The sequence below is a fragment of the Lissotriton vulgaris genome, chromosome 3_1 (assembly GCF_964263255.1).
Source record: "Lissotriton vulgaris chromosome 3_1, aLisVul1.2, whole genome shotgun sequence".
Taxonomy (NCBI): domain Eukaryota; kingdom Metazoa; phylum Chordata; class Amphibia; order Caudata; family Salamandridae; genus Lissotriton; species Lissotriton vulgaris.
Window position 1 is genome coordinate 1,996,665,570 of NC_141689.1, and position 72,089 is coordinate 1,996,737,658.

The window sequence follows — 72,089 nt, forward strand, 5'->3', positions numbered from 1 at the left end:
CCAGTTCTCTTTCTCTGGTGGCGAGGAACCTTGCATGCAGATTTAGCGCATTAGCCCCGGCGCGCTTGGGGGACCCGTCTCGACTGTGGCCAAAGTTTCAAGGGCAACTGTTTCACAGCTTTTTGTCTCCAAGGTATTGGTAATGCCTTTGGCCCCCGCATCCAAGGACAATGCTGTAGTAACCTGACACTTAGGACGACGACTGACCATAGGGCACTAGGACCCTGTGGGTCATGAGGGCAGTGACCAGGTCACTGGACACCACATCCTGTTAGGGACAGGAAGTGGACAGACACAACTCGGACTGACCAGAGGATGGACGTGCAGATGATCGCTCCTGTACAAACAATAAAGAAGATTGCATTCACCAACCTGTTGGTTGTAATTGACGAGTTTTCGAGGTTCCCGATTGTAAGGCAAATATCATCGACATCAGCAAGTGCCACACTACCAGTGCTAGACGACATCTTTGCTGCCTGGGGCTCCCCACAAACATTAAAGACGGACAACGGCCCTCCATTTTTAGGAGAAGACTTTCCTCGATTCATGGAATACCTGGGGATCAAGCATCGGAAGATAACACCTCTGTGGCCACGGGCCAACGGGATGGCAAAGCGATTTATGGGGACCATAAAGAAAGCCATCCAAAGAGCTAAACTAACTCAAATATCGACTGGACAGGCACTGTGCCAGGTGTTGAGAGATTACAGAAACACCCCCCACAGCTCCACAGGCCGATGCCCAGCGGAACTGGTGCTAGGACGATTGAGCAGGACAAGACTGCCTCAAATGGACGCCAAAAGGAGCAAGGATTGGAGCGAGATCGCGGAAAGAGACCACGAAGCAAAGAGAAAAATGAAAGAATATGCCGATCAGCGGAGGCACGCATCGGAATCGAAGTTAAATGAAGGAGACCTGGTGGAGGTGAGGCAGAGACAACAACGGAAATCGGACAGCCCATTCTCCAAAGATCCGCTGGTAGTGACTAAAGTAAAGGGATCAATGGTAACGGCTGTTTCAGACCACCAAAGGATAACGAGAAACAGCTCTCACTTCAAGGAGCTCAAGGCGGAGAAAGAAGAATCAGCAGCAGTGACACCACCGAAGGTGGAAGACAGAGAACAAGGAGTTGATGGAGAGACAAGACCAAGAAGAGCATGCAGAAAACCACAAAGACTTATTGAAGAGATGTAGAACAAATCTCTTTCTCTCTCTCTCTCTCTCTCTCTCTCTCTCTCTCTCTCCCACTCTATCTCTCTCTCTCCCTCTCTCTATGTCTTTCTGTTTAAAGAGATATATCAGGAACATTTGTTTGCGACAAAGGGGGAGATGTAGTAACCTGACACTTAGGACGACGACTGACAATAGGGCACTTGGACCCTGTGGGTCATGAGGGCAGTGACCAGGTCACTGGACACCACATCCTGTTAGGGACAGGAAGTGGACAGACACAACCCGGACTGACCAGAGGACGACGTGCAGACGATCGCTCCTGTACAAACAATAAAGAAGATTGCATTCACCAACCTGTGTCCCGTGTTTGGTGTGCCCGCTGCCCAGTCATTGAGACATGACAAATGCGATTCCGCTGTTCATTCCAGTCCGTGACTGCACGGGGGGGGGCAAGTTTATTGTAACCGATTCTCCGGCACCGCAAGGACTTGGGCATTTGCGGTCAGATGTAAAAGGGACTAGGGAGAAGACTTTTTGAGACCAGGACATCGGCACAATTCAAGCGGCACCTATACATGTTCTGTCTCGATCACCAGCACTCACTTTGGGGTTTCACAAGTCAATGGAAAATGCTTACCTGTGAGCCAAGATGGTGCTCTCTGGGTAATGTAGTCTACAGAGCGAAGCTGCAATGAGGTGTTCCACATATCACCTGACTAAGCTGGGCTTCGACCAATGAAAGTAAAATGGATCATTGAAGAGCAACAGGCGCCAGCTAGCGAAGTTTGGCATATGATTAAGGGACTTATCCTGAAACACATCATGCCTCCTGTGTTTTAATAAACAAATCTTCCATTTTCCCTGATGTGTCCCTCCTGTTCTCTTTCTCTGGTCGTGAGGAACCTTGCATGCATATTTAGCATGTTAGCCCTGGCGCGCCTGGGGGACCCGTCTCGACTGTGGCCAAAGTTTCAAGGGCAACTGCTTCACAGCTTTTTGTCTCCAAGGTATTGGTAATGCCATTGGCCCCCGCATCCAAGGACAATACGATTCCGCTGTTAATTCCAGTCCGTAACTGCATGTGGAGACAAGTTTATTGTAACAGGGTCTCCGGCACCGCAAGGACTTGGGCATATGCGGTGAGACGTAAAGGGGACTAAGGAGAAGAGTTTTTGAGATCAGGACATCGGCACAATTCAAGCGGCACCTATACATGTTCTGTCTGTTCATGATCAACAGCACTCACTTTGGGGTTTCACGAGTCAATGGAAAATGCTTACCTGTGAGCCAAGATGGTGCTCTATGGGTAATGTTGTCTACAGAGCGAGGCTGCTATGAGGCGTTCCACAAATCACATGACTCAGCTGAGCTTCGACCAATGGAAGTAAAATGGATCATTAAAGAGCGACAGGCACCAGCTAGCGATGTTTGGCATATGATTAAGGGACTTATCCTGAAACGCGTCATGCCTCCTGTGTTTTAATAAACAAATCTTCGATTTTCCCCGATGTGTCCCTCCGGTTCTCTTTCTCTGGTGGCGAGGAACCTTGCATGTATATATATGTATATGGTAAATGGTCAAAATATCGATTCCAAAATGTAGACTAACCTAAATATCGACTCCAAAATATAGAATGGACAAAATATTGAATGGACAGAATACGGACATCAAAAATATCGTTTTGAAGGTAAGTAATGTAATATCGATTTTAAAAATATGGACAGTCAAAATATCGAAGTACATAATATAGTTTATTAAAAATATCGAATTTTTAATAATATCACATTTTTTAAAGAGTTTTTTATGTTAGTATATGTGTGAAAAGTGTATATATTTTTGTAATTAATTTTAAGTAATTTATTTTATGTTATTTAATTTTTACGTAATTTAATTCTGTAGCGGGTTGTGGGTTTATAGGGGAATAGGGTGGGAAGTATTTTAATTATAATTAATTAAATATGTTAATTAATTAATTTGTATTTATTTAGAATAAATTGGTAGTTAATTTTTAATTGGTAATTAATTATTTCTTAATTGATAATTAATTGTATTAATTGATTAATTGATAATTATGTGAATTAAAATAATGTATTTTCTGTAGCGGGTTGTGGGTTTATAGGGGAATAGGGTGGGAAGTAATTTAATTATACTTAATTAAATATGTTAATTATTAAGTGGTATTTATTTAGAATAAATTGTTAATTAATTTTTAATTGGAAATTAATTAATTCTTAATTTATAATTCATTTTTATTATTTGATTAATTGATGATTATGTGAATTAAATTAATTTATTTTCTGTAGTGGATTGTGGATTTATAGGGGAATAGGGTGGGAAGTAATTTAATTATAATTAATTAAATAATTAATTAAATATGTTAATTCATTTATTGGTATTTATTTTGAATAAATTGTTACTTAATTTTTAATTGATAATTAGTTACTTCTTAATTGATAATACATTTTTATTATTGATTAATTGATAATGATGAGAATGATATTAATTTATTTTCACTAGAGTAGGAATAGTAATTTTTACCCCTACGCTATCCAACGCTTGCACTCTTTGGAGTGGGAATGGTAATTTATACCCCTATGCTATCCAACGCTTTCCCTACTGTTGCACTCTCTGGAGTGGGAATAGTAATTTTTACCCCTACACTATCCTATGGTAATTATATTGTGTATTTTTTTATTAATATTATGTTAATATATATATATGTTTTAACAGATATGATTGTTTTTTTTTATAAGTTAAATTAGTCATTTAATAATTTTAAGGTAATTTCAGTATTTTTAAGTATATTTTAGCTATTTATTTTTAGTTTTTTAATTTTACATTATTTTTAATAAATTCGATATTTTTACAAAATATATATATATAAACGATATTTTGGGTTCGATATTTTGGTATTTACCTGTTTGCAGATAGGAATTTGATATTTTGTGCGTTGATATTTTGGAATCTATATTTTGGGTAGTCTATATTATGTCCCTCGATATTTAGTCAGTGATCCTATGTATATATGTATATATATATTCACTGAAAAAACCATAGGTTATAGACCATATATAGTTAGGAATTTGCATTTACAAAACCTTGAAAATTCACTGAAAAAACCATAGGTTATAGACCATATGTAGTTAGGGATTAGCATTTACAAAACCTTATTTTACTCGCACAAAACCATTGAAATTCCCATATATAGTTAGTTGCACTAACTATATATCGCGCACCCGCAATCCACTGCTGATGATGTCACATATTACATCATTCATGACATGGTCAGTGACATCACTGATGACATCACTGATGACATCTCAAATGACATCACTGATGACATCACTGAAAGATGGCCGCCTGGTAGGAGCTCCTGTGAAGAGCTCCCAGTGCTTGGGATCCCGTTGCGGGCTTTATCCCGGTCAGCACCCACCAGAAGCAGAAAAAGTAACTGGAACAAGTAACTGGATCACTACAAGTAACTGGATTGCTGGCCTGATCGGCGGATTGACGGAGGTTGGAGCCTGGGGAGCCCCACGACCTGCCACTGGACACTCGCCTCGGACACCTACATCGCGTCGCCAGGACCGGGCGGCTGGGGCGCCCGGAGACTGCAGAGCCATAGCGGGTTGACGAGTCAGGCTGGTTGGCGAAGGTGGGTGCCTGCAAAACCCCTCGACCTGGCTCTGGACATTCCCCCGTCGCGTGGCCGGGACTGGGCGGCTGGGGCTCCACCGGAGGATCCGGGAACCTGCTGAGTGCAACGTGCCGGGACTGGGCGGCTGGGGCTCCACCGGAGGATCTGGGAACCGGCTGAGTGCAACGTGCAACCGGCACCGGGGATTGCTGATCGGACCGCACTGCAGCAGAAGGATTAGCAGCGGCACTGGGGAGCTGTGAGTGGCTCCCCTCCCCCCGACCGCTCCAAGGCAGAGGCGTGGGTTGCTGCGCCGGTTGCTGCGATCAGCGGGGAGTGGCAGAGAGGAGCCGCCTGCACCACATCATTGAAATCGCGGCGCCTTCGGAGGACCGGGAGGCGTGGGCTGTTGCGCTGGTTGAGCAGGGATCTCGAGTGAAATAGTACCGTCGGCCCAACAGCGGTGGAAGCGAGGTGGCATTAGAGGGCTGGGTGAGGCAGAAGGCTGGGTGAGGCCCCCCCCCCCGCTCCTCGGCAGAAGGGGGCTGGTGTGCCGGTGATGCGATCAGCCCACACCTCACACATCAGACGCAGCACACTAACGGGATCAGGAGGGAAGTTTGTTGAGTGGAGCCAGCTATCGGAGGCTGGAGAGACAGTGTCATCGGAGGGCTATGAGAGAGACCCCCCTCCAGCCCTACATACAGCCCTATATACAACTCGATTAAAGATGGCAACAGCAACCTGACAATCTCTGCTGGCTAGTATATAAGGTATTTATTTCTCCCCAAACGCCTGCTCACATCCTAAACTATCCCCTTTGTTCAAAATGGCTAGGGCCATAAAACTGTAGTAATAAATCCCATCGAGGCCCCAGATGTCCACGAGGCTCTTCAGCTCAACTCCTCCACACATGTCCACCAGAAGTAGAGATAAGCCTCCTTCCCAGCATGCTACGAGCAGTGCTTGCTCCAACGGAATGTGAAACTGCCCTTCCCTGTGCTCAAAGTAATAGCAGCAGACAGAGGACTAACTTCTCTATCTCCCCCAGCGGATCGGCCATCTTGGTCTGTCTATCCCTGGCGACCTTCATGGACTAGTCATACCTCACGATCAAATGTCCACCTTACTACAGTGGTACTTTATGTATATGCCTATTTGTATCTTGCACACTTCACTTTTTAGTCAACTGTAATGCACCAAAGCTACCTCATATACTTGCATCATATGTTTACACGCAAGATTATGATAGGGTGTCCGCCTTTTACGGTGTTACTATATGTCTATATACCTAATGGTATACTGCACATCCCACTTTCTCTGCACCTTTATACACCAATTGCTACATCATATATTTTGGCTGCTCACTAGTGTCACTATAGGTCACATATAATTTTTTGGTTGCAAATGTATGTTACTACTGATTAATATACCTCATTTATTTTTTGGTTACAATTGTATGTTACTACTGATTCATATACCTCACTTATTTTTGACTACGCACTATTGTTATATAGCATATAACTTTGTTGCAACTCTATCTTGCTACTGTTTCATGCACCTCATTTATTCTGAAACACCCATTTTTGACTTCTCACTTTTGTCACTTTTGATTCAGGCGTTTTACTATCTGCATCAGTATTTCAGTCCAGCACATCATCAGTATTATACCTATATTGTATGCTGTACATGTTTGTTACCCACTACGACTTCACTGTAATGCACCGAATAATTGCTTTTATTGACCTGCTACAGTTATATAACCTGCTCCCATTCCAAGTGTTCATACCTTTTTGCACCAACTACTACCTCATACACTCTGGCTGCTCATTAATGCCACTGTTGTTATAGGCAATGGGTTATTAGTGCATGTGATTGTACTCTGCTCCCGTATATCATTATTGTACACCCTACATCTGTGCAACCCGCACCCACTACAGATCTTACCCCTGTTTGCATTGACTACTACAGCATACACTTTGGCTGCCCACTAGTGGTACTTTCAGTCCATGCAACCGGCGATTACTGGGCACCCTCCCACACCTACCTACTCCATCACCCCAACATGGAGCTCATCGGCAAACACACATACAGAATCAACTACCCACCCGCACTCACCAAAAAAGCAGCTAAACGTTTTAAACACACCCTGAAGTACCCTTTGCAGACACCTACCACACACCGGTCAATGGTGCAGTAAACATTGATATCATCTTCCACACCGCACGCAGAGCTATATGGAGAAAAACGTTCCTCTCTTTACTCACCGTATCCATTACCAGGAAATCCGCTCATGGCCAAACACTCTCCATCACACCATCCCAACTCTTCCCAGGCAGAACCTCCATCACTATCTATAACAACGGGATTGTCCTAATCCAATCCACAGACAGGAACCTGGAACTACTAGACAACCTGTTCCCAACTTTCGTACAGCACCTCTCCAATCCACGGACCCCACTTAGTCCAATCACCCTTAACCCAACTCAGTCCCTAAACGACACGCACCTCTCCTCCACCACCGGCACTGCCGTCAACCACCCACCTATTGCATCCACTTCACACTCATCGATCACAGACTTAGATCTCTCCCCGACACACACCAGCCGTACGCCCCCCCGTCCCACCAATACCCGGACTTCCTTTCATACCACTCCCATTCCTCTATCCCCTGACAACACAGCCCCCAACAACAACGCCTCTAACCTACCTCAGCCCCAAAAGAATGCACGCCTCTCCCCTACCACTGGCACCTTAGTCATACACCCACCTACGGTTATTACCCCACACCCCTCAATCACAGACACAGTTATGTCACCCACACACACCAACCTTACCCCCTCCCCCCTTTCACCAGCCCACATTCCCATTCTTCTCACCCATGACATCACAGCTCCCACCCACAATCCGCCCAACCACGTTCAGCACCAGACCGACACGCATACAGACAAACCCTACCCCTTATTCCCCCCCACTCTCAGCCCCCACTTCCACCCATTAACCAACCACACCGAGCACGCCCCTATCACTTCAACTCCGACTTCACAAAAAAGAACATACAATCACACTTCCCCTCCCGTTCTCACCCCCCAATACCCTACATGCGCCCCCATCACCACTTATTCACGCCCATCCTCCACCATGCACTCTCCAACTACCACCAATACCCTCCCCCATACTATGTCATCCTACCACGACCTTCCAATACCCACTACCAACACTAATCCCACACTAGACTACGTTATGGCCTCCCTCCTCCAGCTCAAAGAGGATTCACATCATCAAACAACTACTCGGCACGCATTCCAGAAACACTCCTCACCCACCACCCTCCTCAAGCTCAAACAAGACATGCACATCATCAAACAACTACTCTGCACACATCCCAGACACCCCGCACCCGCCTACACCAGCACCACCCTTCCCAACAGGACCTCCACCTGGTCGGCTAACTCGTGCACTCAACGCCCCCCGCACTGGACCTCAATCCCTGTTTGCAATCGGGAAAACCGTCCCCATCGCTCCTGCAACACACTATCGGACCTCGACACAGTTACCCTCCTCCGCTCCTACGACCCAGCTCCCCTTAACAACACACCCTCCACACTCCGCGCCATTCCAACGATTCTTCCAAATCCCCTTAGACCCCCCACGCAAAACAACAGAATGTCTATCCTTAGTAACCTGAGAAAAGTCCCCCTTTCTCTAGAACCCCCTTCCACCCTCGACACACCCTGTCTCAAATGCACCCTCCTCAACTGCAGGTCGGCCTCTAGGCACTCCTCTGCAATCGCTGATCTCATCTCATCACTGGACCTTGACCTAATCATCATGACTGAAACCTGGCTAACTGAATCCTCTACACCCATACTGGACATACTGGTTCCCCCCAACTACAACATCACCAGACTAGACAGGGTTGGTCAAAAAGGTGGGGGAATCGCATGTATACACAGGAGTAACCTCTCTGTCTTGTGTAGTAACCTCTCCCTCCCTACCCTCCCCAACCTCCTGTGAATACATTTGCCTAGATATTATCAGTGAGGGCAAACCGATGTGCTCTCTACACGGCATCTACCACCCACCTGGAGACAACTTTGCCTTCTCGCAACAAATCATGGATTTGATCACAACCAATTCAGGGCGACAACACACACAAATATACCTTGGTGACTTCAACCTTCACTGGCCGATCAGAATGACGCAGTGGTAAATAGCCTTAAAAACTTCCTCAACGCCCTTGACCTCACCCAAATATGCAGCAGTCCGACTCACGAGAAAGGCTCTATCATCGACCTTATCATCTCCAAAGAGGACTCTATCCAACTCGAATCTATCCAACCCTGTGACTGGTCAGATCATCACATTGTCACGTTCTTCATCAACGAAAAAGTTAAATTTAACCCGGCTCAATCCATCAAGCCCAAAGTCTGGAAAAGGGACCTGAAAAAACTCAACCCAAACTCTCTACCCCCCAACAGCTGCAATATATTACTTCCTCCCACTGGCGTTACGGATGTCCAATCCTTGACGGATCACTACCTCAACGCGATGACCTCCATAGTTAACGAGGCTGCACCTATGCAGCTAAAAAGAGCATCCACAAAGATGTCCAATCCCTGGTACGACGGGAGTCTCAATGACGATAGACGGGCCATGCGAATGGCAGAGCGCACTTGGAGATCAGCCCCCTCCGCACTGCACTTAAAAACGCTGAAGAAAAAGAGAAATGCCTACTTCAGGAAAATAAAACGCTCAAAATCAGATTTCTTCAGCCGCCAGCTCGACCAAGCCAAAAATCGTCCGAGAAAGCTGTTTGAGCTAATCAGAACACAATCCAAGGAACAACCCCAACCACTCAGCACTCTTGGCGAAGCACCCTCCTGTGAAGACTTCGCTTCTTTCTTTATCCAAAAAACCGACAACATAAAGAACGATCTCCTCATTGACGTAAGTCTCTACCCCAAACCCCTCTGCACAGCACCCACTGAACCTAAAAACAATGCTACATGGTCATCCTTTGCCACCTACTCGGAAGAAGAAATTGGTAGACTACTCAGCACTGTGAAACCAGCCAACCACCTCTCAGACCCCCTTCCTGCCAACGCTGTCAAAGACCTTACCCCGTCGCTCCTCCCACTCTGGACTAAAATTATCAACAGCTCACTTCAACAAGGGACCATCCCCGACTCCCTCAAAGTTGGACAAGTCACACCGCTACTAAAGAAACCTACAGCCGACCCCTCTGATCTAAATAATTACCGTCCCATTACCAATATTCCGACTCTTGCCAAATTGCTGGAAAAATGCGCACAAACTCAATTGACTAGACACATTAATCAGTTTGATCTACTCAACCCTCATCAATCAGGCTTCAGAGCGGACCACAGTACAGAAACTGCTATGATTCACATAATTGACGATGCCCTCCAAATCTTGGACCAAAACGATACCTGCCTCCTTATCCTTCTGGATCTCTCTTCTGCATTCGACACCGTCAAACATGAGAACTTACTCGAGCTCTTAAACACAAGAATGGGTATATCTGGAACTGTGCTCAAGTGGTTTACGTCCTTTTTACACAACAGAACGCAGAAATTCAAGAGGAACAACTTGATGTCTTCTCCAATACCGGTATCGCTAGGCGTCCCACAAGGATCCTCCCTATCCCCAACTTTGTTTAACCTAGTTATGGAACCTCTCACCACCTTGCTACAGGCATCCAATATTCAATTCCACATGTACGCCGATGACACCCAACTTTATCTCAAAGTACAATCACCCAAAGACATTATGCTCTTGAACTCAACGATCAGAAGCACCCAATCATGGTTGGCCGCTAATCATCTCAAACTCAATGCTCTTAAAACAGAGTTCCTCTTGATCTCACCCCCTGCGAAGATCACTACCACACAAACCTGGCTTAAACACCTAACCGCACTCAATGTTCACCCCACTATCGTAGACTAGGCAAAATCTCTAGGCATAACACTTGACACCAACCTCAACATGCAGGAACACATCAACAAAGCAACTAAGGGGGCGAACTACCAGATCAATACCCTAAGGAAACTCAAACCCTTCCTTCCAGCCAAAGATTTCCAAACTGCGGTACAAGCTCTAGTCATCCCCCGAATAGATTACGGCAGCATCGCCCTCTGCGGTCTCCCCCTAACTACCACGGCACCCATAAGAGCTTCTCTAAACGCCGCAGCGAGACTCATCACCGGATCAAAAAGCACTCACACATTTCCCCTGACCTGAGAGCCCTGAACTGGCTGCCTTTTGAAGCCAGAATACATCTGAAAATCGCCTGCATCACGCACAAGGCGGTCCACCTGAGATCACCCGGATATCTCGCCCAGAAGCTGACGATTTCCGGAGGCTCTAGAAACACCAGAGGTACAAACAATCTCTTGCTAAAGCCCCAAAGATTCCGCAAGGAAAAAACGTATAAACGCTCCTTCTCAGGAATGGCACCCAGGATCTGGAACTCACTCCCCCCTGAAATCAGGCTCATCTCCTCTACCATACTTTTTAAGAAAGAAGTAAAAGCTATCCTCATGGCTAAATACACTTGAATTATTACTGAGGATGATATTACAGACGTTGTACCATTCAGAACTATTGATCTTTTCTGCATTTTTGTATGACTCGTGTTACTGACCTGTCTAAGTGTTTACGCTATCAATTATTTGTATTTGTTTCATTATTGATGTATTTGGTTTACTATGTTCCCACATGTACCTTCCCCACCCCATTTGTTATTTACTCACACGCTCTTCCTTTGTCTGTAAAGTGCTCTGATATCTGCAAAGATCTTGTTCGCGCTATATAAAACTTTCAAAATAAAATAAATAATGACACCTCAAATGACATCACTGATGACATCTCATTTGACATTACTGATCACATCACTGATGATATCATTTATGTGATAATACAATGAACATCTTCAGACTCTAATATAACCTTAGATACAATCAGTATAAACAGACACTCACAGACTGTCACTTATCCATGGAGTTACTCACACACCTAGTCAGTCATGCAAAAAATCAATCACACCTCCATTTCCTCAACTATACAGTTATACACACCTTACTTATTCAAACATATACTAACACATATTTACTCTCTTATACAATCCCTGATACAAGTTCACAATGATCCATACAGCCACTCACACATTCACTGGCTCTTATGCACAGTTATTTATACATGTCAACTCTCACATGGACTGTGTTTTACATATGTATTTACTTTGACATGTAGCACTGAGATATCCATTCACTCACCAATACACTCATGCACACAGTCGACTGTCCATACAGCTGTTTCCACATGCACTTTAGAACCCATACATCTAGTGAATCAACTGCTCACACATCTATGCACAGAGTCATACACCTCCCAGCCACCCACACACATACTCAGTCTCCCATACAAATACTTGGGCAACCATTCAATAATCCATATAGTTACTCATATAGCTACTGATTTAAACATGCAGCAGTTTACAGAACAACATATATAATGATGCACAAATTAAGACAGTTTAGTCACTAACCCATGCACTCAGTGAGACACATTTAATCATTCTCTCATACAGTCAGTCATGCACCTACTAAATCCTTCATCCAGACACTTATACATCCACTCATTCTTCAATATGTAAGACATATTTTAACTTTACAGAAACATACAGTCACTGGGTGTTGTCATCAGTGATGTCATCAGTGATGTTATTTGAGATGTCATCAGTGATGTCATCAGTGATGTCACTGACCATGTCATAAATGATGTAATATGTGACATCATCAGCAGTGGATTGCGGGTGCGCGATATATAGTTAGTGCAACTAACTATATATGGGAATTTCAATGGTTTTGTGCGAGTAAAATAAGGTTTTGTAAATGCTAATCCCTAACTATATATGGTCTATAACCTATGGTTTTTTCAGTGAATTTTCAAGGTTTTGTAAATGCAAATTCCTAACTATATATGGTCTATAACCTATGGTTTTTTCAGTGAATTTCATTGGTTTTTTAAAAGCTAATATCTATAGCTGTAAAATATATTCTTTATTACGTGACGTATCACGTAGCCACGTGAGACGCCTCATGACGCGTCGCATAACCGTGACGTATCGGCTCTGCAACGCAAACAAAACCCGTAACGTAAGCGCGCCGGAGCATGCTTACAGATATATATATTTTTTTTAACCTTAATTAGACAAAATCCACACGTGCACATATCTTGAGGCCTTGCAAAGGAACATCAAACAAACAGTCCCTACAATTTTGCCAAGTTTGGTGGAAATCTATTCCTTTAAATTTTATTTTACTGTTTCTCTTGGTTTTCCCCTTGTTACGCTTACCAGAACGCTACCCGGTACGCAAACCGGACGCTCCAAAAACACACGATGTCGGACTCCTGTTACGCTGCCGGTTAGCTGCCCGGTTGGCGTACCGGGAAGCGCCTCTACTGCGAAAAATCGCAAATTTTTTTTTTTTGACCCGTGGGGAACTTTAATAGCCCCCTCATGAATCCTAGTGGGTCAGGAGGGGTCTACCGTACCCCTTTCCTTCATTTCCACCTTTTTTTTTCCACCTCTTGTCTCTCGATCCTACCGAGAGACAAGATGGCGGCCGCTCCGGACTGTTTACAATGTTGACAGCCAATCAGCTTCTCCTCAGACTCTCGTTACGCTGCCAGTTAGCTGCCCAGTTAGCTGCCCGGTTCGCGTACCGGGACGCGCCTCTACGGCGAAAAATCGCAAATTTATTATTTATTTTTTTTGCCCCGCGGGGCACTTTAATATCCCCCTCATCAATCCTAGGGGGTCAGGAGGGGTCTACCTTGCCCCCTTTCCTTCATTTCCCCCTTCGTTTTTCACCACCTCTTGTCTCTCGATCCTACAGAGAGACAAGATGGCAGCCGCTCCGGACTGTTTACAATGTTGACAGCCAATCAGCTTCTCCTCAGACTCCCGTTACGCTGCCCGTTAGCTGCCCGGTTCGCGTACCAGGACGCGTCTCTACCGGCGACAAATCGAATTTTTTTTTTGTGTTTTTGCCCCACGGGGCACTTTAATATCCCCCTCATCAATCCTAGGGGGTCAGAAGGGGTCTACCTTGCCCCCTTTCCTTCATTTCCCCCTTCGTTTTGGCCTCCTCTTGTCTCTCGATCCTACCGAGAGACAAGATGGCGGCCACTCCGGACTGTTTAGAATGGTGACAGACACCGGAGAGCCAATCGGCTTCGCTTCGCAAAGTTCCGTTACGCGAAAAGTACGCGAACCGGAGCGCTACCCGGGACGCTGTCACAGATATATCTGTTTTTTAAAACGTTAATTTCTCAAAATCCACTGGAGCACATATATTGAGACCCAGCAAAGGCACATCGGGCAAACAGTCCCTACAATTTTGCCAAGTTTCGTGCAAATCCATTCAGCCGTTCGAGCTAAAAGTGAGGCCAAACGCCCTATGGAAAACTCAATGTTAAAAACGCGTTTTGGGACCCCCCTTTTTTCTCGGCCCCCCCCTTGACAAAACCCCCCAAATTTTCAGGGGCTGCTCAGAAACAATATGTGCCATTTTCCTGAAAATTTCAGCCGATTCCGTCCACAAACGCCAAAGTTATTAGACATAGAATTTTCAAAAGTCCCATAGAGAAAAAATCCTAACTATATATACCTACTGGCGACCGCCAGTAGGTAATATGTATATATATGTATATATATATATATATATATATATATATATATATATATATATATACACCAAACAATTCCCACCACTTCCGGCTCCCGGCGAAGAAGGAACTCAGACCACCACAGCAATTCAGGCAAGGTATGCGTTTATTTGCGTTTCCCACGCAGCCTGCAACGACGCGTTTCGGGCTTCAGGAGCCCTTGATCACATTCGATATATATATATATATATTACCTACTGGCGGTCGCCAGTAGGTATATATAGTTAGGATTTTTAATCTATGGGATTTTTGAAAATTCTATGTCTAATAACTTTGGCGTTTGTGGACGTAATTGGCTGAAATTTTCAGGAAAATGGAACATTTTGTTTCTGAGCAGCCCCTGACAATTTGGGGGGGGTTTCATTAAGGGGGGGCCGAGAAAAAAGGGGGGTCCCAAAACGCGTTTTTCCCATGTTAATTTCCATAGGGCGGTTGGCCTCACTTTTAGCTCGAACGGCTGAATGGATTTGCACGAAACTTGGTAAAATTGTAGGGACTGTTAGCCCGATGTGCCTTTGCTAGGTCTCAATATATGTGCTCCAGTGGATTTTGAGTAATTTAGGTTCAAAAAAAGATATATATCTGGGCGGAGCCTAACCACACATCTGATCTGATTGGCTGTCAGCACTTCATCCAAGAAGTGTTGGCAGCCATCTTGGGACCAATATACATGATAGCACCTCATTAAAAAGCATTGTAGTTAATAGAGGGTTTTAGGACTTTAGTTACCTTATAATTCATTTGTTGATGGTACCATACTCGTTTTAGGAATTGTGGTGGGTTCTAAGGTGATTTTACCATGTGAAAAAACCTTCTGCTGTGATATCATGAATATTGTTTGAAAGAAAACTAATATCTCATGATTTTCCCACAGTGGTTTGGAAGGGGATCTATAAGCTAAACTGAAAGCATATTTTCTGTAAATTCACATTATCTTTCTCAGTCATGTGAAAATGAAGTCTGACATTCTCAGTAAAACATGTACATCCAACAAGGACAGGGACTGTCAGTTGATTCCTTTGTGTTCTACTGCAGCCTCCTAGAGTGTTCTAAAGAACAACTAGAGCGCTAACAGTCCTACTTATTACAAAGGTATGGCACACCTGAAGCCATCTTGATTGGAATAAAGTGGTAACTCTTAAAACATTTAATTTAAAAAGAAACAACATGAGGGGGTATATTTTGCCATAGAAAGTATGATTAGTGCTGCAGAATGAAAAATTAGGGCACATTTTGAGTGACTTCTCAAATCCTTTTCTATTTCACTAAAACATTCTGACATGCAGTCTCCCAAAATGGCCACCAGAGACAAAAGAGCCCAAATGTAGCCCAAATATCACCCAGATGTAGCCCAAGTATAGCCCAATGACAGAATGTCCCAGAGTGTTCTAAAGAACAACTAGAGCGCTAACAGTCCTACTTATTACAAAGGTATGGCACACCTGAAGCCATCTTGATTGGAAAAAAGTGGTAACTCTTAAAACATTTAATTTAAAAAGAAACAACATGAGGGGGTATATTTTGCCATAGAAAGTATGATTAGTGCTGCAGAAAGAAAAATTAGGGCACATTTTGAGTGACTTTTCAAATCCTCTTCTATTTCATGAAAAAATTCTGACATGCAGTCTCCCAAAATGGCCACCAGAGACAAAATAGCCCAAATGTAGCCCAAATATCACCCAGATGTAGCCCAAGTATAGCCCAATGACAGAATGTCCCAGAGTGTTCTAAAGAACAACTAGAGCGCTAACAGTCCTACTTATTACAAAGGTATGGCACACCTGAAGCCATCTTGATTGGAATAAAGTGGTAACTCTTAAAACATTTAATTTAAAAAGGAACAAAATGAGGGGGTATATTTTGCCATATGAATTATGATTAGTGCTGCAGAAAGAAAAATTAGGGCACATTTTGAGTGACTTCTCAAACCCTCTTCAATTTCATTAAAAAATTCTGACATACAGTCTCCCAAGATGGCCACCAGAGACAAAAGAGCCTAAATGTAGCCCAAATATCACCCAGATGTACCCCAAGTATAGCCCAATGACAGAATGTCCCAGAGTGTTCTAAAGAACAACTAGAGCGCTAACAGTCTTAGTTATGACAAAAGTATGGCACACCAGAAGCCATCTTGATTGGAATGAAGTGGTAAGTCTGAAAACACTCAATTTAAAAAGGAACAACATGAGGGGGTTAATTTTGCCATAGAAAGTATGATTAGTGCTTCAGAAAGAAAAATTAGGGATCATTTTGAGTGACTTCTCAAATCCTCTTCTATTTCATTAAAAAAATTCTGACATGCAGACTGAAACATGCACTTTGAATACCAGCAGCAGACGTCCCTGGTGAGCAGTAGCTTTACTACAGGGATCTAATGTGCAACTAGAGTGCTAACATTCAGAATTTATGGCAAATGTGTGACACATCTGAATGCCTTCTTGATGGAACCAAAGTAAACAAGCATTGAAAATGCAATAGATCTCGCCCTCGTTTAAGTTAAAGCCATTCTGTTTGTAATGAGGTGGCTTTTTAGCTTTGCTTTTATTAGTGTTTTTTCAACTTTCATGTAAATAACATGCATCAGTATGCATATAAGTATATGTATGCATGCATTTATGTTTGTATTTATATAGATATACAGATGATATATGTTTATATATGTATGTATATATATATATATTCACTGAAAAAACCATAGGTTATAGACCATATATAGTTAGGAATTAGCATTTACAAAACCTTGAAAATTCACTGAAAAAACCATAGGTTATAGACCATATATAGTTAGGAATTAGCATTTACAAAACCTTGAAAATTCACTGAAAAAAACATAGGTTATAGACCATATATAGTTAGGAATTCGCATTTACAAAACCTTATTTTACTCACACAAAACCATTGAAATTCCATATATAGTTAGTTGCACTAACTATATATCGCGCACCCGCAATCCACTGCTGATGATGTCACATATTACATCATTCATGACATGGTCAGTGACATCACTGATGACATCACTGATGACATCTCAAATGACATCACTGATGACATCACTGATGACAACATCCAGTGACTGTATGTTTCTGTAAAGTTAAAATATGTCTTACATATTGAAGAATGAGTGGATGTATAAGTGTCTGGATGGAGGATTTAGTAGGTGCATGACTGACTGTATGAGTGAGTGATTAAATGTGTCTCACTGAGTGCATGGGTTAGTGACTAAACTGTCTTAATTTGTGCATCATTATGTCTGTTGTTCTGTAAACTGTTGCATGTGTTGATAAGTAGCTATATGAGTAACTATATGGGTTATTGATTGGTTGCCCAAGTATTTGTATGGGAGACTGAGTGTGTGTGTGGGTGGCTGGGAGGTGTATGACTCTGTGCATAGATGTGTGAGCAGTTGATTCACTAGATGTATGGTTTCAAAAGTGCATGTGGAAACAGCTGTATGGGCGGTTGACTGTGTGCATGAGTGTATTGGTGAGTGAATGGATATCTCAGTGCTACATGTCAAAGTAAGTACATATGTAAAACACAGTACATGTGAGAGTTGACATATATAAATAACTGTGCATAAGAGCCAGTGAATGTGTGAGTGGCTGTATGGATCATTGCGAACTTGTATCAGGGATTGTATAAGAGAGTAAATATGTGTTAGTATATGTTTGAATAAGTAAAGTTTGTATAACTGTATAGTTGAGGAAATGGAGGTGTGATTGATTCTTTGCATGACTGACTAGGTGTGTGAGTAACTCCATGGATGAGTGACAGTCTGTGAGTGTCTGTTTACACTGATTGTATCTAAGGTTATATTAGAGTCTTAAGAGGTTCATCGTATTATCACATGAATGATATCATCAGTGATGTGATCAGTAATGTCAAATGAGATGTCATCAGTGATGTCATCAGTGATGTCATTTGAGATGTCATCAGTGATGTCATTTGAGATGTCATCAGTGATGTCACTGACCATGTCATGAATGATGTAATATGTGACATCATCAGCAGTGGATTGCGGGTGCGCGATATATAGTTAGTGCAACTAACTATATATGGAATTTCAATGGTTTTGTGTGAGTAAAATAAGGTTTTGTAAATGCGAATTCCTAACTATATATGGTCTATAACCTATGTTTTTTTCAGTGAATTTTCAAGGTTTTGTAAATGCTAATTCCTAACTATATATGGTCTATAACCTATGGTTTTTTCAGTGAATTTATATATATATATATCTATTGCCACAAATTCAGTCGACCGTAGTGAGCTCTGCTGCATAGTTGGTGCAGGCGTTGGGGACGGACTGCCATGAAAACTACATATTACCTACTGGCGGTCGCCAGTAGGTATATATAGTTAGGATTTTTTATCTATGGGATTTTTGAAAATTCTATGTCTAATAACTTTGGCGTTTGTGGACGTAATTGACTGAAATTTTCAGGAAAATGGAACATTTTGTTTCTGAGCAGCCCCTGACAATTTGGGGGGGTTTCATCAAGGGGGGGCCGAGAAAAAAGGGGGGTCCCAAAACGCGTTTTTCCCATGTTAATTTCCATAGGGCGGTTGGCCTCACTTTTAGCTCGAACGGCTGAATGGATTTGCACGAAACTTGGTAAAATTGTAGGGACTGTTAGCCCGATGTGCCTTTGCTAGGTCTCAATATATGTGCTCCAGTGGATTTTGAGTAATTTAGGTTCAAAAAAAGATATATATCTGGGCGGAGCCTAACCACACATCTGATCTGATTGGCTGTCAGCACTTCATCCAAGAAGTGTTGGCAGCCATCTTGGGACCAATATACATGATAGCACCTCATTAAAAAGCATTGTAGTTAATAGAGGGTTTTAGGACTTTAGTTACCTTATAATTCATTTGTTGATGGTACCATACTCGTTTTAGGAATTGTGGTGGGTTCTAAGGTGATTTTACCATGTGAAAAAACCTTCTGCTGTGATATCATGAATATTGTTTGAAAGAAAACTAATATCTCATGATTTTCCCACAGTGGTTTGGAAGGGGATCTATAAGCTAAACTGAAAGCATATTTTCTGTAAATTCACATTATCTTTCTCAGTCATGTGAAAATGAAGTCTGACATTCTCAGTAAAACATGTACATCCAACAAGGACAGAGACTGTCAGTTGATTCCTTTGTGTTCTACTGCAGCCTCCTAGAGTGTTCTAAAGAACAACTAGAGCGCTAACAGTCCTACTTATTACAAAGGTATGGCACACCTGAAGCCATCTTGATTGGAATAAAGTGGTAACTCTTAAAACATTTAATTTAAAAAGAAACAACATGAGGGGGTATATTTTGCCATAGAAAGTATGATTAGTGCTGCAGAATGAAAAATTAGGGCACATTTTGAGTGACTTCTCAAATCCTTTTCTATTTCATTAAAACATTCTGACATGCAGTCTCCCAAAATGGCCACCAGAGACAAAAGAGCCCAAATGTAGCCCAAATATCACCCAGATGTAGCCCAAGTATAGCCCAATGACAGAATGTCCCAGAGTGTTCTAAAGAACAACTAGAGCGCTAACAGTCCTACTTATTACAAAGGTATGGCACACCTGAAGCCATCTTGATTGGAAAAAAGTGGTAACTCTTAAAACATTTAATTTAAAAAGAAACAACATGAGGGGGTATATTTTGCCATAGAAAGTATGATTAGTGCTGCAGAATGAAAAATTAGGGCACATTTTGAGTGACTTCTCAAATCCTTTTCTATTTCATTAAAACATTCTGACATGCAGTCTCCCAAAATGGCCACCAGGGACAAAAGAGCCCAAATGTAGCCCAAATATCACCCAGATGTAGCCCAAGTATAGCCCAATGACAGAATGTCCCAGAGTGTTCTAAAGAACAACTAGAGCGCTAACAGTCCTACTTATTACAAAGGTATAGCACACCTGGAGCCATCGTGATGGGAATAAAGTGGTAACTCTTAAAACATTTAATTTAAAAAGGAACAAAATGAGGGGGTATATTATACAATAGAAGCTATTATTAGTGCTGCAGAAAGAAAAATTAGGGCACATTTTGAGTGACTTTTCAAATCCTCTTCTATTTCATTAAAAAATTCTGACATGCAGTCTCCCAAAATGGCCACCAGAGACAAAATAGCCCAAATGTAGCCCAAATATCACCCAGATGTAGCCCAAGTATAGCCCAATGACAGAATGTCCCAGAGTGTTCTAAAGAACAACTAGAGCGCTAACAGTCCTACTTATTACAAAGGTATGGCACACCTGAAGCCATCTTGATTGGAATAAAGTGGTAACTCTTAAAACATTTAATTTAAAAAGGAACAAAATGAGGGGGTATATTTTGCCATATGAATTATGATTAGTGCTGCAGAAAGAAAAATTAGGGCACATTTTGAGTGACTTCTCAAACCCTCTTCAATTTCATTAAAACATTCTGACATACAGTCTCCCAAGATGGCCACCAGAGACAAAAGAGCCTAAATGTAGCCCAAATATCACCCAGATGTACCCCAAGTATAGCCCAATGACAGAATGTCCCAGAGTGTTCTAAAGAACAACTAGAGCGCTAACAGTCTTAGTTATGACAAAAGTATGGCACACCAGAAGCCATCTTGATTGGAATGAAGTGGTAAGTCTGAAAACACTCAATTTAAAAAGGAACAACATGAGGGGGTTAATTTTGCCATAGAAAGTATGATTAGTGCTTCAGAAAGAAAAATTAGGGATCATTTTGAGTGACTTCTCAAATCCTCTTCTATTTCATTAAATAAATTCTGACATGCAGACTGAAACATGCACTTTGAATACCAGCAGCAGACGTCCCTGGTGAGCAGTAGCTTTACTACAGGGATCTAATGTGCAACTAGAGTGCTAACATTCAGAATTTATGGCAAATGTGTGACACATCTGAATGCCTTCTTGATGGAACCAAAGTAAACAAGCATTGAAAATGCAATAGATCTCGCCCTCGTTTAAGTTGAAGCCATTCTGTTTGTAATGAGGTGGCTTTTTAGCTTTGCTTTTATTAGTGTTTTTTCAACTTTCATGTAAATAACATGTATCTGTATGCATATAAGTATATGTATGCATGCGTTTATGTTTGTATTTATATAGATATACAGATGATATATGTTTATATATGTATGTATATATATATATATTCACTGAAAAAACCATAGGTTATAGACCATATATAGTTAGGAATTAGCATTTACAAAACCTTGAAAATTCACTGAAAAAACCATAGGTTATAGACCATATATAGTTAGGAATTAGCATTTACAAAACCTTGAAAATTCACTGAAAAAAACATAGGTTATAGACCATATATAGTTAGGAATTCGCATTTACAAAACCTTATTTTACTCACACAAAACCATTGAAATTCCATATATAGTTAGTTGCACTAACTATATATCGCGCACCCGCAATCCACTGCTGATGATGTCACATATTACATCATTCATGACATGGTCAGTGACATCACTGATGACATCACTGATGACATCTCAAATGACATCACTGATGTCGGAATTACACCAAATTTGGCAAAAAGGTAGAGTTCGGTTCGCAGATTGTGCTTTTTGTTAAATGGTGTAAATCCGTTGAATAATAAATAATAATAATATAGCGTTTGTAGAGCGCTCAGTAACGCCATCGCGGCGTGTCCCCGCGCTGACGCTGTCCATGGATCAGCAGACAAACTACCAGGATTTATGAAGAGTATAGATGAGTTTTAAGCAGAGCCCTAAACCGCGTTTCACTGCTCTCCAGTCTCAGTGCAGAGGGAAGTTTGTTCCACTGTTGAGCTGCTTGGAGTGCAAAGGAGCGTCCACCCATTCTGGCCTTCTTAATCCTAGGGACTGTCAGCAGTCCGGCGCCCTCCGAACGGAGGGTCCTAGTTGGTTCGTATCTGCTGACTAGATCCTTTAGGTAAGTTGGTGACCTGTCACAGACGATGCGGTGACAGAAGAGGAGGCACTTATACCGCACACGCTTCTTCACAGGTAGCCAATGAAGCGCATCCAGCGCCATTTTCGAGTTGGCTCTCCTGGGTCTTCTTAGCACCAGTCTGGCGGCGGAGTTCTGTATGACTTGTAGGCGGCCTATGCTGCCCTCGGTAGCCCCAAGGAATAGGATGTTGCCATAATCTAATCGCGAGGTCACCAGCGCCTGCGTTAGTGTCCTTCTGGCCGATAGAGGGAGGAGGTCTAAAGTTTTGTTTAGAGTCTTTAGTACTCCGAAACATTTGCCCACAAGACGCCTGATGTGGCCATCATATGAGAGAGCAGGATTCATCCAGATCCCTAAATTCTTAGCCTCCTGACATGGTATTGGGGTAGGGACCAGACATGAAGGCCACCACTCAGCCGACCAGTTTTCACTTTTTCCCCCTACCACCAGCACCTCTGTTTTAGAGCCATTTAGTTTTAAACAATGGGCATCCATCCATTCTGCTAGAGCCTGCATACAGGATTTAAAGTTGTAAGGGGTGTTGGAGGTGTTCTGCGATAGGGAGATAAGCAGCTGGGTGTCGTCAGCGTACGACACCAATTCCACCCCATAAGAATGTACAACTTTCGCTAGTGAGGCCATGTATAGGTTAAAAAGAGTGGGGCTCAGAGCTGAGCCCTGAGGCACTCCCTGGTCTAGTGACATCTCCACTGAGCGGCAAGTCCCTTACTGTACCTGGAAACATCTTTCCGTCAGAAACGATTGCAGCCAGCACAGCGCAGGACCAGCGACCCCGGCTTCATGCAGACACCGTAGAAGGATGGAATGTGCTACGGTGTCAAAAGCCGCACTTAGGTCGAGCATAATCAAGGCCATAGTATGACCTGCATCTGCCCCTGCTCTTAAGGTCTCAGTAGCTCTTAGGAGGGCCGTCTCCGTGGAGTAGCCCGCCCTAAATCCTGATTGTGAGGGATGGAGTAGATTCCATTTTTCCAGGTGCTCTGTGAGCTGAGCGTTAACCACCTTCTCAGCCACCTTCGCCACGTACGGCAATAAGGAAATAGGTCTGAGGTTTTCCAGTAAGTCCAGGCTTACAGTAGGTTTTTTCCTTATTGGCAGTACTATGGCCTTCTTCCACTCCATCGGGACCCGTTGAGTGGAAAAGGAGGTTTGTAGGACGTGTCTAATGTGAGGTTCCAGGGCTGTTAGGCCTTCTGAGAATACCCAGGCCGGGGCCGGATCATTAGGGGACCCAGACTTCACACTTCGACAGATCTTTATTAGTTTGTCAGCTGCGGGGACATCGAAATTTCGTAGTGAGGAGTCAGGGGCTGTCAGTGAGCTGTCTGCTATAAAGTCTATACCCTTTTCTGGTTGTTGAGAGAAGGAGGTGTAGATCTTCTTGACTTTATTAGAAAAAAAGTCAGCGATTTTATTGCATCCCTCCATGGAGGTCTTAGTAGGGGTATTAGAGCTAGAGACTAGAGATATTTCTTTATAAATCCTGAACAGTTCTCGCGAGGAGCACTCAGCATCCTCAATACGCGTCTGAAAGTATTTGGCTTTTGCTCTACGCACGGCGTACTGATAGCTCCGGTGAGCTGAGCTATAACTGTTTTTTGCTTGTACACTCGGGTTCCTTCTCCAGGTCCTTTCAAGCTTTTTGCAGTTCGATTTTATTTGCTGTAGTTCTGTAGTGAACCATGGGGCAGTGCGTTGTCTGCCCTCTCTAGTTTTACCCTTGCACATGGGAGCTAGCTCATCTAAGGTGGCAGTTACAAGTAGATTAAAATCCTTGTTCGCCTGATCACTATCCGTGGACCGTAGGGATTGTGCTTTCTGGATGGCGTCTATAAAGTTTTCTTTGGAGTATTGTCTCCATTTGCGTTTCATAGTGTTTCCTTTCCCATTATCAATGGTCTTGGCAGTATGGTAAAAGCATTGAAATGGGACCAGGAAGTGGTCAGTCCACAGGAGCTGACAAGGGGTGAGTACTTTTATCATATCCCAGCTCGCAAAGATAGGGTCCAAACAGTGACCTCTCTGATGTGTAGCTGCGACACTTAGCAGGTTGAGCTGTAGTTCTTGTAGGACCAGACGAACATCCTCTGCCTCCTTCTGTCCGGGATCCTCTAGGTGTAGGTTTAAGTCGCCCAGCACCAAAACTTTTTTGTGTTTGATAGCGGTCTGAGCAACCCCCTCTAGTAGGCTACTGCGGAAGTTGCCCAGGGACCCAGGGGGCCTATATATTAGGATGCCAGAGATGTTCTCATGTTGAGTCATTTTAATGCTGAATTCGCCTGCTTCGCTGTCATCAATTTTTACTGGCTTTAAGACACACTCGAACGGGTGTTTGACGATAATGGCAATACCGCCTCCCCTACCTTTTATCCTGTCAAGTCTGTGGAGGGTGTAGCCTGGTGGGATAGTGTCCACTATGTCTGGATCAGAGTGTTCTCCCAGCCAGGTCTCCGTTAAGAACAGTATCTGCAAGTCCTCCTCCAATATGAGATCCCATAGCTGAAGAGTGTGTTTGCTGATGGATCTGCAGTTTAGGAGACCCCCCTTAACAAGAGTCGCTTCAGGGTTAAGGGCAGCTGGCGCTAAGCAGCTTCCTCTAAATGAACAATGAGGGCATGGACCTAGGTCCAGTGGCTCCATTGTATGATGACAGAGGGTAGGTATAACGGGGCAAAGGTCTCTCAATCTCCTACTTGTGTAACACTGTCTGTGGCGCGTGGGAGATGTAGGGGTTAGGGCCCCTGGTCCCGGTCGGTCGCGGACGGGCGCAGACGGGCTTGCCTTAGGCGCTCCCGCTGCGCTCGTCCGCTGCGCTTCCTCTGGCAGCACATAATATAGGCTGTTGGGGGGGCGTGGCCTGTAAGGTGGGCGTGGCCAGAATTCTCGCCAGAATGGCGTCAGGGAATCGTTGCAGCCGGCGTATGCTCAAGAACGCTCTCAGCTGTTTAGGTAGGTTTAGATTTTAAAAACACAGAGTTATCACAACAAATTTTAAAATATTTCCGGTCTGTAAGTGCTCCCGGCGTATGCCTGCGGAGTCCTGGTCAGGTCTGCTATCAGCGCTCAGTTTGGCGCTTAAATAGTCTGCCCGGGGGGCGTGGCCTGTAAGGTGGGCGTGGCCAGAATTCTCGCCAGAATGGCGTCAGGGAATCGTTGCAGCCGGCGTATGCTCAAGAACGCTCTCAGCTGTTTAGGTAGGTTTAGATTTTAAAAACACAGAGTTATCACAACAAATTTTAAAATATTTCCGGTCTGTAAGTGCTCCCGGCTTATGCCTGCGGAGTCCTGGTCAGGTCTGCTATCAGCGCTCAGTTTGGCGCTTAAATAGTCTGCCCGGGGGGCGTGGCCTGTAAGGTGGGCGTGGCCAGAATTCTCGCCAGAATGGCGTCAGGGAATCGTTGCAGCCGGCGTATGCTCAAGAACGCTCTCAGCTGTTTAGGTAGGTTTAGATTTTAAAAACACAGAGTTATCACAACAAATTTTAAAATATTTCCGGTCTGTAAGTGCTCGCGGCGTATGCCTGCGGAGTCCTGGTCAGGTCTGCTATCAGCGCTCAGTTTGGCGCTTAAATAGTCTGCCCGGGGGGCGTGGCCTGTAAGGTGGGCGTGGCCAGAATTCTCGCCAGAATGGCGTCAGGGAATCGTTGCAGCCGGCGTATGCTCAAGAACACTCTCAGCTGTTTAGGTAGGTTTAGATTTTAAAAACACAGAGTTATCACAACAAATTTTAAAATATTTCCGGTCTGTAAGTGCTCCCGGCGTATGCCTGCGGAGTCCTGGTCAGGTCTGCTATCAGCGCTCGGTTTGGCGCTTAAATAGTCTGCCCGGGGGGCGTGGCCTGTAAGGTGGGCGTGGCCAGAATTCTCGCCAGAATGGCGTCAGGGAATCGTTGCAGCCGGCTTATGCTCAAGAACGCTCTCAGCTGTTTAGGTAGGTTTAGATTTTAAAAACACAGAGTTATCACAACAAATTTTAAAATATTTCCGGTCTGTAAGTGCTCCCGGCGTATGCCTGCGGAGTCCTGGTCAGGCCTGCTATCAGCGCTCGGTTTGACCCTTAAATAGTCTGCCCGGGGGCGTGGCCTGTAAGGTGGGCGTGGCCAGAATTCTCGCCAGAATGGCGTCAGGGAATCGTTGCAGCCGGCGTATGCTCAAGAACGCTCTCAGCTGTTTAGGTAGGTTTAGATTTTAAAAACACAGAGTTATCACAACAAATTTTAAAATATTTCCGGTCTGTAAGTGCTCCCGGCGTATGCCTGCGGAGTCCTGGTCAGAAGTCAGGTGAGAAGTTCCTGAGAAAATCAAAAGTAAAATCATAGTGATATCTGGTGACAAAGTACCGTACGTGTACAATTACGAGCATGAGCTGCATGCTGATTGGCTGTCAACTGTCTGTCAACACTCTGAACCAGGAAGTGTTGGCAGCCATCTTGTGCCTCGGTAGAACCGAGTCACAAGAAAACAGGGAAACAAAGGTGAAAACGAAGAAAAGGGGGCAGGGTAGAAACACCCTGACCCCCTAGGCCTGCACAGTGGGGCCCCACAAAGACCCCCAGGGCCAACATTTTTTTTAAAAAAACATTGAAAAAATCATGGGATACCCCAAAAATTAAAGCACCTCTCTGCAAATGCACCCCCTGGCGCGTTTGCAGAGGGGGAACTGTTTCCCCTTGAATACTGAGGGTCCCTGGGGGCCAAGTAGCCCACCAACAACCTGCAGTATGCACCAGGGGGCTGCCTTGCAGAGACGTGTAAAGAGGACACTCCCCTTTTTACACCTCTCTGCATGGCAGCCCCCGTGTGCATACTGGAGGTTCCTGACCCCCTAGGCCTGTTCAGGGATCCCTACAAGGACCCCCAACGCACCCAAATTATTCTTTTTTTTAAAATCCCGGGATACGCGCAGGGTACGTGTACCCTGCCGATCCCCAAAAAAACCATTAAGGCAGCATTCTGCAAACGTGCCCCCTGGCGCATTTGCAGAGGGGGAAATAATTCCCCTTGAATAATGAGGGTCCCTGGGGGCCAAGTAGCCCACCAGGAGCCTCAAGTATGCGCTAGGGGGTGTTGTGTTCATATCTAGGACCCTAATTCTACATTCCAGATTCATGCCCTTGTGAGGTTATAATCAATATTATCCTGATACAGGCATAAGAATGAGATTGAAATTCAGTAATAGCCCATGCAATCCAAAGCACAGCACGGCTACTCCCATCGACTCCTAGAAAGCACAATGCGTTCTTTAAACAAACTAAGCCTCCAGTAGCCCAGGAAAACCCCCCTGATTTGTTTTGATTTGAACAAGAACTCCTGAAGTCCAGAAAGAACTCCTAGTTCTTAGTGACGTCTTGTGTCCAACCTTACGTCAAACCCGGCACCTTCCAGGTATAAACTAGCAACAGTTGCCTTAAGCAAACACACAGTGGTTTGGAGCAGAGCGGCCATCTACTTGCCCGAGAGCCCAGCTGATGCGAGTGCCCACGGAAGCCGCTCCTCCTGTTTGACGCACTGAGAGAGACGCTGTCTTTTTCTCCAGCCGAGAAAATCCAGCTCCGGTGTTTCCAGCCTGCCCTTGCGGGTTGCTGGAATATCGAGTCCTGAGGAAAGAGATATCAGTCCTCCCACATTCTATAACCAAGGTACGGAGCTGACTAAACCCTTAAGAGAATCCTTGATGCAGATTCTTGGCAAAATAATCTTAACTAACTTAAAAACTGCTACTTACTTGTCCCTTCCCACGTATTAGACTTAGGTCAGGTACACCGGGGTAGGCTTCGTTAGAAGCACCAGCTGAGTACGTTAGTCAATGTATATATGTTTGTATATATTTTATCCATTTTAAAATATCATACGACTAAGAAACCATATCAATGCATTTACAGTATTATTTCATAATACTACTTTTACTGTACGCACTTTACTTTACTTTAAGTATTGCAATTGTGGCAATTCACTTCTCTTGCATGAGAAAGAAGACTGCTCAATAAATTACACCTTTTTATTGAAAACGCACGTTTCTCTATTTCTCTGGACTCTGATGAAACTAAGTATGCACTGCTGACTGAGTGAAATAGCTGTCTATTGTTTTCACACGACTCTAGAGAGCGAGCAAAGTTGTCATGTTTCTGCGGTTGTCGGAAATTGAATCCCTTCTTGTCTGAGCCAGGGGAGGTAGTCCCTCCCTATTAATTCGAGAAAGTTTCCAGTGGCCTCTGAGCTAGCTGGCGCAAACCTAAATTAAGTTTAACATAGTCAGTAGAGACCTAGTTGACCTCAGTCCTACGTCTACACTGCTATGTTATTCCAGTGCGCAGAGCCTATTGGGAAAATAGGAACTACACTACAGGGGCTGCCTTGCAGAGATGTGTAAAGAGGCCACGCCCCTTTTTACACCTCTCTGCAATGCAGCCCCCTGGCACATACTGGAGGTTCCTGGTGGGCTACTTGGCCCCCAGGGACCCCCAGTCTTCAAGGGGAATTAGTCCCCCCTCTGCAAACGTGCCAGGGGGCTGCCTTGCTGAGACGTGTAAAGAGGCCACACCGCTTTTTACACCACTCTGCAAGAGTGTTGTAAAAAGGGGCGTGGCCTCATTACACCTCTCTGCAATGCAGCCCCCTGGCGCATACTGGCGGATCCTGCTGGGCTAGTTGACCCCCAGAGTCCACCAGTATGCAAGGGGAATTAGTTCCTACTCTGCAAACGTGCCAGGGGACTGCCTTGCAGAGAGGTGTAAAAAGGGGCGGGCCTCATTACACCTCTCTGCAACGCAGCCCCCTGGCACATACTGGAGGTTCCTGGAAGGCTAGTTGGCCCCCAGGGACCACCAATATGCAATATTCACTTCTGTTAAGGATTTCAGAACTTTTTTCAATATGGATTTTTAGTAGGAAGGTTTTTGGTTTCTATTTGCCCAGCTTTGAAGATGGCTTTATTTCCATTTTTACGAAGTGGAGGTTTGCCTAGGGTTCGTGCTATGTTTATATTTGCAAATGTAGAGGTTTAATCTTTCTAAAATGAACATGAAGGTTTGAATGGAATCACATTTTTTAAGGAGTCCATTGATTTCTGGAAATTGTGTATTCATCTACGTTACTTAGTACTGAGATTTACTTAATATTTTGTTATTCTGAAATCTCTACTACATATTATAAACTACGCTTGCATAATGGACCAGTCATTTAGGCATTTCTGTGTGTCACTCCTTGTCCTTTGTGTCAGTGAATTATTAACTGTGTCTTTAATTTGTAATTAATTTAATCACCACAAATTCATATCGAATTATCGCGATATGGTCCCCTTTCACGAAAAAGTCACGAAGGCGCATGTTTTTCAAAATTAGCAAAACACATATGTACACATATTGCAAATAATATTTGATAATAGCTGTTTAGTAAGCAAACACAAGGAGATGATGGACGGAGCGCTGAACATTTCAAGACACTCACCCCCAGTCACAGATCTGGGTTGAATCCATCATTGTTCTTAAGTTCACTTTGCCACCCCAGTACAGACCAAGCCATATTCAAATCAGTCTTGACCCTGTTCATCATGGGAACAGTTCAGCCTGAAATGCCAAGCCAGGTCTTCCCTGGACCAGAAACTAGCGTCCTGGGAGCGGTTTCGGGGTAACACCCCTCATCAGCAAGGCTGATGAGGGGTGAGTGGGTGAGTGGGTTTGTGAGTATCTAAGTGGGCCTGTGAAGGGGTGTATGAGTGTCTGGATGGATCTATGAGTGGATGAGTGAGTCTCTGAATGGGTGTGTGATTAGATGTGTGAGTGTCTGAGTGGGTTTGTGAGTAGTTGTATGAGTGTCTGAGTGGGTCTGTGAGAGGGTGCATATGTCTCTGAGTGGGTCTGTGAGTTAGTACATGAAGATCTGAGTGTCTGAATGAGTCTATGAGTGGATGTGAGAGTGTCTGAGTGGGCTTGCAAGTGCCTCCATGTGTATGTGTCAGCCTGTGAGTGGGTGCTTGGAGGTCTAGGTGAGATCTCTGAGTGGCTGAATGAGTATCTGAGTGGAACTCTGAACGGACACATAAGTCTCTGAGTAGGTCTGTGAGTGGTTGCATGAGTCTCTGGCTATGTGAGTGGGTTTGTGAGTCTCTGAGTAGTCCTGTTAGAGGGTATGTCACTGTCTGAGTGGGTCTGGGAGCAGATGCATGAGTCTCTCATTTGGGTCTCTGAGTAGGTGTATGAGTACCTGAGTGAGTCTGTTGGTGGGTGCATCAAAATATCAATGGCTCTGGGAGTGATTTGTCTGTATGGGTCTCTGAATGCATGAGAATATGAGTGGGCCTCTGAGTGAGTGCATGAGTGTCTGAGTAGATCTGTGAGTGTGTGTCAGTCTCTGAGTGGGTTTGTGAGAGGATATATGAGTGCCTGAGTGGGTCTGTGAGTGGGTACATGAGCCTCTGAGTGGGTCTGTTAGTAGCGGCATGGGTCTCGGAGTGGGTCTGTGAGTGGGTCTGTGAGCATCTGAGTGAGTGTATGAGTGGGTTTGTGAGTGGATGTGAGAGTGTCTGAGTGGGTTTTCAAGTAACTCCTTGTATGTGTGAGTCAGCCTGTGAGTGGGTACATGAGTGGCAGGGTGGGATCTGTGAGCTGGTGCATGAGTGTCTGACTAGGACTATGAGTGGGTATGTGAGTCTGTGAGTGGGTGTATGGGTCTTTGAGTAGGACTGTGAGTGGGCACATGTGTCTCCAAATATGTGTGTGAGTGGGTTTGTGAGTCTATGAATAGGCCTATGAGTGGGTGCATTAGTGTCTGAGTGGGTTTGTGAGTGGGTGTGTAAGTCTCTGACAGGGTCTGTAAGTGGACACATGTGAGTGGGTGCATCACAATATCAATGGTTCTATGAGTGAGTGCTTGGGTGTCTGAATAGGTCTCTGTGAGTGCATGAGTGTGAGTCAATCTGTGAGTAGGTGTGTCAGTCTGAGTGGGGCTGTGAGTGGGTGTGTGAGTGTCTAAGTGAGTCTATGAGTGAGTGCATGTACCTATGAATGGGTTAGTGGGTGCATGAGTCTATGAGTGGGTATGTGAGTAGCTGCATGAGTCTTTGAGTAAAGCAGTGAGTGGGTGCATGAGTGTCTGAGTAGGTCTGTGAGTGGGTACATGAATCTCTGAGTAGGTCGATGAGCAAGTGCCCTACTGTCTGAGTAGGTCTCTGACTGGGTGCATGAGGGTCCGAGTTGGCCAATGAGTGGGTGCCTGAGTCTCTGAGTGGCTCTGTGAGTGGGTACATGAGTGTCTGAGTGGGTCTGTGAGTTGGTGCATGAGTGTCTGAGTGGGCGTTGAGTGGGTGTATGAGCATCTGAGTTGGTCTATGAGAGGGTGCTTGAGTGTTTGAGTAGGTTTGTGAGTGGTTGTGAAATTGTCTGAGTGAGTTTGTGAGTACTTCTGTGTGTGTGATTCAGTCTGTGAATGGGTGCATGTGTGTCTGAGTGTGGCTGTGAGTGGGTCCATGAGTCTATGAGTGGGGATGTGAGTGGGTGCATGAATCTCTGTGTGGGTCTGTGAGTGGGGCCAGGGTATGGTGATCAATAGTGTATTCAAATCGAATGGAAGTATTTTCAAATTGAACGGAAGTCAGCAAGTGTGATCTCTGAACGTCGGGCGCCAAGCAGTCGGGTGTGACTGCTGCGGGCTGTCCTTGGACAAGGTGAGAAAGCTCCTGGCCGTGATCTGGCGGTGGATGATCATCCACCACCAGATCACGGCCAGGAGCTTTCTCGCCTTTCTCACTTGCTGACTTCCATTCGATTTGAATATACTATTGATCACCATACCCTGATATTCATTTGCGCCATACACAGCCCTGATGAGTCACAGGTTTTACCCTGTTGATGAAACACGTGTCGGCTGGCGTTTGTAAAATAAGAAAAAGAACTAAAAACTAATACTTAACACTACAGACTATCTTCAATTCATCAACAACGTCCATGCTTCTCTTTGTCTAGAACTACCGTATTACCGATACTGTTTTTATCACACGTGTGCACAGTACCTGCTGTTTATTTTGTTCAAGTGTCCAGGCATCTCCGTGCCTGTTCACCATAGAGAGGATTTAGGGTTTCCCTTTATACTGTTAGCACCGTCTAAACCTTTCCTAATCTGTCAATCATCATCACTATTTCCTGCACTGTGTGAGCGCCTCATACTGTACAACTGAAACCTCCAGATGAACTTCCATCATGGCATTCCTATTAGCATGTACATCCGCAATTAATCGTGAAATCAGCATGAATTAGCTGCAATGGCAGCTATCCAAAATTAAATTTTCTTATGTTTTTCAAAAACTAATTAACGGATTTACACCAAATAACTCAAAGCGTGGTCTGCGAACCAAAATGTACCATTCTGCCAAATTCAGTGTCATTCTGTACAGCAGTTTGGGCTCTGAGTGTTTGAATGGATCCGTGAGTGGGTACATAAGTGTCTGTGTGTGTGTCAGTGGGTGCGTAACTCTCTAGGTAGGTCTGCAGGAGGGTGCATGAGTATGTGAGGGGGTATGTAAGTGGGTGCACAAGTGTATAAGTAGATCTGTCAGTATGTGCTTGTAAGAGAAAAGTAGGAATCACATGGGAGCAGGTCCTCATGCCAGCTACTCATGTTACATTTCTCTTGTCCAGCTCACATGCATTCTGCTACCCTCTGAAGCCTTCAGGTTTGTGCATCCTCTGCTGGAATTCAGCTCATTTTTCAGTCTCTTCTCTGCTCACTCATCCTCTCTAAGCTGCTGCTCATTCTGCCCATTATTGTGGCTCTTTCTGCTTACTCCTGACCTTTATTCTGACTCTTAATGCTCGTTTCTTACCTCTATTTTTTCTCTTGCTGCTCGTTTCTCAACTCTATTGTGCATCTTTCTGCTAATTTCTGACCTTATTCTGCATCACTCTGCTCCCTACTGATCTCTATTCTGCTTCTTTCTGCTCAATTCTGACCTTTAATCTGCCTCTTTCTGCTAATTTCTTATTTTGATTCTGCCTCTTGCTGCTAGTTTCAGATCTCTATTTTGCCTCTTTCTGTCCATTGCTGGCCTTTATTTTTCCATTCGACTCATTCCTCACCTTTATTTTGCCTCTTTCTGCTAATTTCTCATCTTTATTGTGCCTCTTTCTGTTCCCTTCTGGCCTTTATTCTGCATCTTTCTGCTTGTTTCTCACCTTTATTTTGCCCCTTGTGTTAACTGTATCACCATTTCATTGTCTGCCAGTCTGGCAACATATTAGGTATAAAGCACTAACTCTTACACACCAAACCCTCCACAATAGAGGACCTACGTACCTGACTGAACACATTATAGCATACAGCCCTGGGAGGCTTCTGCATTCTAGATCTGCAGGTCTTATTGTGGTTCCCGTTTTCAGAACCAAAGGAGCGGATGCACTCCTTTACAGTTAAAGCAACTGGTTTGTGGAACAAACTGCCTGAATACTTGATAAATATCTCTGAGGAAGCTACATTAAAAAAAGAACTAAAAACATTTTTATTTAGCGCCAAGTAATGATTAGGCTGGACATAATCTCAGTGTAATCCCCAACTGGATGCCCAAAAGTACCAGGACACTCCTTGGAGTACCTGTGCCCAATAGAAATTATTTCATACATTCATTCATTCTGCTTGTTGCTGACCTTTATTTTGCCAATTTCGTCTAATTTTTCACCTTTATTTTGCCCTTTCGGCTCTTTTTTCACTTTTATTTTGCCTCTTGCTGCTGGTTTCTGACCTCTATTTTTCTTCTTTCTGCTTGGCTATCACATGTATTTTGCCTTTTACTGCTTGTTGCTGACCTTTATTTTGCCTCTTTCTACTGGTTTCCTACCTATTTTTGCCTCTTGCTGCTGTTTTATGACCGCTATTTTGTATTTTTGCCTCTTTCTGCTAGTTTCTCACCTTTATTTTGCCATTTCTAATCATTTCTGACCTTTATTCTGTGTCTTTCTGCTAGTTTTTCACCTATATTTGGCCCTATCTGCTCATTGCAGACCTTTATTGTGCTTCTTTCTACTCGTTTCCCACCTTTTATTCTGCCTCTCTCTGCTATTTTTTTACCTTTATTCTGTCTCTTTCTGCTCCCTTCTCATCTTTATTCTACCTCTTTCTGCTAATTTCCTACCTTTATTTTGCCTCTTTCTGCTCGTTGCTGACCTTTATTTTTCCTCTTTCTGCTCATTTCTCACCTTTATTTTGCCTCTTTCTGCTCGTTTCTGACTTTTATTTTGCATCTTTCTGCAGGATTCTCACCTTTATCTTGACTCTTTCTTCTCATTTCTCACCTTTATTCTGCCTCTTTCTGACCTTTATTCCGCCTTACGCTGCTCGTTTCTCACCTCTATTTTGCATCTTTCTGCTCAGTCTGCCCATTATTTAGCATCTTTCTTCTAACTCCTGAGCTTTTTTCTGCCTTTTTCTGCTCATTTCTAAACTTTTTTCTCCCTCTTGCTGCTGGTTTCTGACTGTTAGATTTGGGGGTCTCTAAGTGGCACAGGTAGGTACTGGTGACAAATAGGGACCCTTGCCTCCAGTCAGGATAAGGGAATTACACTCCTAAAATAACCCCTGCTCACCCCCTTGGTAGCTTGGCACGAGCAGACAGGCTTATCTCAGAGGCATTGTGTAAAGCATTTGTGACCACATGCAGTAACCCAGTAACAACAGTAGAGATGGACACTACACAAGGTTTCATATGAAAAATAAGTATACTTTATATAGAGTTACCACAAGACCATAAACAACAAAAATACACCATACTGTTACTTTAAGATGGTATGTTTATCTTAGTTTAGTTCAGTTCTTAAGATGCGACACTTTGCGTCAATGTACCTTATGATGCGTTGCACTTCCACGACAAGCAATGTTTCAGCGATGGAAATGCAGCAAAGTTCTGGTGCAAATAAATAAAAACGACACTCTCTCCTTGAAGCAACACTCTTCCCGGTTATGCGGTGGCATTCGCGGCGACGTCGATCTTCCTCTCCGGCGATGCAGAATACTTTACAAGATGCAAGCCGCGACCGGCCCGGCGACAAGATTTCCAGCGATGCGGTGGCGTCTGCGGTGACGTCGATCCTCTCTACTGGTGATGCGAGTTGCTTCCACAACAATGCGAGCCGCGACAGGCCCTGCAACACTCTTCCTGGTCATGCATCGGCGTCTGCGGAGACGTCGCTCCTCTTCTCCAGAGATAAGCGCAACAGGTCCTGCGACGTGCTTCTCAGAGATGCGAAGGCGCCTGATGCGACATCGATCCTTCTCTCCCGTGACACGCTTCCCGGTGATGCAGTGGCGTCTGCTGCGACGTCGATTCTCTTCCTCTGTAATCGGGGCGCTTCATGTTGTGAAGCAGGAGCGGCAGATCTGCAACATGCTTCTTGATCTTGAGTCACACTTCCAGGTCCTTGCAAAACGCAAATCCCCCCAAAAGTCCAGCACAGCTGCAGGCACTTCAGGAAGACTTTTGGGGAGCTGGTGGGTGAAATCTGTTGTCCCTGAGTCTTCAGCAGGAGGCAAGCTCTGTTTCAAGCCCTTGGTGATCCTTCACAGGTTGAAAGTAAAGCACACAAAGTTCTTTCTCCTTTCTTTGGCACTCAGGCAACCACTGCAGGCCAATCCCCCCAAACAGCACTTCAGCTTAGGGATAGTCTCTCCTCAGTTTCTTCAGGTTCCTCTCCTCAGAAAAGGTTTCTTCTTGTAGTCCAAAAGTGATCTAATTTCTTGGAATCTGGGTCCCAATATTTATACCACAAAATCCTTTGTCCTCTGAGGGCAGAGGGGCCTTTGCCCAGTCCAAACCAGTTCTGGAGCACTCTGTTTACTAGACTCTTCTCCCCTTTCAGTGTGCAGGGCGGAGACATCAGACACACCACAGGAGGTGGAGCCAGCATTGTAGAGGGAAGGCCCAGCCCTCTTCAGGTCCCAGGTGCAACTCCTCCCTCCTATCTAGATGCAGATCTCTCAATTCACCACTGGGCTGCCCCGGCCTGTCTCCTGGAATCCCCCAACCCTGTCACTTACAAACTCCAGACAGAGGAATACACAACCTGGCAGAGGCAGGCTTAGAAGGTCAGGCAAAAAAAATACCTACTTTCTAAAAGTGGTATTTTCAAACACAGAATATTAAAATCAACTTTACTAAAAGATGTATTTTATTATTCTGAGTTCAGGCATACTAAACTGGAATTTCCACCATGTTCTCTGAGTCTGTTAGGATTATAAAATGTAACAATTCTAACAGCCCATTCTGGCTTATGGAGAACAGGTAGCCCTGCAATAGTGAAAAACTAAAATGGCTGTAATTCACTATTAGGACATGCCACACACACCAGGGCATGTCCTACCTTATACTTACAATGCACCCTGCCCTTGGGCCTACCATAGGGATGAATGATATGAAGAAAAGGGAACGTTTAGGGACTGGCAAGTGGGTGCACTTGCCCAGTCAGCATGACAGTACCAGACTGCACTCAGGCTCTGCAATGGCAGACCTTAGACACATTTTACAAGGCTGCTTCTTTGGATGGCACAACCAGTGCTGCAGGCCCACTAGCAACATTTGGATTACAAGCCCTGGGCACCCCTGGTGCACTGTACTAGGGTCTGACAAGTAAACCAAACAGTCAATCATGGAATCACCAATTAATACATTCATTTATAATAGGGAGCACTTGCACTGTGGCACTGGACAGCAGTGGCACAGTGCCCAAAGCATCTAATACCAGCAAAAATACATGAGGCAACAGTAAAAAATGGAAGGGAGACCCACGCCAATGGTGCCAGGTCTAACAACTCTTCCTGCTCCTTTCTGACTTTTATTCTGCCTCTTTCTGCTCCCTTCTGACCATTATTCTGCCTCTTTCTGCTCAATCCTGGCCAATATTTTACCTCTTTCTGTTTGCATCTATTCTTCATCTGACTTTTTCTGCTTCTTTCTGACTTTATTTCTCCACTTGCTTTATTGCCTCTTGCTGCTGCTTTCTGACCTCTATTTAGCCTCTTTCTGTTCCTTTCTCACCTTTATTTTGCCTCTTTCTGCTCATTTCTCAGCTTTGTTTTTCCTCTTTATGCTCATTTCTCACCTTTATTCAGCCTCTTTCTGCTCTTTTCTGACCTTTATTTTGCCTTTTTCTGCTCGTTGATGACATTTATTCTGCCTCTTTCTGCTAATTTCTTACCTTCGTTTTGCCTCTTTCTCTTTGTTGCTGACCTTTATTTTGCCTCTTTATACTAATTTTTTACCTTTATTTTGCCTCTTGCTGCTGGTTTCTGACCTCTATTTTGCCTCTTTCCGTTAACTTCTCACCTTTATTTTGCCGCTTTCTGCTTGTTTTCGCCTTTATTTTTTCTCTTCTGCTCCCTTCTCACCTTTATTCAGCATCTTTCTGCGCATTTCTGACCTTTACTTTGACTCTTTCTGCCCATTTCCTACCTTCATCTTGCCTCATTCTTGCTCATTGCTGACCTTTCTTCTGACACTTTCAGTTTGTTTACTCACCTTTATTTTGCTTCTTTATGCTCATTGCTGACCTTTATTTTGCCTCTTTCTGCTCATTACTTACCTTCATCTTGCCTCTTTATGCTTGTTTCTGACCTTTATTCTGCCTCTTTCTGCTCTTTTCTCACTTTTATTTTGCTTCTTTCTGCTCAATGCTGACACTTGTTTTGCCTCTTTATGCTGTTTTATGACCTTTATTCTGCCTCTTTCTGCTTGTTTATCACGTTTATTCAGCCTCTTTCTTCTCAGGTCTGACCTCCATTTTGCCTCTTGCTGCTCCTTTCTCACCTCTATTTTGCCTCTTTCTGCTCATTGTTCACCTTTATTTTACCTGTTTCTGCTCATTTCTGTTTGATGACCTTTATTCTGCCTCTTTCTACTCATTTGTCACTTTTATTCAACCTCTTTATTCTCAGATCTCACCTCTATTTTGCCTTTTGCTGCTCTTTTCTCACCTCTATTTTGCCTCTTGCTGCTCATTTCTGATCTTTTGTCTCTTTCTGCCCCATTCTCACCATTATTCTACCGCTTTCTGCTCATTTCTAACATATATTTTGTCTCTTTCTATTCTTTTCTCACCTTTATTCTGCTAATTTCTCATTTTTATTATGCTTCTTTCTGCTCATTGCTGACATTTATTATGCCTCTTTCTGCTTGTTTATCGCCTTTATTCAGCCTCTTTCTTCTCAGATCTGACCTCTATTTTGCCTCTTGCTGCTCTTTTCTCACCTCTATTTTGCCTCTTTCTGCTCATTACTCATCTTTATTTTACCTATTTCTGCTCATTTCTGTTTGATGACCTTTATTCTGCCTCTTTCTGCTCATTTGTCACTTTTATTCAGCCTCTTTCTTCTCAGATCTGACCTCTATTTTGCCTTTTGCTGCTCTTTTCTCACCTCTATTATGCCTCTTTCTGTTCATTGCTGACCTTTATTTTTCTTCTTTCTGCTCATTTCTGATCATTTGTCTTTTTCTGCCCCCTTCCCACCTTTATTCTGCCTCTTTCTGCTCATTTATAACATATATTCTGTCTCTTTCTATTCCTTTCTCACCTTTATTCTGCTTGTTTCTCACCTTTATTTTGCCTATTGCTTCTCTATTCCCCTGGGACCGTGAGGGGGGCCTCAAGGCCCTCACAGTTCCAGTTAGTTCCCTGCTTCTTGCCGGAGCCGACATTGCTGCTGCACGGAGGGAGCTTCCTACATGCAAGAGCAATCTTTTCATTTCTTCCATGTCCTCATGTTTGCGGGCAAGAAAAGAAATGAAACTGGAGTATTTGCTTTTGCTTAGTGGAGCTGTCAAAGTTCCCGACAGCCAAAAGCAAACAGCTTTGTCCCAGTGGTGGGCACAATGGGACATAGCAGGAGCTGGCCATGGGTGGGTGGTGGTTCCCAGGGCCATGTATGGCTCCAGGAGGAGGGCTGCATGCCTCCCTCTTTTATTGTTCACAGGCCGCCCCTAGAAGCTAGTGGTCTTTGGGCCCTATGTGGCTCAGAAAAGGGGTTGCATGGCCATTCTCTCATTTCTTAAAGGATATTTGGCTCTAGGGAGTTATTGGTCCCTAGGGCTTGGGAAGTCTGTGGGGCCCCCCATTGTGTTATTTAGCCCCAAGAGGTGGTGGTCCCCCGGGCATGGCCCCCCCTTACCAATATTTGTTTAGCCCTGGGGAGGTGGTGGTCCCCTTGGCTCAGGTGGTCCACTCAGCACCCCCATCAATGTTTGATAGCCCTAGAAAGGTGGTGGTATCCGAAGATTATAATGCCTCAGGAGAGGGGCCCCGTTCACCCCCTCCTTTTTATCAAGTAAAGTCCCAAGGAGTAGCTTGTCCCTGGGGCTCCAAGAGCATAAAAGGAGGGGCCCATGTGCCCCCCTTCATTAAAAAAAAATAAAGGGACCTGGCCCAAGCAAGGTCTCTATTCAAAACAAATGAGGATTCCTGAGCTTGTTTTTTTTGTTGCTGCGAATGCGCTGCTAAGTTTGTTTTTTTAAAGCCTTGCTGCCCTGTCAGGCTCCTCTGGGACCCCAAGGCCAAGGCATGAGGGTCAGGGTTTGAAAACCCTGCCCCTTGAAGCCGAGACCCAAAACGGCTATCAACACTTCCTGGTTGAGGTGCGGCCAGCCAATCAGAGCTCTGCATTTCCCTGCACAAGCTCATTATTATTTGTAAATTAGCTGCGATCACAGATAAACACATTTGGATTTCCTTATATTTATCAACAACTACTGAATGGATTTACACCGCTTGACTGAAAGCTTGATCTGCATACCAAAATCTACCTTCCTGGCAAACTTGGTGTAATTCCATCAAGCAGTTAGGGCTGCAGTCGTGTCTAAAGCTCCTATGAGAATTAACATAGGAAACACACTTTTTTACCCCCTTTTTTCTCGGTCCCGGCTTGACGGATCACCCCAAATCTTTGTATGCACAACAAGACTCAATATGACACTTTTGGCGGGAAATTTCAGGAAGATTCAGCAATTGATGCCTCAGATATAGGCAAGTCAATAAGCACTTTTACTATGGAAACATGGTCCTAACTATAACTACCTACTAGCTACAAGTACAAAACCATACAAATTCAACAGTTATAGTTATAATTATCTCAAGAAACTATAACGTGTGACCTAAGGTAACTATTACTCACACCCTGCAATGCACAGTTTTCTCATTATAATTTTATTGCAAAGGTTGCAATTCTATTATGAATGATGTCATACTAGATGTAATTACTGATATAGTATGTGGGGTAGGTAGCAGTGCATGGTGAGGGCGCAAGTTATAGTTACCCAGGGAATTACAATTTCTTGAGGTACATGTAGCTATAACTGTTGAATTTCTATGGTTTTGTATGTGTAAAATTTGAACCTAGCTATAACGACCCTGTAACCTTTGGTTTTTTCAGTGAATTTCTAACATTTTTTAAATTCTATTTCCTAACTATAAAATCCCTGTAACCTTTGTTTTTTTCAGTGAATTTCTAAGGTTTTTTCAATCTATTTCCTAACTATAATGTTCCTGTAACCTTTGTTTTTTCAGTGAATTTCTAGAATTTTTTTAATGTTAAGCAATATTTATTATTTTATCTTAATCCAATCCCCCTTGTGCTGGCCATCAGCCAAGCCCTAAAGACAACGCCCTTTAGTCACTGAACCTAAAATCATGCACGACCTGCAGCAATGCTCGACAGGGAGATTACAGAACAGCAAGGCCATGCAGCCGGTTCCTGTGGCTCACCCCATATTCAGGCAAACCGGGAGAGGGACACGCAGCCCCCCTCTGCGGCCCATTTCGAGCCCCTGGGACCACATCCCCTGGGAATACCCAAATGCAAAATGGGGAGAGGGTTCATGGCCCCTCTCCCCAGGCCAATTTTGGCCCCAAGGACCCCAGCACCTGGGACTCTGCCCATTACTGAAAGGGGAAGGGGGCTGGGCAGCCCTACTCCCCAGGCAGATTACAGCCCTGTGGACCCCATCCTCCAGGGCACGGCCAATTAGTGAAAGGGGAGGGGGGCTGCATAGCCCCCCTTATCAGGCTGCTTTTCATCACTGGGACCCAGCCAATTAGTTGAAGGGGAGGGGGGCATGCATCCACCATCCCAGGCTGATTTTGGCACCAAAGGCCCCATCCCCCAGGTGCCAGAGCCCCATCTACGGTGCCTAGTATGCAGTGTTGGGTGACTCTTAATGCCCCTGCAGTCCCTGCCACTTCCCTGCCTCCAGCGGGAACAGATATTGCTCCTGCATGCACAGTGCAGCAAGAAATGCTCCCTGTGAGTGGGAGCAATTCTTTCATCTGTTTTCCTACCCAAAAAACAGATGAAAAGTCTGCTCCCAGTAGGTGGGAGCAGTTTCCATGCTCTTCTCCACTGGGAGCAGACTTACTGTTTTTTCTCACTTGGTGAGAGCTGTCAAACCTCCTGTCAAGCACTAGCAAGCAACTATGTCCTGAGGGTGGTCATCTCAGGACATAGGGAGCCAGTCCTGGGGGGTGGCAGTCCCCAAGACCATTAATGGCTCCAGGAGAGGGCCCCACTCAGCCCACTCCTTTGTTATTACAGGCCTGCTCTGGGGAGGTGGTGGTTCCCTGGGCTGAAAACTGCCCTGGAAGGGGGACTGCGTGGCCTCCTTCCCTTGATTTCAAATTTATTGGCCTTGTCCTGGGAAAGTGGCAGTCTCCGGGGGTGTAAATGGCTTACGAAGGGGGAATGTGTGCCCCCCTCCTCTCCATTAAGGATTGAACTGTCTCCGGGCAGGTGACAGTCCCAGGAGCCAAGTGCACCCCCACCTCAAAATATTTATTTAGATATGGCCACAGGACCTCACTCGCCCTGGGGCTCAACACAAAACAAGCGCAGAAGATCACGCTTGTTTTTTTTTTACAGAGATTTGTTAATCTGTTAGGATTATCCTGTAAATGTTTTTTTAATGCTTCTTTGCACTGGCAGGGTCCCTGGAGGACCACATCACCAGGCCCAGGAGGTGTCGGTATTTCTACTGTGCCCCCTTCTCTTTTTTTTCTAACTTTTTTGTTTAGGACTAGGCTGAGTCCAAGTCCCAAAATGGCTCCTAACACTACCTGGTTAATGTTTTAGGAGCCAATCAGATTTCAACATGAGATCTGTCCGATCCGTGGAAAATCCATGTCCCTAGATATGCACATTTATTTTTCCTTTAAAATTTCAAAAACTACTGAGCAGATTTAAACCAAGCTCTAGCTGTCTGTCAAATGTAATCATTCCTTTTCAGCAGTTCGGACTGCAGTTGTGTCTGAAATACCTATGGGCAATTACATGGGGAAAATGCATTTAGAGACTCCTCTTTTTCTCGGCTCCCACTTGATGAATTACCCCGAAACTTTTAAGACAGCAGCTGAAGTGAGTGGCAAACTAGTTTTGAAAATTTTGTTGAGATTTGTAAAATAGCGCCAACTTTATTAGCAAAAAAAACATTTTTCCCATGGAAAATAGGTCTTAACTATAACAACCTATATAGTGTTGCAAAGGTGCTCCTCCATGCTGATTTATCCACAGACAGTTGCTCATTACTGTTGGGCATTCTACATAAACAGGCAGAACAGCCAAGGCTGTTTTCTGTAAAATCATATTTATTTCATTTTCTCCAAAGTGCTAACGGTGTGAACATGCTGACGTGTTTCGGCCAGAGCCTTTGACTGGCTACAGAGTTTCTAAAGTGCATAGTGTATTTAAAAGGAACAGACCCTATTCCCCACCAGTGACATTAAAATACTAGACTGCTAATGGCTTTTGTGAGTATGCTTTTGTGTTTCCCACCATCCTGCTTGTGCTGCGGAGTTATGACATGCTGGCAACGTAATATACAATTTAAATACATAATTGTAAATTCTCATTTCATACTGGTAAAGTACCTGATTATTTAATACTGGCTCTTTCAACAAGCATTTGTGTTTATTTCAGAGTGCTATTATGTTCTGTAAATGTTTTGTGTACTTTTTATTTGTTTTAAATATACAATCAATAACCATAACTGATACATGCCAAATTTCCTACGTAATGTGTCTGATATGGCCACATGTCATGATAACAAGAAGGAACTCTTCACATTTATTTCTTTTGCGCTGATTGCATTCTCTGACGTAAAGCGCCATGTGCAAGAGACAATCTTTCCCTTCAGACAGGTAGAGTCCCTGCTGCTGGGAAACAAGCCACAGTTGAACTGCAGCTAAAGAAACCGAATTCGGATGTAGCTTTACCAGAGAATTTTCATCCAATATCATTGCTCCCATTTAATATTAAAATCTTGGAGAAGCATGTCAATAAAACGTTGTCACAATTCCTGGAAGATCATCCCCAGTTACACCCCACACAGATGGGATTCCGCCCGCAGCACCGAATCTGCTCTACTAGCGGTAATCGAAGAATTAAAGATGACTCTTGATCAGCGGGGATGTGCTGCAATACTTCTGCTAGATCTAATTGCAGCATTCAATACAGTGGGTTATGAATTGGTGACACATAGACAAAGGGAAACAGGCATCCAGGGCAAAGCATTGGAATGGCTAAAATCCTTCCTGGAGGAGAAGTCCTTTCAAGTCAAGGAGGCCAATTTCTTGTCGACAAAGCATTGGCATTACTAAAATCCTTCCTGGAGGAGAAGTCCTTTCAAGTCAAGGAGGCAAATTTATTGTCGGATAGAAAGCCTCTGACATGCAGCATGCCACAGGGTCGTCACTGAGCCGTACATTGTTTAACATTTATATGCAGCCATTAGCTGATATAGTACAGGAACATGGGATCTCTGTCACTTCTTATGCTGATGACACCCAGTTGGTGGTGTCATTGGACTCCTGGACCAATGAGGAGTCAGATCAACTGGCCCCTTGTCTAGGACAAGTAGTTAAATTGATGACAGGGAGCTATCTGAAATTAAATGGGGACAAGACCGAAATGATGGTCCTTGGTAATGTAGCGATACCTAGGCTCCTAGTAAGCTGGCCTGGCTGTTTAGGGACTGTCCCAACCCCCAGGACGGCCATTAGGAATCTTGGCTTTTGGTTAGATCAGGAGCTGACCATGGAGACCCAAGCACGGAAGGTGGTAGGCATGTGCTTTCAGCTATTAACCCCTTCGCTGCTCGTCATGCAGTGCACTGGTCGTGTGCTCATGACGAGCTGAGCTCGTCATGAACAATGGGAAATCTGGAGTAACAGCACTCGATGTGGTTAAGAATGCTCCACAAGCTCCTCACGCTTATCCCGGCACAGCTAAGGAAAATGGTCAGACATTTGTTGGTCACTACACGACTGGACTGCGGGAACTCACTCTCTTTAGGCTCACCTAAATATGTTATTAGGAAGTTACAGGTAGTCAAGAAAGCAGAGGTCAGACTCCTGTGTCAAATCCCCATGAAAGAGTCAGCTTCGGTTCATCCCAGAACCTTACCTTGGCTTCCGATTGAAGCGAGAATTAGGTTTAAAGCGCTTTGCCTAACCCATAGAGCTATAAACAACAAAGGGCCCAGCAAGATTAGGAATTTGGTGTGCCTACATCTTCCCATCAGACGTCTGAGGTCAAGCACTGAACGCCTGCTAAAAACCACCAGAATAAAAAGGGCCAGATGGGGGGGAAGAGCTTTTTCCCACCTGGCATCTAAGCTGTGGAACTCACTCCAACGGGAAATTAGATTCAAATCCTCAGAGGCCACATTCAGAAAAAAACTGAAAACATGGTTGTTTACTGAAGGCAACTAATTGTCTGTTCTCCTGCCATCATTTTATTAGTCCACTTCCTAGCGCTGGGATGCCTTTGGGTAGCCATGTGCTCTATAAATCCTTTTAACATTTAACATTTCTCAGGGGCATATGATATTTCCTCCATTCCCAATCTTGGACAGAAAGTGCTCTGTGCATAAGCCAATTCCAAGGGTGCATGATGTTACCACACTTCTTTATATATTTGTGTGTATGTGTGTGTGTGTGTATATATATTTGTAAAAAAATAGTAAACATTTACAAAAATAAATAGCAATCTAAATGGATACTATAATTAAAATATATATATAATTTAAATACTACCGTTCTAATCTACCAGGAAACTAAACAACCTGAAAAATCTATAAATTACTATAACATATTGCATAAAAGCAAATAAAAATGTGATGCAATACAATAAAACACTGTATTAAAAATTATATTAAAGTAAATATTATTTTAAGCTTCAAGATTATAGTAAAATATTTTTTTTCAAATGTACTTACCTTCAATATTTTGGTCCACAATATATTTATAGACATGATATTTTGCTCATAATATTATGGTTAGACGATATTTGTGTGTCAATTCTTAGGTGGAATTCCATCTGGTTGGGGAGGTTTGGGCTATTTTATGTCATTCAGTGACAATGTCTGTGAGTGCCAGCAGTAGGCCTAGAGCATGGTACAGGGTGAACAACACTTGTGCGGTCCCCCAAATGGCTTGAACATCCTTCACTTAGTAACAGAAATGTAGAAAGAAGGGGACTTTGTGTAACTAACCAGAAAGCAGAATTTAAACGAAAAGGCTGCCTTAGGCACTCTCCAGATCTAGATAGTTTTTTTAGGACCAGCATCATCCCAATGCCTGCCCTAATCTCAGTAGGTTTAACCCGTTTACTGCGGCCCCGATTTTCCCGCAGTGCGGCACTTCCGCAAAACGGGCGGGGCCGCGTCGGCCATTGGCGGACGGCAGCACTGGTGAGGTAGTGCTGGGGAAGGGGTTAAACACCAATTATCCTTGTGGGTCAGGCACCTGTGGAGCTATTTCTATTTTGTATTTCAGTTCCCCATTGTGGAGCCTTTGACCTGAATGTTTTAAGGCCATCACTTCACAAGATATTCATTTTTCAGAGTCTCAGCAAACTCTAACTCAAAACCGTGGCTTGGGCATATGTCCGTGGACCTCTCATGTTTATGAATGGTACAGTATTCCTTTTGAGTTATGATCTCAAACACAGCATATTATTTGTACATTGACTGCCGGGTGTTTCAACTCTATTACTTTGTCCTAATTTATTAAAACAAGTTATTCTATTTACATACTTTTGGTCATTATAATGATATTGTGGTATGTTACTAAAGTGCAGGGCACAAGCCCTAAAAAAAAGAAGTGGAGGCTTAACCTAGTTAATTAGTTTGCAAGTGGTATCACAGCACGTGACATCACAGTGTGGGTTATCACAGTGCGTGACATCACAGCGCGAGACATCACAGTGCATAAGGCATGTCACATCACAGTGCGTGACATCACAGGAATTGGCATCACAAGAAGTGACATCAGATCTGAAGCCCTCACATATATGTTTAGCAGGTGTATTGTGAGTACATTTGAGCATATTTCGAGTTTACCCTCCTGATTTAGGCAGAAGATTCACACTTTCGTACGCTACACATAAAACAATGGTGCCTTTTTTCAGAGTAATGCTTCCTCCAGCTATAGTACTTTAAAATAAAATATAGAGATATTTCAATTATTACAACGCCTCCTCAGGGGTAGTAAGCGCTATATATATGCTATTTATTTTGTGCACATACTGGGAAAGATCTACACTTCTGAAGTTCTTACAGTGAATGCATATCTCCTAAACAGAGCCTGAACAAAGTAAAAAGCTGCCTCTCTTAAGTATGTGTGAAGTGTTAACAAGGCGAGAGCCTTTGTTTCGCCTGTGCTGCATTTGCTTCTAGGTGTGAGGCTCCTGACTGCTGCCAGCCAGGAGACTCGTACAAAAGGAGGCCTGGTGATCCCTCAGATTCGGCCTTTGTTATGGTCCCAGCAGGACTCAGAAATAAGAGAGTTCCAACCAATCCCTGCCCAATCCCCACCTGCACGTTGTTGCGGATCGAAAGCAGATAACAACGTGCAGGCGCTGCTGAAAGTGTCCCGGAGTTGGAAGTTACATCAGGATGAATTCAGCATCTTTTTCAGTGGGGTCAACTTCTTGGCAGAATGGACTGTGTCCACCCTGTGAAAAAAGTGGGTGGACGGCGTCCACCCGCTTGTACCCCCGACTAGTGCCCTGATAAAGTGCTGTTGTTTGAAAAATAGGGTCTTATTTAAGTTTTGAAGGGCGGTACTCCATCCATCAGGGTGGTGGAGGTAATTACCTCTGCCATCCTGCTGGACTACCATCTGTCAAACTTAGAAATGTCTGCAGGCCCAGTGGTCATCTTTGTATCTTGAGGAGAATCTTTGTCCCCCACACTCAGGTTATTCCTGTCAGTGAAGGACAGTAAAAAAAGACATTACACTGTCAACCCTAAATATGTGAGCTTTGTAATGTTCTTGCTACGCCACTGAGTCATCAGAGAAGGTTTTCCACTGATAAAGACAAATCATTGTTGTACAGTAAGTCAGCACCTCATTTGAGCTACGCCTTGACTGGTCTATAAAGCTACCTGTAAAGACAAGAATGTTTGACAGACTAAATTCCCCTTGCAGACAGAGTACCCAGTTTTCTGATTAGTGGGGGGACTTCATACAATGTCACCTTTGATATTTTTAGGTTAACCATATGGCTGCAAGTATCGGTGGAAACACCTAGCTGTCCTATTATGTTATAAATGGCAAGTCTATGGCTTGAGCATCCTCCGCTTGCCAAGGACCACCAGGTGAATAACAATGGCCTTCAAATATCGCAAATGGCCTTCATATGCCTGTCATTTGATAGGTGGGTTCCCCAAATTACTAAAATGATGACAATTTGCCAAGATTGTGATTTATACTCAGGAAAGCTCGCAATATGCGAGGATGGTCAGCATAATCAAAATGTGACCATTATATGGGCAGGCAGCCTCTCAAGGTTGTGTGCATTGATAGACTGGCAAATATGCACATATATATATATATATATATATATATATATATATATATATATATATATATATATATATATATATATATATATATATATATATATATATATAAACTGACATATCCACAGACACGTTCGTAGATACACTTATACATAGAGATGCTGGTGCATGCACAGACACAAACACTCACAGTTATACTGAGTGCCTGCTGAGCACACACACACACAAACAGGGCACTCACTCCGTGTTCCTCTAGGCAACTGAGTACATAATAAGTGCCATGTATGTGGGAATAGAGGGCCTACAGCCAGGCCCTGGCCCCAGTGGAAACTGGATTTCCAATCACAACAAGACTGAGAGAGGCACAGGAGCTTGTGAAGGGTAGTGCTGATGATGACAGTTAGCAGAAGACCTCTTTGCTGAACCCTTGTTGGATGCAGGCGATGCTAGAGTCGATGTTGTCCCTTTTTTCTCCGTCTCTCTCTAGTGACAGGACACTGTGTTTTTCCACAATGCACAACAATGACCACCATCAACTATGACAAAGCCCTAACCTTTAAAAACTAGCATCCCGGTCAGGCTGAGCTTGGGCTTTGCTTCTTTGTGTCTGGTTGCGTCCTGCTTCAATGGTTCTGGTGTAAATGTATAGAGATTTAGATAACAGAATACGAACGCAGAAAAAGACCGCAAAGAGGACTCGCTCCAGCGTGTTTTCAAAGAGCACCAGGTTTCCCCCGTAAACTTCGATTGACGTTTATGTCACGGTGGATCCAGCTGCAATGAGGTAATATATGAGGCAATGGCCTGCAGCGCCCTGACCTGGAAAACAATGACGAAAGGCGCTAAAACTTTACAGGTGCGCTAAAGTGGATCAGATGTTGCCAGTTATGACTCCAGTCAATTCTTTGTGGTAAGCAAGGGGCGCCATCATTATTGAACACCACAAAAGATGACTGGATTTTATTAAACCTGCGTGAATTTTCCCAAAAGCCATGGGCATATTTTAAAACTTTCTAGTGAACAGCTTTTATCCGACCACGAGACGACTGGTGCAGTCCACAAGGGCATCTTAAGTACACACTGTACATGCCCAGCTTCCTCTGTAGCTCTGGCAAATACTTTACTGTGTTGAATTGGCAGCATGGGCAACAGGCCAGATGTTTCAGTATTGTCATGCAAATGCCAACCCATCATCCGAGAAGCCAGCGTGCCGCAGCGAGGCAATCTTTGCTAGTTGTCTCCTGCAGACGCCATTGCACGTGAAATCTTTAGCATTTCGGTTATTTATCGCATTCCGTTCCCTGCTGCTGCCTTCAGACTCTCACAATGGTGCAGTTATTTGCTAAGCCCTCCTTTCTTTCCATGAGCCTTTGCAATTAGACCACTTCTCCCAGTTGAGAAACATCATTGTCGCTGCAGCTTTGCCGGCAGGGCCTTTGTAAGGCAAATTTTAAAACCCCCAATCTGCTCGGGGTTAGAAGAAAGCTAGTCATATAAAACTTTGACAAATCCCTTCAAGGTCGTATCATATCACATCGGATTACAACGATTTTCCACCTCGTCGAACACCGCTGTATTTCGGAGTGTTAATTTGGAATGAAATGATGAATGTAATAATAATAGGCCGCGTATCAACCTCTACCGCGGGAAAGGCTTTTTTTTTATTCTCTTGCCAGGGAGGCTTGGCACTCACATCCTTTCTATTCTAATTGAAAGCTGTGCTCCTCGGAGGTGAGCAGTACGTTTGTGGGAAAATAAGGCAGCGAGTACCCTGGCCTCGTGACCCACCCCGGCTTCCCACTGATCCATCAACCCCCGATCAACACTCAGAGTGCTTGCAATGACCCCCGTCTCTGGCATGGCTGGGGGTTAAGGCGCAAGCTTCACCTGGCGCTTTGAAGCGGTCCTGTCATGGCGACGACGGCCATGAACAGCTCTGTGGGCGACGCTTGGGGCTCCCGCCCGGGGGGGGGGGCGGGGGGGGGGGGGGGGGGGAGGGACGCTCTAGCCTGCTAAGCAGCCATGTCAGTCTGATTTTAGGGCCCGGATTCCAGTTTTCCTCTAACCCAGCTCAACGCCCCAGGAGTCTGAGAATTAGAGAGCCCTCTCATTATATTTCACACTTTCTCCTGTAGATAAGCAGATGCGAGGATGGGGCTTTCACTCTGGCTTTGGGGCGCAGTGGGGGGCCTGGCTCTTAAGCGCGGGCAAAAACACAGAAACTGTAATTGAAGATGGCAGAGAGGGTAAGCTCCTAATTCACAGTCGCAAGATCAAGCTGCCCCCTTTTGAACGCTAACCCCCCACAGTTTAAAACTTGAATCAAGTAGCCTGCTAACTCCACATTACAAAGAAAAAAGTTTTAGACGTACATGGGAAGATTTTTTTTTTAAGTGATTATTTTTCATGTGTACAGCATCAAGGTCGCAGCTTTCAATAGTGCAGTGGCATCCGGGCCTGCACCTTGCATTTTACTGCCTAATCAACAGTCAGGAGGCCAATTGTACTTATATGCATTAGGGCCCATGTAGTCTGAGCCAGTCCACTGTGTAACCCATAGTTTTATGTGATGTGTTAGATTTCTGATCTGACGTTATCCTCTCAGGAAAATAAAGGGGGCATATTATCAAGGGGGTTTACCTCCGCTTTTTTGGCTTTAAAAGCCAAGAAAGCGGAGATAAAATTATCTCCCTATTACCTAGCTGTCGGTAACACCAGTTAGCGACAGCTAGTAGGAGATAGCGACCATCTTGGGCCCCGCTTTGCATGCCAGTGAAATTTATCACTAATGCGATGCAAAATGGGCGTGCCAAGATGTTAGAGACTGGAAACAGTCGCTAACATCGTTATCTCCCATTACCAACTTTTGGAGATATTCGCGCTAAGCGCAAATATCTCCAAAAGCTAACACCTGCCCCAGAGCAGTTCTTAGCCATGTTATCCAATGGTACGTGGATAACATGGCTAGGAGCATTAGCTCGGTAATGCATGAATATCGCGGACTTTTCAGCAATATTCATGCATTTCGGCCGATTTTTATCGCTTAGGAGATAAACCTTGATAATAGAGAGGTTCCTAAGCGATAAAAATTGCCGCAGCTCGGCGATAAAAATATTGCCGCTAAGCCAACATAGCGATAATTATCGCTAGTTGTTGGTAATATGCCCCAAGATTCTTTAACAAGTGCGCCATTTGTTTAAAAAAAGATATCTGGGGGAGGGGTTGTGATACAGCCACGTCGCAGTGATGATGCATATGCCACAGAATAAAACCACCAAACAATAGGCTATTCCTTGACGAAGAGGGCTAGTGAACTACCTACAAAATATCACCGTGCCAAACAGGGAATATGCAAATCTTGTAACTGTTATTCATTGATACTTTGCACATGTATTCCTGTGCAGACCATGCTCTGCCTGTGAAATATCTGCTCAACAACTCATTCTATTAAATGCATACTCATGTGCTGAGACAGTCTGAGAAATGTGTTGAACTTTATCTGTTGGTGTCTCTCTGCAGACTCACATGCTATTGATTGCGCATCTCATAACGGTGGTGGGGATGACCTTCTCGTGAACAGGGACGTTGGAGACAATACATTTTTTGGGGGGATGGACAGAGACAGCCTTGGTGGCTTTCAATTGAGTCTATACAAATGGCCCATTGTTTGCGAACTGCAGGCTCCAATAACGTACACAATCATATAGTTTTGAAGTGAAATAGGAAGAAAGGTAGGATGTTGTCACAGTTTAAAGACATGTCCTATTGTTATTTATATTTGCAAAGTAATGAAATTAGATGTGAAAATACATGTTGATGAACCTTGTATCTTCAGGCACCTGGAAAATAAAGGTGGGAGGGAAACAAAGGAAGAACAAACTCAATGTTCTTAGTGAAATTCCCACAACTCAAAATGCAATCGGGCTAGTTAGAAATCATTCTTTCTTGTTGCAGGCATTTATAATAAAATTATGAACTTGAAGTCGAAAAGTCAATTATTTTCTTCCTTATAATATAAATAACTAAAGTGTGATAGAGAGTCCTAGGGATATTTACAGACCAGAACATATTTTCTTCCACCATTCAATGCAAAGGACAAATGAATTTGCTATTGTCAGTGCGTCAAATGATTCCACAATCTCCATATGTATATTGCACATGACAACACAATTCAGTCTTTTCAGGGACATAGCTGATCTTAGCCAAGTTTTCTGTCTGGGAAGACCACTGAAGCCTCTTTCAGCCTCGAAGAAGATACTGAAGGGTTAAAAGAATCTTCAGTAGATTATCAACCAGTGTCAAGAAAGCTCTCTCTGTTGGAAGCATTATCAGAATTTTGTCTACCAGTTCCAGGACTGACGAGTACTTCAATATTCTTGGTAATTTAGCTAATTGAGCTGAAAGCAGGAAGGGACAATTTCTTTGTATTGACCAATAGTGTCAATGCCATTGCCTGTTAAAAGTTGTTGTTCAAGTTTTTTCAAAATACTGAGATTTATACTCCCTGACAGTTACAGGATGAATGTTTTCTGCTGCTCCTCAATCTAGCACCAGAGTCATGGCAGTTCAATTGCATTAAGATGGTAGTATAAACACTAGCCGCGGTCTGTAGTGGGATGACCTGCAGGGCGGTGACGTGGGGAGGGGGAGTGGCAGGGTGGGGGGTAGTAATGTATGGATTACAGAGTTTTACAGGTAAGTAAACATATAAATAAATAAAACGAATTTTGTTGCGTGCACTGCATCACCAAATGCGATGCAGTGCACACAACGAAATTCGTTTTATTTATTTATATGTTTACTTACCTGTAAAACACCGTAATCCATACATTACTACCCCCCACTCTGCCCCTCCCCCTCCCCACGTCACCGCCCTGCAGGTCATCCCACTACCGACCGCGGCTGATAAACACTGTACTGGTTATTAGAGTTGTGCAGACTCTCGAAAGATCCTCACTGCAAAGCTTTGGAATTGCACTTTTTACTACATTCATAGCACTTAGTAGTAGTCCTGATATAGTTTGCTGCAGTACTTGCATGGCAATATTCAAAGGTTCTAAAAGCTGCAGTACTTGAAGACCAATCTGAAAACCTAGGAAGTTTGTACCTTTGTAAACTTGTGCTAGCAAACCGCGAGCACAATCAGACACATTGCCACTTATTTTGGAATTCTAGATTTTCCAGATAAGGTTCTTACAGGTACACGCATCAAGCGATTTTGGAATTGCAAACGGTGCGAATCGCAAAATTCGTCCGTTTGCGATTCCAAAATCATTTTTTGGGATGCATTAAATTAATTTAAGAAATCGCAATTTTTTGCGATTTCTTAAATTGCGATAGCATTTAAGGAATCGCAATTTTGCGATTCCTTAACTGCTATGCATGAAATTTAAAAAATTTGCGAATTCGCAAATAGGGGGAGCACATTAACACGAGGTTGAACCTCGTGTTAATTTGCGAAATCTTTCAAAAATGCACAAAAATGCATTTTTGAAAGTGTCATGTTACTTTGGACATGTGTGTGTGTGAAACTTGCACTTAAAAAAATTTCAAGGGTGCAGGGGGGGGGGTCCTTTGGACCCCTCTCAGCACCCTTGAAATGCATTAACAAATTGCGATTCACCAAATGAAAATCGCAAAATGTTAATGCCTTCCCATTGATTCCTATGGGCCTTTTGGCCCATAGGAATCAATGTGAAGGTTTTCCTTCATTGCGATTCGCAAAATTTGAATCGCAATTAAGGAAAATTAAGAAATCGTAAAAATATTTGCGAAATATTCATGCATTGCCGTTTGCGATTTCTAAATTGCGATTCCTTAATTTTCGCAATTTAGGAATCGCAAACGGGTGCAATGATGCATGTGGCCATTAGTTATCCATTACTTTTTCTCCAGTTTGTACACAGACCGTCCAGCACATTGGAGACAATAGCTTTATTTTCAACACATTTCCAAGGCCTTCAGTACAAAAACTTCAAACATTTGTTGTCTAGTCTATGGGAAGAGTGTTCGCAGATGGGTGTCATGAGTGAAGAGAGTGCATTCAAACTGCATATCTTGCACACATGCACAAGAAGCCCTATGAGACAAATTTGCAATAAGAATAACCCTCATGTTTGAGATGTTTAAATAAAATGGGATAAACAAGGTTTGTGTGGAAGAGAGATGCTTAAAATGTGAAACAGCCTGCTGTGTGAGAAATATACGCAAGAAGTGTTCTATGCTATTTCTTTGCACTAAAGATAGATACAGTGAGATATGCAGCAAGCGACATGATGCCTCGGCGAAGCTCAGAAGTGAGTGTTAGAGATAAACAACACAACTATGAGGGGCTGAGTGTGATACTTTTAAACACTAGAAAACAGTGTTGATGTATGAAACTTACAAGAGAATACAGCAGGTGGAAGGTCACAAATAAGTAGTGTGTGGTATGCACAAAAGCACAAAAACAATATGTGGGATTGTCACAAAAATAAATAGCATGTTATATAAAATGCTCATTACAATGTGCAACGCCTGTAAATATGAGAAGCATGCCACATAAGATGCATGCAAACACGAGAAGCCTAGGGTGTGAAAAGTGCACAACCACAGGTAGTCTAGCATCTGAAACAAGACACAGACAAGCTGTTCAGACAGCACCCCTTTCCCTGTCTATTATGTCTATTGTGAGATGTGTATGAAACAGATTAACAGACATTTGCTTGGTGCCTGCTTTAGGTTGGTATGACCAACACTGTCGTAAAAAGCAATAACCTCAGGAATAGGGGTACTGCAGTTCAGTTATCAGCGAGCTGATCCCCTCTCAATGGAATCATGGAGTGGTAAAACTACTTCTAAAAAAACAGCCTTGACCCCCTCTGTTTGGGTAACTACAGGCTGATCTCCCAGCTGTCACGAGTTTCCAAGCTCCTGGAGAAGCATGTAAATAAACATTTCTGTGCTTAAAATACCCCTTTGAAAGTTTTCTTTGCTTTTACATCTATGTTTTAAGACTCTCCACCCATTCAATTTCCACAGCAAGATAGCTTTGCCAACAGTGCTCGAATCACCTTCAAAACTGTTTTTTGTACAAGACCATCAGCTTTTGGTTAAATTAGCTCCCTAAGTGAATGGCTCAGCTTTCAAAGAAGCGGTACAAAATTAACAGAGTATGGTGACTCGATTTGAAACATATGAATAAGGAATTTGGTTTTCTGCATGGCAACATTTCTCAGAACACATAAAAAAAATTGTATTGGATAAGAATGCTGGACACAGATAAAGACTATTAAGATGTACTGTCCACGATCCCAGGTGGGACAGGATTATACTTAGCTACTGTTCACTTCAGTGCAGATAGCCCCAATGATCCGTACCCCCTCAGTCACATAGGTCACTGGATCCCCTGGGCCAGGTGGGACAGGACTACTCCTGGATACTGATCTCTTCATAGCAGATTCACCTCCAATACCCCTGACGTCCTTGAGGGAAGCCACCAACCAGGAACCAACCACCCCATACACTAACTTGGACCCCGCAACAAATCTCCTTGCTCAAGTAACCACATCATTCACCAATGAGGATATCGGCAGACTACCTGAGAGCATGATCTTGAAAACAAATCCTAGCTGCGGCTCATCCCCCACCTAAGAACATACACCCACACATATTACTAACTTTCCAGACTCAGTTTGGATCACACGATTCAATGAGTTAGCCACAGGCCTATCCCATCTCAAGGCCGAGATGCAAAACCTATCAATTATCACCAAAGAACTATTAAACACGCACAGAGCCACCAACACCACTGTTAATCAAATTAGTCTACAAACTAGTAAATACTTTCTTAAGATTTCACAACATGAGGTCACTAGTCAGAGTGAGTTGCCTTCCCCATCTTGGCATAGGAGAGCAATTGGTGACCTATCCGACAGCGAAATAGACAAACTCCTCAAATCCTATGCGAGGCGACTGATAACAGTGACTTGAAAGGTGGCACTATCCAATCCACACAAACCAACCCCTTCAGAAAACCAACACACAACAACAGATCCATAAAAAAAAACTCACAAATGTCAATAAAGGGCAGACTACTTCTACCCATTCGAATAGCAAGATGAAGTGTGCACTCATTATTAGCAGATCCGCTAGCAAACATGCTACTGACATTTTCAACCTCATTCTAGAGAATGATTTAGAACTCATCGTCCTTACTGAAACATGGCTAAATAGTACCTCCTCTCCCATCCTTTATCTACTGGTTCCTCCTAGTTACAACTTAATCAGACTGGACAGAAACAGACATCCCGGTGGTGGGTTAGCTTGCATTTATCGTAATACAATCTCAGTCAAGCAAGCAGATTCCCATTGCTCTATCCTCCTGCGAATATCTTTGCATCAATATCTCTGATGATAAGCGCCTCGCCATCAAGCTTCACATATTCTACCACCCCCGGGTAATAACCAGGCTTTCATAAGATGAGGTAATGGAAGTCATTTCATCCAACAACAACTCACAAGTACCACAGATTTTCCTGGGTGACTTTAATCTCCACTAGAACAACTTAAACAATAATGGTGTAAACTGCCTTAAAGCGTTTCTGGCAGAACAGGATTTATCCCAATGCTGTGATAGTCCAACTCACAACAAGGGAGAGACACTAGACCTCATCATAGCAAAAACAATCATTGTATCATTAGATTCCATCACTCAATGTGATTGGACTGACCATCATTCCATCATCTTCTACATCAATATTGTGGTTATTCCAAAAAGGGGACAACCCTCAAAAACAAAGCAACGGAAAAGGAGCCTTCAATATATTAACCCCATCACCCTGGTAAACCGGTGCAAATCTGTCCTGACCCCCTCGACAGATATGGTTTATGTCCATGACATCACAGTCTTTTACAACGCCACTATGCTTGAAATCCTTGATTCTACAGTGCCCCTCCATGAAAAAACGTCTCCTCCAAAATATCCAAACCTTGGTTCAATGAGACCTTGAACTCGGAGCAACGCAAGTTAAGAGCTGCTGATCGACTATGGAAATCAGCACCCACCAATTACCACCTATACCACCTGAGAGTGTTAAGGAACTCATACATTAGGAAGATTCTAAAGGCCAAGGCTGACTTTTTCAAAACCCAGCTGAACCAAGCCATAAACCGTCCCAAGAAACTATTCGAAATTGTCAAGCAACATATGCGCAAATCAACTGAATCTAGAGAACTAAACGGACTGGCTACACCTAATTGTGATGAGTTTGCCAACTTCTTCAGAGAAAAGACAAAAACCATTGAACTGGACATCCAATCTAAGATGACCCTTCCACAACCTGTGGCCCAGGATACCGAATGTTACTCTCATCTGAAGGTTCAGTTTAGTACTCCATGGGAAAGCACAAAAACAATGCTTCCTGGCACACCTTCTCGACAATCTCTGAACAAATAATCTATAACACTCTGCTAGCAATCAACCCCTCAAATCACTTCTCGGATCCCCTTCCTCCTGCCTTATTCAAAATATTAAAAACATCTATTCTACCCCTATGGGCAAAAATTGTAAACGCCTCTCTGAGACAAGGCTCCATACAAGACTGCCGCAAAATAGGGCAGGTCACACCTATATTAAAGAAATCTGATGCCATCCCATCAGATTCCAACAACTACTGCCCTATATCCAACATCCCCACTTTGGCAAAATTGCTGGAAAAATGTGTACAAATACAATTATGTGACCATATCGAGAACTACAACCTCCTAGACAAACACCAATCTGTCTTCTGGAAAGGTCACAGCACAGAATCTGCACTCACCCACATAATGGATGACATACTAAAAATGCTAGACCTCAACGAATCATGCCTACAGATACTTCTGGACTTATCCTCTGCCTTCAACACAGTTAAACATGATAATCTATTGTCATTATTGGAACGAAGGATGGGCCTTACGGGCACTTTGTTACAATGTTTCTCCTCCTTCCTAAATAACAGAACACAAAGAATCAAGATGAAGCATTCACTCTCTCAACACTCCACGGTCACCCTAGGCGTTCCACAGGGCTCAGCTCTATCACCCATTCTCTTTAACCTACTAATGGAACCCCTGGCGAACGCCTTGAATTCAGAGAACATTCTATATCACCTGTATGCGGACGACACCCAACTGTATTTGAAAATCTCCACTCCAGAAGACTTCATTTCCCTCAACACTATTCTACAGAACACTCAAAGTTGGCTCACTGGCAACCATCTCATGCTTAATACAAAAAAAAACAGAATTCCTTCTCATCTCCCCACCCAATCACACTCCTAAGATAGATCTATGGCTGAAACACCTAACTTCATGTGCTTCCCTCATCATCGACTCTACGAAATCCCTGGGAGTCACTATAGACACATGAATATGCAGGCGCACATTACTAATGCCAAGGGAGCTAATCACAAGTTGCATATACTAAGGAAACTCAAACCCTTCCTCCCACAGGCCGACCTAAAAATGTCAGTACAAGCCCTAGTGCTATCAAGATTAGATATGGAAGCACAACTCTTTGCGGTCTCCCCAAATACAAGCTGGCTCCACTGAGGGTATCGCTTAATGCTGCAGCAAGACTGGTACCAGGAACAAAAAGAAATAGCCACATCTCTCCGACCCTAAAAGCATTGAACTGGCTGCCCTATGAGGCAAGAATACACCTAAAGGTCGCTTGCATGACCCACAAAGCACTGCATACCAATACACCCAATTACTTAGCTCTAAAGCTGGAGCGTTCTGGAGGATGCAGACAACTGCGCAGCGCGAGCTCTCTACTTCTCAAACCACAATCCTTCCATGAAAAGGGAATTGGTTGCAGAGCTTTCTCAGGGATAGCTCCAAAGATCTGGAACTCCTTACCTCTTGGGATACGTGGAATCTCCTCCTTTACCGCCTTCAAAAATTAAGTAAAAAAACTCCTTTTGAACAAATTTACGTCCTAAGACTGATTTCTAGGTTGACCGAGAGTCTCCTACATGATCTACATTTCACTGCCTACCTCCTGTGTATCGATGGAGAATATTACGTGTATGTCTATGACCTCAGCCACCTGAAAATTAAATAACCATGTTTTTTGTTTTGACTACTGATCACATATGTTATCCATACACTATATACCTCTTTTGTTTGAAATGATGATCATCATATGCTTGCATACTAACTCATCTCTTTTGTTTAACAACTGTATACTGTAAAGCGCTCTGATACCCTCGTGGGTCACGTTCGCGCTATATAAAACCTCATAAATAAATACTTTCTGTGGTGGGGGTCCCTTATGTTGCCAAACCAGTGCCAAGCTGAGCAAATTACATTTAGGGGATCAGGTGTACCCTGTCTCTCATTGTTTGCAGTTCTTGAGCCAGTCTATGACTAATTCTAGGGAGCATAGTTTAGAGCATGGGTACTCACAAACTTTCTCTAAGGGGCCAAATTTACAGTGTAGTTTGTGGCCGGGGGCCGCACCGGTGGGGGCGTGGTCAGTGTGAGAGGGGGCGGGGCTAGAGACAAAAAAAACCTGTGACCATGAGGTTGAACACAGGCCCTGGCAGCTGATATCTTTGTCCACTGAGCCACCAGAAAGAGCATACACACATATCTCTCTCTCTGTCTCCCTCCCTCTCTCTCTTTCTCTTCCTCCCTCCCTCTCTCTATTTCTCTACCTCCCTCTCTCTCTCTCTCCGTCCCTCCCTCTCTCGTCTCCCTCACTCCCTCTATCTCCCTCACTCTCTCTGTCTTCCTCCCTCTCTCTTTCTCTACCTCCCCTCTCTGTCTCCATCCCTCTCTTTCTCTCCATCCCTCTCTTTTTCTCCCTCCCTCTCTTTTTCTCTCCCTCTATCTCTGTCTCCCTCACTCCCTCCCACTTCCTCCCTCCCTCCCTCCCTCCATCTCCCTCCCTCTCTCTGTCTCCCTCCCTCTCTCTGTATCCCTCCCTCTCTTGGTCTCCCTCCCTTTCTTTGTCTCCCTCCCTCTCTCTGTCTCCCTTTCTCTTTCTTTCTCTAACTGTCTCCCTCCCTTTCTCTAACTGTCTCCCTCCCTCTCTCTCCCTGTCTTCCTCTCTCTCTCCCTCTCACCCTCTTTCTCCCTCCCTCCCTTTGTCTCCCTCCCTCCTTATGCCTCTGCCTCCCTCCCCTCCCCTGACTCTCCCTCTCTCTCCCTCCCCGACTCTCTTTCCCTCCCTCGCCTTCCCCTGACTCACCCTCTCTCCCTCTCTCTCTCTCTCCCTCGCCCTCACCTGACTCTCTCTCTCTCCCTCCCTCTCCCTCCCCTGACTCTCTTCCTCCCTCCCCTCACACTCCTTCCCTCCCCTCACACTCCCTCCCTCTGTCTCTCCCTCCCTCGCCCTCCCCTCACTCTCCCTCCCTCTGTCTCTCCCTCCCTCGCCCTCCCCTGACTCTCACTCTCCCTCACCATGCCCTGGCTCTCCCTCCCTCTCCCCTGACTCTCCCTCTCTCTCCCTCCCCTGACTCTCCCTCTCTCTACCTCCCTCCCCTCACTCTCCCTCTCTCTACCTCCCTCCCCTCACTCTCCCTCCCTCCCCTCACACTCCCTCCCTCTGTCCCTCCCTCGCCCTCCCCTCACTCTCCCTCCCTCTGTCTCTCCCTCCCTCGCCCTCCCCTCACTCTCCCTCCCTCTGTCTCTCCCTCCCTCGCCCTCCTCTGACTCTCACTCTCCCTCTCCCTCACCCTGCCCTGGCTCTCCCTCCCTCCCTCCCTCTCCCCTGACTCTCCCTCTCTCTCCCTCCCCTGACTCTCCCTCTCCCTTCCTCCCTCCCCTCACTCTCCCTCCCTCCCTCCCCTCACACTCCCTCCCTCTGTCTCTCCCTCCCTCGCCCTCCCCTGACTCTCACTCTCCCTCAACCTCCCCTGACTCTCCCTCCCTCTCTCACTCACTCCCTCCCTCGCCCTCCCCTGACTCTCTTCCTCCCTCCCCTCACACTCCTTCCCTCCCCTCACACTCCCTCCCTCTGTCTCTCCCTCCCTCGCCCTCCCCTCACTCTCCCTCCCTCTCTCCCTCCCTCGCCCTCCCCTGACTCTCACTCTCCCTCTCCCTCACCATGCCCTGGCTCTCCCTCCCTCCCTCCCTCTCCCCTGACTCTCCCTCTCTCTCCCTCCCCTGACTCTCCCTCTTTCTACCTCCCTCCCCTCACTCTCCCTCCCTCCCCTCACACTCCCTCCCTCTGTCCCTCCCTCCCCTCACTCTCCCTCCCTCTGTCTCTCCCTCCCTCGCCCTCCCCTCACTCTCCCTCCCTCTGTCTCTCCCTCCCTCGCCCTCCTCTGACTCTCACTCTCCCTCTCCCTCACCCTGCCCTGGCTCTCCCTCCCTCCCTCCCTCTCCCCTGACTCTCCCTCTCTCTCCCTCCCCTGACTCTCCCTCTCCCTCCCTCCCTCCCCTCACTCTCCCCCCCTCCCTCCCCTCACACTCCCTCCCTAGGTCTCTCCCTCCCTCGCCCTCCCCTGACTCTCACTCTCCCTCAACCTCCCCTGACTCTCCCTCTCTCACTCCCTCCCTGCCCTCCCCTGACTCTCCCTCCCTCTGTCTCTCCCTCCCTCGCCCTCTCTCTCCATCTGTCTCCCTATCTCTGTCTAGGCAAGGTGTATTAATTCTATTAGAAATATCACGAAAAGCAAGAGCTATTTGCTGCGCACATCGAACCACCTTCCCCGGCCTTCCCAAAATCTGCAGCATATTATTAGTGACTCCCTAATGTAGAGGGTGCACGAGAGCTGGCTGGACCACTGCAGCAGAGATCAGGTGTAATCCGGAGGGCAGAGATTCCAAATAAGGCTGGGCTGATTCAGACTTTCATCCCTGCAGTGTCGATAAAACGAATGCTACTCGAGACTGCAGAATGATCTCCAAGTGGCTCAGTTCAATCAGTCACGGGGTTTGTCCTGATCACTGTAATTGTCCAACAATCCCCCCCCCCCTCCTCCTCTGTGGCAGCCCGGGATGAGTCAGCTTGCCTGGCGCGCACACAGCCGGAGCATTTCACAGGTCTTTAAAAGACCATTAAATTGTTAATGAGGCTTTGTTCTGTTTCACCTCTTCTGAGGCCCCTGCAGCTCCACTCTATGGCTGGAATTTCCCGGCCCCCCTAGAGCAGAGCCTCTCCGAGTCAGGCTGCATCAACCGGCAGTGTTTACTAAAACTCTTGAATTTTTTTTTTTTAAACTGGTACATGTCTGCAAGGTCCGGCGGGCCGCCAAGGAAGGCTTGCCGGGCCGCCACCGGCCCGCGGGCCGTACTATGAGTACCCCTGGTTTAGAGTCACATTTTGAACCAGACAGTTTGTGTTCATTTTGCTTTCTTTTCCTGTGAGCGCTAAGAAGGGATTGGGGTTGGTTTAGCTCACTCAGGCGTGAGACTGTAAAAAATTAACGGGTCATGGAAATAAAGTGAACTTCACCCCATGGCCCTTTTACTATTATGGAAAAACATTATAGTCTGGCTCAGCTCGAGCTCCTCAAGGACCCTCGAGTCCAAAGTCATCTGATCTTTTATATGGCTCTAGTCACAGGCACCAAGCTAAAGAACGGTGATGGATTAAACCCAGATCTTTTGACTGGGTGTGAGTGTTTGATTGATTCAGATGCTCCGTCCATCACCACCCCCTTTTGTACCACTTATGGCCACCATAAGTGTGGCAGGGTATGCTCAGACATGAGTCCCTTGCTCACTTTGCCACTGGATTCAAGCAAGCCGGGCTGAAGACGGCTGGAATGCCAGAAACCAGTCCTCCGAAGCTTGTTTCCGGTCCAGGGAAGACATGGCTTGGCAGTTCGGGCTGGTTGTTCCCATGAGGCACAGGGTCAGACTGATTTGCATATAGCCATGTCTGAACTGGGGTGGCAGAGTGGGCTAAAGAACGGTGATGGATTAAACCCAGATCTTTTGACTGGGTGTGAGTGTTTGATTGATTCAGATGCTCCATCCATCACCACCCCCTTTTGTACCGCTTTTACTATTATGGCAAAACATTATAGTCTGGATCAGCTAGAGCTCCTCAAGGACCCTCGAGCCCAAGTCAGCTGATCTTTTATATGGCTCTAGTCACAGGCACCAAGCCTTAGAAGACAAGGCATTAACCTTTGATGTATAACAGAAGAGAAATAACTATCTAGAGGCTGAATTGCACAATGTAAAACTACAAAAACCGAGGTCAATCCCGGCTTCCCCACTTGATAATCCTGTCGGATCCCAAGCAGATTTTATTTCATTAACACATGACGGCAAATTAACATTTTTTAATTCAGGATGTGTGGTGTACAATTACTTCTTGTGATTTATTTAATAGAGTACCTCTGCCCCCTAGCCCCTCTGTACTCAAGAAAGATTATATCCCTCCACTCAGACCCTTTGTCTCCAACACAGGTCATCCCTTTCTCCGTAGACTCACCGTGTCCAAGACACATCATCCTTCTCTCCTCAGACCATCTGTGCCTGCACCGATTAAGATACATCATTTGTAAACTGGCTCTGAGACCACAGTTCTACTCCTCTGTGTGATCTTGGGCAGCTCCACATCAGGCAAAACTTGAAGCATTTACACAGAAGAAGTTCCTGAAGTTATGGTCTTTATTAAGAACTGTGTACTGAAATCTACATCACTTGAAAGGGCGCTGTGTGAAATGGAATATTCATTGATTTCCTCTTCACGATGAATCGATTATGATACAAGTCAGAAGACTGGCTAGAAGAGCTTGCCCTCTGTAACACAAGAAGTTGAATATATGCGAAATTACAGCCCCCTTCTTCAAGACCCAAAGATATATAGGGCCCACTATGTACATTTTATTCCACACTGCTGAAGATGACGATGTTGAACCATCAACCTCCCGTAGCCCAACCCACATATTATTGTAAGCATTCTATGGCTCAGATACATATGCTACCAGTACACAGAGACCTGACTGACTACAATACGATATGCAATCTAACCACTGTGACAGTCAAACTGTGTTTTGCTATTTAGGGCCTTGTGCACTCGTCCTTATGGGCATGGACTGCACTCACTGTATTTTCCAGTAACATTGTGAAATGTGTGCAGATATTATGCAGATGCATTGATAGAAACACTGTATTGTTGATACCTTGCTTGACTATCAGCAATGTACCCTCACTTGTAATTGTTTTCTTTTTTATTAGTCGATTTTTGTTCTGTCTGTACTCATAATACTTGAACATTAATAAAACAAATTATAATGCAAGTCAAACGAAAAGATACAAAACAGGAAAGATCATAATATATATCAGTATGCTAAAGTATGTAACACCAAAAACAACAACAAAAATACTAAGCAAAACTGTTCAAAATGAAATGTGGCTTTTCCCTGTCACCCACACTGTAATCGAACCCATCATTAACTAGGTAAAAACATTAGGTGTAAATATTTGAAAGGGATACCCTTATAGAACTGCGAAGTGTGAAGTGTGAGAAAGGTAAATCTGGCTCAATGTCGCCTACATTTCACCAAATGAAGTGATCCTAGGAAAATGCTCTCTTTCACTGAGCCTCTATTTCATCCTGCAGGTGGCAACTGCAAGCTGAGTGGGACTCTGTTCCCTCTTGAGACTTACCTCAAGAGGAAGGGCTCATCTTCATAGTGGCGGAGGGGCGGGGGGGGGGTAGAGGGGAGGGGGTTATGGCAGCGCAATCAGGAAACACTGCTGTCTCCTCTCTCCCTTTGTCTTCAGGCAGGCAGAATGCGTGCAGCTATAAACAGCACAAAGGAAGGGGAAGAGGGCGCAGGTGGCCTCCTGACTCACCTTCATTCTATGATCATTAGATTGGTCACAGATAACTAAAAGCAGGTCAGCAGTTCAAGTACAGGGAGAGTATACGTAGTGTTTTGCGCACTAATGGCCCTGTGAATCATGGAAGGGATGGGTAATTCTTTAATCCCCTCGTCCACCCACCCTTGTCCCCGCTCCAAAATCTGGGGGTGATACATACCCTTCAGAATAGCATAACAAATTATAACAAAAACTGTTTATGAATGGCATTAAATCCAATGCTAGGAGTTTTGGGAGTAGAAAATGCTGCTTCACTTAGTTTTCAGAAGGGGTATTGTGGTCAGAATATTGTTTGACATAAATATCTCGTCCTAAATATTGTTTACAAAAATATCACCCCATTTGAGATAATAGTGGAATCTTTATACCCAATGGGATAATATATTTGGAAGCAATATGTAGGCCACAGATATTATGTCAGTTGATATTTCTGTCCACAATATTCTGGCATACAACCATATTGAATTGGGTACCACATTTTAATGGTCTCTCATCCAATGGCGAGACGTAGTAATGTATTATCTTGTTTTAATTACCAACCTATTTTCGGGGGTTCTAACCTTCTACCTGTGGAAGGCTTTGTGGAAAAGGTGGTCTCTTTTTGCCCTGTTGTTCTAATATGCTCTGTAACAAATGCACTAGGCCAAAGTGAACATCAGGTAAATTCAAAACTCTTTCATGTCTGTCCTGCAATGCTAAAATGCCTCTTTAGATTAGAGCTGGGTATCCCAGCAGTCCCAAAACAGCAGGCAAAGTGGCCATTGTTTATATAGATAATCCTTGCAGAGGTTTTGACAGTTCTTTGGCCGCTCTAATATGTAAGGGTTCATACTGTTCCTCTGAGCCTTTAAAGTGTTATTCCTGACCTGTGTGACACACTATGAGGTAGAAATGTAATTTATTATATAATTTTCTCTAAAGGGGTACTAAAAGCAACTATTTAATGAAGGTACGTAAATCAAGCTTTCTTTCTAACTGTAGGAAACTGGAAAAACGTAAGGTGTAGTCAATGTTACATTTTTGAATCTCCTCAAACCTTGTACTGGCATATGGATGGATGGTTTTCCTATATTATCAGTGGGAACACAACACTGTGCCGATGAGGGGAAGTGAGCCTAAATTTGTTACACGATTTCAGTTTTTAAAGCCTTGATCAAAGTATAGGTTTGACCTTGACACTTACTACCATAACCATAAATTACACAAACCTGACTATTTCTTTCTTTCTAGACACAAGATGGATGATTGACTTGTATTTTTAGATGTACATACTGAAAAGGGGTTTCTACTTAAAATAAAAAATTTCCATTACAATCAGTATCAGGGAAGATGATTGCCAAATTCAGGGATCAAACACTCATGGGCCTGTTTATGAAGGTAAATTTTCATGTGAGTAAGAGCCTGAATATGAGTTTGGTGGTCCAATGGACCGAAAAATCCACTGTGGGTGTGTGACAACCACTGCACGGGCGGTCCGATCGCTGTATTATGACTTTGGCAGTAGGACCATCATAGGACCCCTGCTCCTGCCAGGGATCTGTGATCTCTGGTGGTCTTGCAGTGGTTTGAGGATACAATATCCTGGCGGTGCAGCCTTTGAAAGGCAGTGCTGTAGGACAGCCACCGCAGGACCACCCGCACGGATTACAACTCATAATCTGGCAGGAGGTCTGCGGTGAAATTTGGCAGTGTGGGAGTTGGCAGTGGCTTTCTGCCCCACTCCTACACAGCCATATTCATAATCAGGCCCTAAATCTACTGTTAGATTTGTACTAAATTTACTACTAATGGCATTTCACCACAGTGTACATTTATACAAAGTGTAAAGTTACATATCTCCACTCTCTGAGATAGATGCAAAGTTACTAAAGCCAAAAAGGATCCAAAAGTGTAGTAGCTCATATCTGAAATACGTTCAACACTACACACAGCCAACCAGTATTGGCACTGCAACACCCCTATCCCCATAGAAAATAATTGAAACAGGGACTTAAATTAGAACCCCAGAGGAAATAATGTTTAAATAAATTAATTCAATTTAACTTTTTTAAAATGTTAATTTATTACAATGTTTAAAACGTTGTATGCATATAAAAGTAAACACGATTTTATGATCAAATATTTTAATATTGTTCTAATAAATATGAAGTAAATAGAAATATTTTAATTTAGGAGGATTTTTCCAAATACATCTTTAAAAACGAAATGTAATTTACTGTATTTAATGTATGAATTAAGTTGATATTGTAAAGTTACTACTATTAACTTTTCTCATATCTGCAGAGTTCTCTACCATTGGGGTGAAGATCTCCTTATGGTAAAGTATCAGAAAAAAATTAAAAAGTTTATTATTTATTTTATATAAATGTGACAATATTAGTTCATGTTAAATATCCCTGTAATTAATTATATATATTACATATATGTTTGTTTTAAAATGTGGAACAAATAAATAACACTAGTAATGGTATGTTGAATTAAATAGAAACATTACATTTACATTATTTTTTAAATATCTAGAGTAAAACGTTTTTACTCACATATTGTGCATTAGAAGGCACAAACATGTATGTATAGAATTAATTTAAATTAATATCATTATTTAAAAATATTTAAATTGCCTTTCAATTTAAATTAAAAAAGGTTATCCGCATATTTTACCATAAAATATTGTTTTTATTTTCATTTGCATGTCATTTTTTAAGCATTAACTCAAATGTATATATGCATTCAAAACATTAAAAGAATTCAAAGTATTTAACATAGTTTGCTATGGGTTATATTTTAAGTCTCTGCCTCCATTTTATTTCATGGAAGGGCGTTGAGGTACTAGTGGTAGGCCATGCGTGGTGCTAGACTTACACATGCTTGTTGGAGATAATTTCATACTGTTTTGGATCCTTTTTGGATGTAGTAGCTTTAGAGGGGAAGTTTGTGAATAGCAATGGCCTTACTTTTTTGTGGGTGGGTGTGTGTCCCTCCATAAAGCCCTCTTTAACCCTCCCTAAACTACTCCCATTCAGAATAAGTATTCTTTTTTTGAAGCCACTCCCCCTGGTCACATCCACATTCACTTCTGAGGGGCCAATTATGATCTCGCTAAGAAAGCCTTCCGTACGACTTGGATCTGGAGGGCTTTCCTAGCAAATTGCGCTCCACGAGTCCGAGTGACCAATTCCATTGCATCTGTATGGTGATGGACTCGGTTCGCTAGGACTCCTATTTAACTGTATGGGAGCCTGTATACCGAACGCATACACAGGCTCCCTTAGCAACAAGCATTTGGAATGCGTTTTTTTATGTTTTAAAAACCAAAACCTAAATAAAAGGCATTGTCATTTACAATGCCAATAGCTCAAACTTGATTAAAATGCGAGGCCTATTGCATTGCAAATGATTGTTTGCAACATTTTATACTTGGGCATCTATGCCCTTGGAATTTCCAGCTTTCACTACATTCTTACCAAAATTATATCAAGTGCTTACGTGTTTAGGGGGGCTGGAAAGGATTTTATAGTTACACTTCCTGGGTTTGCCCCTTTTAGATACCCCACCATTTTCATCCCACTTAAATTCTAGAGATAAGAATTGTGCGGATTTGTTCTGACTCAAATGACAGCATGGAATATGCATACTACAACAGAACATATTTAATCTCAGTGGTTTGCTCACTGTGTCGACCCTACCAAAAATTCCTATTGTACATAACTCGAAAATTCTATTCAGCTTTCAGAGAGCTGTTGTTGATCTTGACCCTATTCGAGGAGTCGCCGTTAACAATTAAATACATTTAATCCACCAGCTAAGGAAGCTCCGATTAACCAGGTTTATGTTTAATCCAACACCGCTTTCACAAAAGAAAAAGGGTGGCTATGATAAAAAAGTAAACTATAGTGCTGCCACAAGTTGTAGCTAACTCCGTTCAAAATCAAAAAGTTTGACAAGTATGTCTGATATCTTCGCGGAAGACACCAACATTTTCATTAAACTACACCACCTTCACACTCCCTTTCACAACGGCTTCGGAACATACTAGTCCCAGGGCAGCAGCTTGTACGAGACCAACACTCAGGATATTCCAAGCAACAGATAGCTGGTCAAGCCCGGCAGAGTAAGCCATATCACTTCATGAGCTCCCACTCCGCTCGCGCCGGTTAATGACGTACCCTGTCATTATCCGATGGCCACGCGCGACAAACGTCTTCAATAGCTATAGAAAGGAGAAAGCCAAGCAGAAAGTAGATATGAACATAAAAAACAGACTCCCGCACCCAGACTCCATTGGCTCGTTGGAGTAAATAAGTTCCTATTTTAAACTGGCGTTGTGCCCATTAAGAGTAAACAATCACAGTCCCTAAAGCAAACAAAACATACTGCAATAAATTGTTATTCAGGTATCATTTCTGTTTTTCAAAACGTACTAGACTAAGATATTGAAAACATATAAATGGGCATATCTATTTATTTGTATTTAGGTATTAGGTCTGAGCAGGTTCATTTCTATGAGATTTTATAGTCTAGGCTATATGTCCCCGTATTTTAACGTCCTAAACTATGTTCTAAGATGGCCTTTGTGGTTCGAGTCTCTATTTCCGTGGTTGTTCCTTCCACCAGTGGTTTGGGCCTGGTGGTAAGTAAGGAGAACCGGGTCTTCGTGTAGTTAGGTGGAATAAAACAGCCACGTCTTTACAAGAAAGAATAATTTGAGTACAGTCTTACTACTCAAAAATAGCTGGAATGGTTTGAAAATAAGTAGATGTGTGCTTCTGTGGTGTACCTATAATTAGTTACAATTTACTTTCTTTCTCTGGAATCTGCTTTATAACAGTCTAACTCATGATGACGCTATCGTGTTCTGACTCTTTGCGTTGTAGTAGCAAACTATATCCGCTCCTGTTTACTGCTCTCTTCCAAGATGGCTGCAGCGATCTCCGCCTTTTGGTCGTGTCACCGGTTTACGTAGTGAGGCTGTTACCGGGAGAGAGCAGGCAAGTGCTGCGGGCTGTAAGGATGAGCCAGCAGTGGGCGAGCACTGCGGACCTACAACAACGAGCTAGTGAAGTGTGAGAGGGTGAGAAAAGAGGGCTGTCTGGTGGGGCACCTGAGAGGGGCATTCGGGAGGGTGCCTGTGGGCCCCTTTCGCAGAGCTGGGAGGTGGGAGGAGAATAGTGTTTGTAGTTTGGTAGTTTGAATTGTCACTAGTTCTGATTTTACTACTTGGATAGTCCAAGATCCTGTTATGATGTTCTTGGTAAGGTAATGGCCATATGCTAGTTTACTCTTAGGCAACGTTGTTAATCTGTGCTTTGCGGCTATATGCACACTCACAAGCCTGTTTCTCCCTATTCATTCAATTCAAAGGATATGGGTTCCCAGTAGGAAAAAAGCTACTTTCAAAGAGGTACATTTCTGGTAATAAATCTAAATACAAGGGAAAGTACTAGAAGTGTGAAAATAAATTGCAGTGGGGCTGTGAATTTCGAGAAAGAGCGAACTGGGGGGCAGCGAAGCATGTTTCGAGGTAGAGTGGGTTGGTTAAAATTGACCACTGTTAAGATGTCACTTCACTCATTGGATTAACAATCACAAGCGCGCCGCCTTGCGTGGCAGCAGGGGGGGCTGCGCGATTCACTTGCGGGAGCGATAATTGCTACCATATGGCGCCGCTCGCTCCCGCAAGTGAATCGTCACACATGCGCGCGTTGCCATTGAAGGCAATAGAAAGTGTGCACGTTTTTGGCTGAAAAGCCAAAGCGACAGCTAAAGGTCTTTTTGCCTATGCAGCGCATGCGCGTTGCGTAAGAGAGACCTAAATAGGGGTGGTTGAGGAAAAGTGTGCACTCTGTGCTGTGGTGGGCACCCCATGTTGCCCGCCACACTGTGCATGCATGGAAAGGGGGACCCACAGGACTAATTTGGAGGGCCCCGTGTGAAGTGGGGCCTGCTACAGTCCGCCAAAGTCCGATTCCCACAGCTGTTTCGTCTCGTTGAGACAGAGTCCATATGGCTGTCCAAATCGTGTATCGTACTTGTTTTTTCTGAAGCCGGCTCGATTCGGCTGCGAACAAGCTGGACTGACAGTATCGGGTTCAGAAATGATTTGGTTGACGCAGACGAGATCTTCGCATTGTACTTGGTCGTTCAGAACGCGGGAAGATTCAGTCAGAGACAGAGGCTCCGAATCAGATTATTTCGTTCTGGAACCCGTCTGGAGGCCTTCCTAGTGAGATCATAATCGGCCCCTAAGTAGTAAACTTACATGCGTCAGGAACTTCCCATAGAAAATGTAGAAGAAGTTGAGGTGGTGACTTACACTGGTAGGTTTCCGTATCCATATTATGGACTACCAGGGTATTTGTATAATATAAATGTGGATATATGTCTTGGATGCAGGTTCCATCCATTATGCTGTGGTTTTCTCCTTGCTCTTATGGTGCTGTGTTTGTGTGTGTGCTTGTGTGTATGTATATTCTTTTAGAGCAGACACTGGTGACTTGTGTATCATGAGACCTTATGAACTGTCAGGTCTGAGTAGGATGTACAGTGGCATTACTTTCCCATATGTCTTTTAACTTTATTTCTTCCCTCGTACTGCAAAGGTTGTGTTAAGGGTGTGCTAAATTAGCTGCATATTATTTGCCATGTGTGAGCTGTGTCTTTGAAAAACCTAGCCACGTTGTGTGCTATCCGCTATGCCAGAGTAAATACAACTAAATAAAGACTTTTATGAAAAAACGTTTGACCTGCCACAATCTGTACATTCCAAGGTGATGGGAAATGAGTATGAAATTTCATTTGCACATTTTAATTGCTGTGCTCAGCAGCTCACCTCATCCTCCATACATGTTGCAAGCTATGGATTGTCTGACCTGCTGCTGCCTGGTGGGCTTGTGAAAAGCAGCCTTTTTGTCCTTTATTGATGTGCT